Here is a 72089-nt window from a genome sequence, read left to right on the forward strand (position 1 = left end):
CATGTGACAAGGAGTGAGCGTAGTCTTCCAACAGCATTGTTTCACTCTTCCTGATTTAAGGGTAAATCTCTATGACTTTGTTTTCGATGGAGGTCACATAGACATAGCCATCAATATTGAAACAGCATTTTCTCATGCAGACAGAAGCTTTAATAGCCTCTACAAGGGTTTGCTCCTTAGGGAGACTAAATTCAAAATGGCACAAGCCATCTGTTGTGGGGGGATTTTCAGTTCCCTTCTGTTGCACCTCTCTCTCTCTCTTTCTTCCCCTCTCTCTTTCCCTCTCTGTCTCCCTTCCTATCCCTTAACTGTATAAAGTGACAGTTTTATAATCCATTCTTTCATGTTGACTAACTCATAAAAATATAACAGTTCCACAAACCTTTGTAGAGAGACACATTGCATACCCAGATAACTGAAAAAACAAATCTGCCATATTGAGCCCAATAGTGAATTCAGTGTCTACTGGGGAATCTTCCATTCGCTCTGGCCATGGTGTACTTTGGGAGACAGGGAAGCTGTGGACAGGTCCAAATGGATGTCTGTTGCAGGATCTTTTTATTGGGTACACCCCTAGATCCTGATCTCAGAAGACTTTTAGCTGATCTGGAATTAATATGAAAAGAATTTTTTAAGATTTTTCTTTGACCCAAAGTAACCGTTCTTCAAAAATTCCAGCTCTTTGCCTGTCTGACTCTTTGCAACCCTATAGATTTTATCCTGTCAAGCTTCTCTGTTGATGGAATTTTCCAGGCAAGAATATTGGAGTGGATTGCCTTTTCCTTCTCCAGGGGGTCTTCCCCACCTAGGTATCAAACCTGTGTCTCCTGTCTTCTGCATTGCAGGCAGATTCCTTACCTGCTCAGCCATCAGGGAAGCCTTCCTTTGGGTAGACCTTAGGGATTTCCCCCAAATTTAAAGATTAAATAATTGATGAATGAAAAATTTTAAATCCTCATATCCTGAAATTGTACTACTACTCCATACAAAAAATAGAAATAATTGTAAATTAGTATAGGCTTTCATGGGGTAGATTGTAAGCTTAATTCAAGCTGACACTGTCTCATTCATTATATATAGCACTAGTCTCTAGCAGGGTACCTGGTACATGTTAAGTATTTAGGTAACATTTGTGGAGAGAAGGAAGGAGGGAGGGGGAAAATAAATGAATGGAAGGGAAGAAGGAGGGGAAAGATGGGAGGACAGCAGAAAGGAAAAAAAGAAAATCCACAATGGAAAGTTAAAAGCTCTCAGCTCTTTAGAAAGCATTTCACCTACGGAATTCCAACTGTAAGCTAAAATACTAAAAGAATGGTGTAAAAAGCTCTCAGCTCTTTAGAAAGCATTTAACCTATGGAATTCCAACTGTAAGCTAAAATACTAAAAGAATGGTGTAAACAGTGAAATGTACAAGTTATGGAAAATGTTCTAAAAACTAAACAGCAGAATTTGTGTTACACTAGGTATGATACAGAATTGGCCTCCAGATTTGACATCTTTTTCTTGGAGTCATTGGCTTCCCAGGTGGTGTGGTGGTAAAGAATCTGCCTGCCAGTGCAGGAGACACAAGAGATGCAGGTTTGATCCCTGAGTCAGGAAGATCCCCTGGAGTAGGAAATGGCAACTCGCTTCAGTAATCTTGCCTGGAAAATTCCATGGACAGAGGAGCCTGGCGGGCTACAGCCCATGGGGTTTCAAAGAGTCGGACACAACTAAGCATGCACACACACATGTCTTTTGAGTCTAAAACTGGAAATAGTTTTTGAAAAATTTACAACTTTAGCTGGTCTAAGGTAATGTCCTCAATAGCAATGGGACCGGACAATGCTTTGAGTCAAAGTATGCTTACTACTGTTTTATAAATCTCCAGGTTATCACGAGGGATCCACCAATCACCATTAACTCTGAAACTTTATTTTTAAAGAAAGAAACTCTGGACTATGTCTAATTCACTTTTCTAGACTGTGTTTTTGTATTCTAATTAATTTTTAGTGACAATATTTGCAGGATATGCCAAAGTACCTTATATCAGACTATATGAAAAATGTTATGCATTTCTATACAAGTACAATATTTTCTTGGGACACGTGCCTTAATTTTCATTTTGTTTCATTAGAAAGGCATGAGAACCAGAAGTCACAAGCTGTATAAGAAATATAGTACATACAAAAGGGAACAATGGTAATCATAGAAAAACAGACTGAGGCCAATGTGCTGGTGTTTCACTGTGTCATGCGTTAGCCACTCTTCCATATTTGACCTGGTTTTCATCTGGCATAAAGTTAGATTAGCATTCAAGCCTCCACGCTCCCCAGCCTGATGTTATGCCATCTCATTGAACTAAAATAATACAACATTAATCTTGAAAGAATGAGAGAAAAAGACTTCTGAGATCATCCAGTAAATGGTAAAATGTTTTTTGGCAGCTAAGTTATTTCTTCAAAAGGTTTTTTTTTTTTTTTTTTTTTTCAGAAACTGCACACACACAAAAAAACTGATAAATTCCAAGTTATTCTGGTTGAAGCCGAGGTGGGCTGTCACCCTATTCTTATTGTAGCCCAGCTCAAATCACTTCTTCCAGGTTGACTTTTGTGATAGAATTATTTGACTTTTCACCCTTTCTCCATGAAACTCTCCATAATTTTCAACTCAACTTATACAGATGTTATTTTGTTGAATTGTTCAGTTGTAGTTGGGTACTTTATGATCGAAATATATGTGCTACATTGTTCACTAAACTGTAAATGCTTTTATGACAAGGCTGGGCCCTGGTGACTCATGCTTCCTTAATGTTCACCTTTGCTTCTGCCACAAGCAACTGAGGACTATGGAGGCTTCCATTTTTGTTCTAAAATAATGACAGCTCTTTGGAGTTCATAGTAATTAGTGATACACAAACTTAACTTCAGCACTTATCTGTATTCACTACATGGGACATGGCTTTAAAATTAAACTCTAAAAGTTCTGGAGATCTTTATTTAGGCCTGAATATGCTTGACCCTAAAGAAGCATGATTATTTAGTAGTATTTAAGGATAAAACTCTTACCATTATGTTTAATATATAATTTTTATTGTCTAAAGTTGCACAGTTTAGGGATTAAATAGGGACATTATTAGTGATTACCAGGCATACAAGATTATACCAGGCATATTACCCATCCTAGAATATTGGCTCACTATCTTTCATCTATTTATTCAGAAAATAGTTGTTGAGAGCTTATTGTTGTTAATATGATTCCAGGGTGTTGTAGTAGAAAGTAAACGCCCTGAATGGGAATTTAGAGACTCTAGCTGTGTGAACTTTGGTTAAGCCATTGAATTTATAGGCTTTGGTTTCCCAAAAGGAGCCTTTCAATTCACATAGAAAAACTTAGTAACTCACTCAACCACAGAGAAGATAGTGGCTAAGCCAAGAACTTGGACCTCCAGACTCTCCTGAGTAATCTTGGACATGAGGGCCACAGGACATCATTTTCCGTCACTGTATCATCTCTCACTTAGTTTTCTTGTCTGTGAAATAGAAGTGCATTATCCAATTGCACCTAGGGTTACTTCATGCTTCCAAGAACTAGGATAAAAGGTCAACTTGAATGATGACTTCTTTAGCAACATAAGGTTTTCCACTGGATATTGGTTGGAAAGTTATTAAATATTAATGCCTGAAGGTGCCATTACACAGGAGCTGCTGAATGATAATATACAGGAATTGCTTAAATGGAAGACTCTCATTCATTATTTGAGTTCCATTAATGGAGATGTTCATTGTTAACAATGGAAACAGTGACAGACTTTATTCTCTTGGGCTCCAAAATCACTGCAGATGGTGACTGCAGCTGTGAAATTAAAAGACACTTGCTTCTTGGAAGAAAAGCTATGACAAACCTAGATAGCATAGTAAAAAGCAGAGACTTTGCCCACAAAGGTCAATCTAGTCAAAGCTATGGTTTTTCCAGTAGTCATGTATGAATATGAGAGTTGGACTATAAAGAAAGCTGAGTGCCAAAGAACTGATGCTTTGAATTGTGGTGCTGGAGAAGAATCTTGAGAGTCCCTTGGACTGCAAGGAGATCCAACCAGTCCATCCTAAAGGAAATCAGTCCTGAATATTCATTGGAAGGACTGATGCTGAAGCTGAAACTCCAATACTTTGGCCATCTGATGTGAAGAGCTGACTCATTTGAAAACACCCTGATGCTGGGAAAGATTGAAGGTGGGAGGAGAAGGGGACGACAGAGGATGAGATGGTTGGATAGCATCACTGACTCAATGGACATGGGTTTGAGCAAGCTCTGGGAGTTGGTGATGGACAGGGAGGCCTGATGTGCTGCAGTCCATGGGGTCACAAAGAGTTGGACATGACTGAGTGACTGAACTGACTGAACAGAGGCTTTCAACTAAAGGCAGGTGAACTCAATCTGATTTTTTGCTTCAGATTATTTCCCTCTATATATGTTAGCTGTTCACCAAAATCCATTACCCACTTTTTAAAACATAACATCTGGCTGACTATATGATTGTCCTGCTATAGGGTACATTTCCTGGCCTCTGTTTCAGCTAGGTGGTTCAATGACATGAAATTCTTGTCAAAGGAATGTACATTCAGGTGATGTGTTCCATTTGTGCACAACATGTTCCACTATGTCATTTACACAAAAAGAAATTTCTTTATCCCATTTTATTTTTTCACTTCTATCCCATGCGCTGGAGATGAGACCATGACCCAGCTTAATCAAGCAGATGACAATGATGCCCTAGGAGACTGGGGAGGAACAAAATAAAGGTAAACTGAGTCCTGAATAACTTCCTGGAGCAGAGCTATGCCACCATTCAGAACTTTCCATCTATTTCTAGTCTGGTATTTAAAAGAGAAATAGAATGTTAGTCTTTCTCAATTCACTCTTTGGGGTCCATTTATTACAGAGGCTTAGGCTATAACCTGATTAATGGTGTATAACTCCCAGCTGGAGGAGAGTGCATTCACCAAAGCTAGAGACAGAGTATTGATTCTAACATGTGAAAGAGACAGTGACCCAACTGCCCTTCCACAGTTAGTGTGTGTAGAGCAACAATCCCTCATGAAAAACTCAGTTCCTAAAGACTAAGCATTGAGCAAGTGCAAAATCAAAGTATAAGATAGGCTTTCAATTGAAAAACAGCCATGATAGGGCAATACAATTGTACTGAATTAAAGCAATAAGAGCTATGTTAAGATAAAAATGTTGCATAAAATGTCCCTTAGTCATATCAGTTGAAGGTTATCATCTATTCCTTGGTCAGGAGGAACTGGAGAATCCCAAACTCTTACATATCCTTTATAGTTCATTGGATAGATGAACTAAACATATTTTCATTACTGATGGAATTTACTTTCTTAATAACGTCACTGTTATCTTCATGACTCCATGACTTTGTTCATTAAACAATCCATATGGGAACTGCAATATTTAGATACCTATTCAACAAACCCCGTATGGCATTCAGAATTGATAAAAATAATTAGTCAAAATTTGTTCTTCTTTTTCTGGGAGTTCTAGGTTTATGGAATATAGTGACCTCATCCTCACTTTGATAACAGAATGTAATTAATATTCATTCATTTCTTCATACAAAGAATCTTTTTTGTTGAATACCTATTGTCTACCCTCCAGACAGTGTCATGGATACTAGAGGTTCAAGGTAAAATCACAGCCCTTCCAGTACAGGGAAGAGGATGATAGCATTCACTCTAACTACTGCCATAAAGATTTCGGGACTTTGTTCTCCTGATTATTTTTGTTTTCTTTATCCTTTATTCTAAATCACTTCAGCAAGGTGTTTTCTAAGTGCTGTAGTAGTCCTAAATAAAAGGTGATGATCATTCTCTACTCATTATTCAAATTTTCATATTTTGTAGTACTCATATTGATATTGACAACAGTTTTAATTGGGATCTTTATTGGTGTCCTCATAAGTAGCTGATTGTAAGCAGTGGTCATTTTGGGAAGTATTTCCATTAAAAGAATATTTCAAATATTGAAGTTGAGATGTATTTATATGTCATAGTTTTATGTTTAATGATTAGCTCAAAGATAAAATAAGCTCGCATTGTCTTTTTGGATGTCCCAAGCTCATATACTTATTTCAGCTTTAGTATTATTGCTATTGCTGCTGCTCAGTTGCTTCAGTTTTGTCTGACTCTTTGAGACCCCATGGACTGTAGCCCACCAGGATCCTCTGTTCATTGGATTCTCCAGGCAAGAATACTGGAGTGGGTTGCCATGCCCTCCTGCAAAGTGTTTTCCCGACCCAGGTAGTGAACCCAGGTCTGCTGTGACTCCTGCACTGCAGGCAGATTCTTTACTGCTGAGGACTGGGGAAGCCCTCTATATTACATGGTGAAGGTAAATCAGGGGTCTTAGATATTACTGTTGATTATGTGTTATAGCTAGTTGGTAGTTTGGAGAAAGTAGATTGTTTCTCAAGGTAGGTTTTCCTCATCTGCATGCTCCAGGCATCCCAATAGTTAATACCTAACAACTTATATTGGCTGAGTTCCTTCTTCCATTTGATAGCTCAACTGAAGCTTGATGTTTATGGTGGAAATTGTCTTGATTTCTTTAGATGAGATGAGCATCCAAGGAGTTTGAAAATGTGTTTTAATTAAGATTCTGCTAAATTTTACCAGACACCTACTTGGAAAACAAAGCAACTGAATAATTAACTCTGATGAGAGCAGATGCTGGTCTAATGACAACCTGTTACTGCTCAAGTGCATCATTAGTTGTTTTACTGTGCTCCTTTAATATGTCCAGAGCTCTACCCTGTTAATGAATACACTGGTAGCTGTGTACTTAAAATAGTTCCCCATTCTGGACTGTTGTAAGGGATATTTCTAGCATCTGCAAAATTCTTCATTTAAATAATTTGGTCCCCACCCACTAACCCCTCTTCCTTCATCTCTGTGGCATGTGCTTGGAACTAAGCACTTCTTTAGTTTTCCTTGTGGGATTATTTTAGCCATACATCAAGCGAAGCTTACAAATTGATGAGAAACTAATGATGCATTTATTTACAGATGTGCATTTCAGTTCCCTGTTATGTTGTTGAGGGGTAGAAGAGTTTAAAGACTCTCTCCTCGCTCTACCCCCACCAGCGTTATGGGAATAGCTGAGCACTTGACAGAATAAGAAATAAAAATAGCCTCATGTTTGATTTTTACATAAAGTTGTCAAATACGAATTGGTATCAAATTATTTTTAAGTGCATAGTCCACCTTTCAAATTAGTCAAAGACTATTTTATTCCTTTTTTATCCTTCTTTAATGCTGCACCATCACTATGTTATGGTTTCCTACTATAGCATACAGTATTTTTATATGAAAAAGCATAGGCTCATTTATTAAGCCTTAGTCACAGCACAAAATAACCTGACCAACAACAACAGTCATCAAACTGCTGCAAAGCAAGGACGTGTAGAAACCAATTTGGATTCTGTGTTCAGAGCCACAACATATATACTCTCATCTTGAGACATTTAAATGGTTTTAGGGAAACTCATGAATAAAAGATGAGTATGAGGAAGAGATGTTTTAGAGCACATCATGCTTATCAAACCAAGGCAAGGAGCACAGAAACAGGTGCGAAGGGGAAAGATAATAATTTAGACCTACTGTGTTCCATGACATTCTGTGCTATGCTTCCTTTATTTTTATTTTATAATTTATTTCTATTTAATTTTTGGTTGTGCTGGGTCTTCGTTGCTGTGTGTGGGATTTCTCTAGTTGCAGCAAATGGTGGCCTCTCTTCAGTTGCAGTGTGTGGGCTTCTCATTGCAGTGGCTTCTCTGGGTGTGGAGCACAGAGTGTAGGGTAGATGGGCTTCAGTAGTTGTGGCTCATGGAGTTAGTTGCCTTGTGGCATGTGCAATCTTCCCAGACCAGGGATCGAACCCATGTCACCAGCATTGGCAGGTGATTCTTATCTGCTATGCCACCAAGGAAGTCCTATGCTTCCACTAGATCTGTCAGGAAATTTCTTGGGAGTTGGTCAGACACTGTTCAGGGCCAGGAAGATTGCAGAAGAGTGACTTCTCTTCCCTTGTACATCCCAAACACAAATGCCTTCATTTGATAGAAGCTTTAGCATTTTTTAAAGATTTTTTTAAACAGGAAAATAAAAAAGAGCTATACATAAAAATGGCTGAAGCATTTTACTTTATCAAGTCATACTTCAGAACGGTCCTCTATCTGTAGTAAGCAAGTTTCAAAATACTTCCAACTCTTTTTGATGTGGAGAGCAAAGGGAAGCAAAGCACATCAGTAATTTGTTTTATCAAATATGCTTTAAAATTATTTAACTCGTTCATAATGATATAAAACTTACTTTACTCATTAAAAATTCTGGTTGATAGCCAAAAACATTTTAATATAGATAATTTGGGAAAACCACCTTTCTGCTTTTGCTTTCAATCTGTCTATGGCAAAGCTGTGTTTAGAATGTGCCTGCAAAAGCTGGTTTCCCTCCTGTTAAACAATACTTGTTTCACTGCTAGAGCTGGACACAGTAAGGAAGCTGCTGTTTGCTTATTCTCCTGATAGAGAAGAAGACACCATTGACTGCTTCAATTCCATCCTTTTCTATGTAGGGTTCCATACGATGGCACTCAGAGGTTATTTTAACTTTCTACCTTTTCAAAAAATGGGTAATGTGTTCCTTGTCACAGATACATGATGTACATTGTTTTATGTGGCTTATTATATGTTCCATCCTGTTTCAAATGGTTTTCACTCTTCCCCTATTTCAGAATGTGGAATGTGGGGATATTATGGAAAGAATGGAAGCTAATGTGATGGGGGTTGTGAAGAGTCACTGTGATCCCAGGAAAAGCACCAAGCCCAGAACAGGTGCCTAGGAATGTACTTCACTCCTAGATTCACTCCCACCCTTTGGTGTAGTGTATCCTCTGATCCCAGGAGAAGCAGATGGTGAAGCAGCCTGACCTTCAAAATCTTAGGTTAGCCCAGACGTTTACACCCTGTCCAATTTTGAACTCTGGAAAAATTTTATCCTCATTTATAAGATGGAAAGAGTAACATTTAATCCAACCATCTCATAGAATTAAATGCAAATAGGTTTTATTGACTGTCACACACCTTACACATTTGGAGTATCATCCTCATGAATCACTGGAGCAGAAAGAAACGTTGGGCAGTTTTCCCACTCTACACAGAAGAAATAGTAAGAAACAGAACCAAATGCCCCCTTTACGTTTAAGAAAGACGGAAAACAGATTTGGTATACCAATCTATTATGGTTTATGGTGGTGAATACGACTTTAAAACCTACCATTCACATATGCTTTCAGTTCAGTTCAGTCTCTCAGTCTTGTCTGACTCTTTGTGACCCCATGGACTGCAGCACACCAGGCTTCCCTGTCCATCACCTACTTTTGAAGCTTGCTGAAACTCATGTCCATCAAGTTGGTGATGCCATCCAACCATCTCATCTTCTATCATCACCTTCTCCTCCTGCCTTCAATCTTTCCCAGCATCAGGGTCTTTTTAAATGAGTCAGCTCTTTGCATCTTGTGGACAAAGTATTGGAGTTTCAGCTTCATCAATCCTTCCAATGAACACCCCAAACTGATCTTTAGGATGGACTGGTTGGATCTCCTTGCAGTCCAAGGGACTCTCAAGAGTCTTCTCCATTACTACAGTTCTAAAACATCAATTCTTTGGCTCTCAGCTTTCTTTATAGTCCAACTCTCACATCCATACATGACTATTGGAAAAACCATGTGCTTTATATATTATATTTACATATGCTTTACATATTATAAAAGTTCTAATATTTATATGTACTTTTTAGGTGATTTTTCTAAATTGCAGGAAGAGGGGATTGATATATTTAATGACTAAATATATTCTTTAGTTTCAATCCTATAAAATCTTAGATTTGTTGCCTCTGACATTCACATATTTTAAAATGCGACACCTTGGGGAAAGACTCTCTTAGGATGGTATTTACTAAGGAAGCACACAAGATGGCTTTTCTGGGTAGTAACAGTCCTGTCCTATGACCTCATCTACTTTGTAAGTGATCTGGATTATGCATATCTCCTCTATGTGCCAAGAAAATAAACACCATTATTAAGTATTAAATAGTGAATTGATACATACTCATACTGTAGTCGGTAATTTTTAATATATATATCTCCTTGTAGATGTGCAGTGTATTGGAACCATCAAGAACCTCAGTGATCAGGTAATTAGATGTATTTAGCTTACAGAGAAGGAGAGAGATGAAGCGGTTTATGCCGGTTCACAGACCTCTTAACGGTGGAGGAGGACTAAAAAGCTTGTGATCTTTCGTCAATCTAATCCATGTGCAGTGTGCATTGAGGACCTGAAGGTTAAGTAAACTGTTTTACATTCTTACAGTTATTGTGGCCGCTGCGTTTACCTATTATGGCCTAATTTTTTGTCATAGTTATGATTTATGTGGTGTGACTCTTGGTTAAGAAAGCAAAACTCCAGTCATCAGACCTGTCTACAGAGCACGATCTACTTTATGACACCCTGTTTCCTGGCAGTTTCCAGAGATCCCTTACAAGCAAAGGGGACAGCCTGGGAAATCAATGTCTCCAATAAATTAGTCTCTAGTTCTACAGTTGATAGTGTTCTTGCATACATATGAGGTCACCAATATGCCTTCCTTTGGGTCTGGCGCTGTGGGTTAGGACAGACTGCATAGGCGCGTGCGTGGTGGTTAATGCAACATGATTGAATCATTTTCAGTTTCCTTTGGTCAGGTTGTACCCAAGAATCTGAAATCAGGAGCCTGATTTTCATTTTGCCTCTTCATCTGGCAGATCTCCTTTAGGTCCGGGGCTCAGTTCAGTTCAGTCGCTCAGTTGTGTCCGACTCTTCGAGACCCCATGAATTGCAGCACGCCAGGCCTCCCTGTCCATCACCAACTCCCGGAGTTCACTCAGACTCACATCCATCGAGTCAGTGATGCCATCCAGCCATCTCATTCTCTGTCGTCCCGTTCTCCTCCTGCCTCCAATCCCTCCCAGCATCAGAGTCTTTTCCAATGAGTCAACTCTTTGCATTAGGTGGCCAAAGTACTGGAGTTTCAGCTTTAGCATCATTCCTTCCAAAGAAATGCCAGGGCTGATCCCAGGGTTGCCATTACTTCAAAAGCAATGCTCTTTGTAGAGGAGGTATCCAGTAAAGGAAGAAAAATGAGACTCCACCTCATTGTTTTAAAGACGGGCATGAAATTAAAAGACGTTTACTCCTTGGAAGAAAAGTTATGACCAACCTAGATAGCATATTGAAAAGCAGAGACATTACTTTGCCAATAAAGGTCCATCTAGTCAAGGCTATGGTTTTTCCTTTGGTCATGTATGGATGTGAGAGTTGGACTGTGAAGAAGGCTGAGAGCCGAAGAATTGATGCTCTTGAACTGTGGTGTTGGAGAAGACTCCTGAGAGTCCCTTGGACTGTAAGGAGATCCAACCAGTCCATTCTGAAGGAGATCAGCCCTGGGATTTCTTTTGGAAGGAATGATGCTAAAGCTGAAACTCCAGTACTTTGGCCACCTCATGCGAAGAGTTGACTCAATGGAAAAGACCCTGATGCTAGGAGGGATTGGCGGCAGGAGGAGAAGGGGATGACAGGGAATGAGATGGCTGGATGGCATCACTGACTCAATGGATGTGAGTCTGAGTGAACTCCAGGAGTTGGTGATGGACAGGGAGGCCTGGCGTGCTGCGATTCATGGGGTCGCAAAGAGTCGGACATGACTGAGCAACTGAACTGAACTGAAAATAAACAATTTGGCAATGCATGTTTTCTTTTAAACTACTCAATTGGAATCTTTTTTTTTTGTCAAAGAAGGTTAATTTTAGAGGCTTCTGTTATCTGATCGCCATGTGAAGGGGATCAAGTATATTTTTCGTTTGATGAAGTTGGGTAGGATTTGGACTCAGCTGAATTACACTGATTGCCATTTTCCATAATTTCCAACAAACTTTTAAAATACACTTACCTATTATACCCCTTCATTTTCTATAGCTGCAGAAGAAAGAAAAAGACTCGTACAGATACGGAAACTCAAAAAAGCAAGCCAGTCACTTGTTTTTATACAGAACCCAGCATACTGACATTTTAATGATGCTGGGCTACTGCCATAGTGTGAAATTTTGTATTCAGAGCATTTAAAAAGGGAGTGGTGCAAAGACAAGTAAGCCTCCCATGGAATGGATTCGACGAGTTTGTGTAGGAGATAGGTACCAGGTAATGCTCAGCCTCCTTGGGTCATCTTTCCTCCTTAAAAAATTAGAGGAGTCTTTTAAATTTATGGGATTCACAGCTGACTGTAGTGCCTTTTACAGAGACCTCTTTGGGTCTGATTAATTAGTAATTGGGGCGAGAGCTATGCACTTCAGTGACTCTTGCTGCCTTGATTGTAAATCGCAATCTGGTGCGAAATCTCAGCAGGTCACATTGCTGTTTTTGCTGTACCCCAGTGACACAACTGATTAAATCTGTGTAAACAGTATCATTATGAAAATATTTTTGTTATAGGCATGAGGAGTTAACACATTTTTATTTTGGATGGAAATTAAAATTATTTGTGGGAGCTTTGTATGTTTTCATCAATTGTCAGTCATCCCAATAGAGCATGTAGCGAAGTAAACTGTTTTAATTTTCACAAAGGGGAAAAAAAAAAGCTCTCAGACAGAGGGCTTTGAAAACTGAGAATTATGATCATTATGTCATTCATAATACACATAGAGACATTACAGGCAAGTATTATGTCACTTAATAGTTAGTTAAACAAGTAAACAGAAGTATGGGAATTCACCAGCATATTCCCCTTGCAACGGGGGCACTTTTGAATGAATAGATATGTTTTAATGGATGCCGGCACACACACACCATCTCACACACACACTCCCAGATGCCTCCTTTGTATTCTACATGTTTCTTAAATTAGCTTTAACAGAACTTTGAGTTGCCTGTGGATAGGAGAACCAGGAGCTCATCTGTTCCTACAGAAGACACAGATTGGGGATGATGACTCAGGGATGCTTAGGGACCAAGAGGGAGTTCAGTGGAGGGATAAGGTGAGACATTAGATCACCTTGAGCAGTTCGTGTAATGTGTTTACACTTGATTCTGAATCAGGCAAGTTTGATTTTTTTTTCACTATACCCACTTGGCAATCTGACCCCTGGCACCTCTCAAAAATTTTTTTTGTGGAGGGGTAATAAGGTTGAGCAAATGTGCAGTTTGCCAGGATTGTAAACTATGTAAACTTCGTGTTTCTTTTGTTCTGAATGGTGACCTAATTATAAGGTAGCAAAAAACTATATTTGATAATCTTAATGAGGATTTCACCTCTATTTGCTGAGGCTGGTGGTAAGTCAACCCAAGCAGATGGATGCTCTCCTGTTTGCTTCTTTTCACAGAGCACTTACTGGGAAAGGCTTAAATGAACTTTAATCAAATACGTATATTAGGTTACTGAGACTTGAAATGTTGGTCATCTACTTGCTAGCAACTAGAACTTAGATAAACGAAAGGTAACTTTTTTTTTCTTACCTTGAACTTGTGAATATCATGATCGAAATATCAAGGGGAAAAAGAGGGAGCTAACAAATCAGCAAATTTGCCATGTGCCAACTTCCAGATTTAAACAAAGAATTGGCTGTATACATTTCAAATGACTGCCTTCATATTATCTAGGCCTAAAAAACAAAAAAACAAAACTGCCTTTGAAGAGAAGAGGAAGGATTTACCATACCCTTTAATGGTAATGCTGTACAGATGTTGTAACTGCTTTTGCCAAAGGTGGGAGTAACTGTGTATGAATGGACTGGCTGCAGGATATTGTTTATCAGTACAATATTCAGAATAATGAAATTGTAGGTTATTACTTAGGGCATTTGCATTTTCCTGATAAGTAGTTTGCTTGAGGTTTCCAAAGATCTTTGAGCATGGGTCCCTCTAGAGAAATCTGTTTGTTCACAACTCTCAGGGTTTTTTTATTGTTCTTGTTATTTGTTTGTTTTGTTTTACTGTATCCTATTGGCAATATTTGTCGCTAATGGGAACTCTGAGAATCAGCTGATTAGATCATATTAGGAATTATTTTTTGCATGTTACAACTATCTTTCCAGACAGCAATGGGCGAAGATGTTTAAGAGAATTAGTATAGACGGAGAGGTAGAAAAGAAAAATGTTATTAATATAATTGGCTTTTTTAAAACTACTCACCAACCTAGTTCAAAGCACAAAGCTAAATCTAGCTTTAGCTTCTAGAAAAGAGATATTAAGGCAGAACAGTGCAAATCTGAGTTGCTCAAACAGGAATGAAGACTAAGAAAATGTAAGGATAATTTATTGTCAAATATAAACAAATTTAGAGTGATTCCATTTTCTTGTAAAATATTTTTTTGACAATTCCAGCACTCCACCTTTTGTAATGTAACTTATGCAATGCCAGTAAAGTTTCATCTAACTAAAATCTTTGAGAAATAAGATTTTACAGTCTACTAAGCAAATTTCCATCAGCACTATATGCAAGATAATTGAATTTTACTTTCCTATTCATAAAATCAAGAGTGATTTTATATAATTATAAATGAAATAACTACTCTTTCCTAGTAAGTATTTGCACAATATTCTTTTCAGAATATAATACACAGAAAGGTCAGGATACAAACATACATACATCCTATGTAATAATATACATTTACATATTTCCTTCTCCAGAACAGCCTCTGTGTCATAGAACAGGGAAAATAAGTTCATCATAGTCTTGTTTAAAAGTATTGTTTTCTATTATAAGAATCATGTGATAACCCTGTATGCAAGACAGCAAAAGAGACACAGATGTATAGAACAGTCTTTTGGACTCTGTGGGAGAGGGAGAGGGTGGGATGATTTGGGAGAATGGCATTGAAACATGTATAATATCATATAAGAAATGAATCGCCAGTCTAGGTTCGATACAGGATACAGGATGCTTGGGGCTGGTGCACTGGGATGACCCAGAGGGATGGTATGGGGAGCGAGGCGGGAGGAGGGTTCAGGATTGGGAACACGTGTACACTTGTGGCGGATTCATGTCAATGTATGGCAATACCAATACAATATTGTAAAGTAAAATAATGATAATAATAAAATTTTAAAAAATCTATTCTACCCATAAAAAATAAATAAAAGAAAGACACAATTTTCAAAAAAAATGAATCATGCAAGCTTATTAATGATTCAGAAATGATAGTAAAATACCACTACAAGAATCAGTAATGGTAATTATCATAAAGCAATAAACCCAGCAGAGCTCCAACTCCCGCAAATAAGGTGTTATCTTCTAACAGAAGTTGTGTGTGCATTGTGTGTAGATTTGTTGGTTCTATTCTATATGAAGGCTTAATTCTTCTTTGCAAACTCTTTAGTAATCTAGGTTCCTTCCATTATGAATAGATGAACTTCTTTTTGACATTTTCAGATAGTGCTTTCTTCATTTAGAAAAGACAATGTAAACTGGCAGATATGTGGTATTATTACAATAAAAGTTTATTGGTATAAGGTCTTGGAAAATGAAGTATTTAAAAAAAAGTACTTCACACTTATAAATCACAAAACTATTCTTGAAACCAGACATTAAATGTAGGGGGAATATTGGTGTAGAAAAATAAGAAAGAGCCCCTCTTGTGTATATTTTACTGATGCTGCCACTTCTCTCGTTGTTCACACTTGTGCCCACTCTCATCCATTAAGGAAATTCAGTAAGCGACTGTAAGGATATAACAAACACAAGGAAAATTGAGAATCCCATAAAATTAATTAGCTGCTTTATAGTTGTGGAAACTTCAAGAAATTTGCATACAACAAATTTAGAAGAAACAACAGATTAGTGGTTTGAAGTTAAGTGGCAGGAAGTTGGAGGGTAGTGAAAGTGGCTGTAAAAGGGCAACGTGAAGGATTTATATGATGATGGAAATGTTTTGTGTCTTAAAATCTATATATATATGATATATATCATATAATATAATCTATCACGATATTCTGGCTGTGAACTGAACCATAGTTTTGCAAAATGCTGCCTTTGGGTGAAACTGAGTAGAGGGTACAAGGGATCTCTATGTTATTTCTTACAACTGTAGGTGAATCTGCAATTATCTCAAAATATTTAATGAAGAACATAAAACTGGTTATTTTGTCTTTCACTTCAGTTCAGTTCAGTCACTCAGTCGTGTCTGACTCTTTGTGACCCCATGAATCACAGCACGCCAGGCCTCCCTGTCCATCACCAATTCCCGAGTTCACTCAAACTTACATCATCAAGTCGGTGATGCCATCCAGCCATCTCATCCTCTGTAGTCCCCTTTTCTTCCTGCCCCAAATCCCTCCCAGCATCAGAGTCTTTTCCAATGACTCACCTCTTCGCATGAGGTGGCCAAAGTACTGGAGTTTCAGCTTTAGCATCATTGCTTCCAAAGAAATCTCAGGGTTGATCTCTTTTAGAATGGACTAGTTGGATCTCCTTGCAGTCCAAGGGACTCTCAAAAGTCTTCTCCAACACCCCAGTTCAAAAGCATCAATTCTTCAGCGCTCAGCTTTCTTCACAGTCCAACTCTCACATCCATACATGACCACTGGAAAAACAATAGCTTTGACTAGATGGACCTTTGTTGGCAAAGTAATGTCTCTGCTTTTCAATATGCTATCTAGGTTGGTCATAACTTTCTTTTTTTAAATATTTTTATTTTTACTTTATTTTACTTCACAATTCTGTATTGGTTTTGCCATACATTGACATGAATCCACCACGGGTGTACATGCGTTCCCAAACATGAACCCCCCTCCCACCTCCCTCCCCATAATGTCTCTCTGGGTCATCCCTGTGCACTAGCCCCAAGCATGCTCTATCCTGCATTGGACATAGACTGGAGATTCAATTCTTACATGAGAGTATACATGTTTCAATGCCATTCTCCCAAATCATCCCACCCTCTCCCTCTCCCTCTGAGTCCAAAAGTCCGCTATACACATCTATGTCTTTTTTGCTGTCTTGCATACAGGGTCATCATTGCCATCTTTCTAAATTCCATATATATGTGTTAGTATACTGTATTGGTGTTTTTCTTTCTGGCTGGCTTCGCTCTGTATAATTGGCTCCAGTTTCATCCATCTCATCAGAACTGATTCAAATGAATTCTTTTTAACGGCTGAGTAATACTCCACTGTGTATATGTACATGTACATGTACACAATGGTCATAACCCTCCTTCCAAGGAGTGAGCATCTTTTAATTTCATGGCTGCAATCACCATCTGCAGTGATTTTGGAGCCCCCCAAAATAAAGCTGATACTGTGTTTCCACTGTTTCCCCATCTATTTCCCATGAAGTGATGGAACCAGATGCCATGATCTTAGTTTTCTGAATGTTGACCTTTAAGCCAACATTTTCACTCTCCTCCTTCGCTTTCATCAAGAGGCTTTTTAGTTCCTCTTCACTTTCTGCCATAAGGGTGGTGTCATCTACATATCTGAGGTTATTGATATTTCTCCCAGCAATCCCAGGTTGGAAAGATCCCTTGGAGAAGGAAATGGCTACCCACTCAGATATTCTTGCCTGGAGAATTCCATGGACAGAGGACCCAGGCAGGTTATAGTTCATGGGGTGGCAAAGAGTCAGACACGACTGTGTGACTTACATTTACACTTTCTTGATTAGAGGCTTAATTGCTAAGTTGTGTCTGACTCCACAACCCTGTGGTCTGTATGTTACCAGACTGCTCTGCCTATGGAATTTTACAGGCAAGAATACTGGAGTGGGTTGCCATTTCCTTCTCCAGGGGATCTTCCCAACCCAGGGGTGGAACCCAGGTATCCTACACTGCAGGCAGATTCTCTTTTTTTAATATAAATTAATATATTTTATTTGCAGGCTAATTACTTTACAATATTGTATTGGTTTTGCCATAGATTGACATGAATCTGCCACAGGTGTACACGTGTTCCCCATCCTGAACTCCCCTCCCACCTCCCTCCCCATACCATCCCTCTGGGTCATCCCAGTGCACCAGCCCCGAGCATCCTGTATCATGCATCGAACCTGGACTGGCAATTTGTTTCTGTGTCTCTTTGCTGTCTCACATACAGGGTTATCGTTACCATCTTTCTAAATTCCATATATCTGCATTAATATAATGTATTGGTGTTTTTCTTTCTGGCTTACTTCACTCTGTGTAATAGGCTCCAGTTTCATCCACCTCATTAGAACTGATTCAAATGTATTCTTTTTAATGTCTGAGTAATACTCCATTGTGTATATGTACCACAGCTTTCTTATCCGCTCATCTGCTGATGGACATCTAGGTTGCTTCCATGTCCTGGCTATTATAAACAGTGCTCCAATTAACATTGGGGTACATGTGTCTCTTTCAATTCTGGTTTCTTCGATGTGTATGCCCAGCAGTGGGATTGCTGGGTCATAAGGCAGTTTTATTTGCAGTTTTTTAAGGAATCTTCACACTGTTCCCCATAGTGGCTGTACTAGTTTGCTTTCCCACCAGCAGTGTAGGAGGGTTCCTTTTCTCCACACCCTCTCCAGCTTTATTGCTTGTAGACTTTTGGATAGCAGCCATTCTGACTGACGTGAAATGGTACCTCATTGTGGTTTTGATTTGCATTTCTCTGATAATGAGTGATGTTGAGCATCTTTTCATGTGTTTGTTAGCCATCTGTATGTCTTCTTTGGAGAAATGTCTATTTAGTTTTTTGGCCCATTTTTTGATTGGGTCATTTATGTTTCTGGAGTTGGGCTGCAGGAGTTGCTTGTATATTTTTGAGATTAATTATTTGTCAGTTGCTTCATTTGATATTATTTTCACCCATTCTGAAGTCTCTCTTTTCACCTTGCTTATAGTTTCCTTTGTTGTGCAGAAGATTTTAATTTTAATTAGGTCCCATTCGTTTATTTTTGCTTTTATTTCCAGTATTCTGGGAGGTGGGTCATAGAGGATCCTGCTGTGATTTATGTCCGAGACTGCCTATGTTCTCCTCTAGGAGCTTTATAGTTTCTGGCCTTACGTTTAGAATTTAATCCATTTTGACTTTATTTTGTGTATAGTGTTAGAAAGTGTTCTAGTTTCATTCTTTTACAAGTGGTTGACCAGTTTTCCCAGCACCACTTGTTAAAGAGATTGTCTTTTCTCCATTGATATTCTTGCCTCCTTTGTCAAAGATAAGGTGTCCATAGGTGCATGGATTTATCTCTGGGCTTTCTATTTTGTTCCATTGATTTTATTCCTGTCTTTTTGCCAGTACCATATTGTCTTGATGTCTGTGGCTTTGAGGTAGAGCCTGAAGTCAGCAATCTCAAGATTGCTTTGGCTATTCGAGGTTTTTGGTATTTCCATACAAATTGTGAAATTAATTGTTCTAGCTCTGTGAAAAATACTGTTGTTAGCTTGATAGGGATAGCTTGCTTTGGGTAGTATACTCATTTTCACTATATTGATTCTTCCTATCCATGAACGCGGTATATTTTTTCCATCTATTAGTGTCCTCTTTGATTTCTTTCACCAGTGTTTTATAGTTTTCCAAATATAGGTCTTTTGTTTCTTTAGATAGATATATTCCTAAGTATTTTATTCTTTTCATTGCAATGGTGAATGGAATTGTTTCCTTTATTTCTCTTTCTATTTTCTCATTATTAGTGTATAGGAATGCAAGGGATTTTTGTGTGTTGATTTTATATCTTGCAACTTTACTATATTCATTGATTAGCTCTATAATTTTCTAGTGAGGTCTTTAGAGTTTTCTATGTAGAGGATCATGTCATCTGCAAACAGTGAGAGTTTTGCTTCTTCTTTTCTAATTTGGATTCCTTTATTTCTTTTTCTGCTCTGATTGCTGTGGCCAAAATTCCAAAACTAGTGAGTGTGGGCACCCTTGTCTTGTTCCTGGCTTTCAATTTTTCACCACTGAGGATAATGTTTTCTATGGGTCTGTCATATATAGTTTCTATTATGTTGAAGTATGTTCCTTCTATTCTTGCTTTCTGGAGAGGTGTTTTTTTTTTTTTATCATAAATGGGTGTTGAATTTTGTCAAAGGCTTTCTCTGCATCTATTGAAATAATCATATGGCTTTTATTTCTCAATTTGTTAATGTGGTGTATTACATTGATTGATTTGTGGATATTGAAGAATCCTTGCATCCCTGGGTTAAAGCCCACCTGGTCATGTATGATCTTTTTAATGTGTTGTTGGATTCTGATTGCTAGAATTTTGTTGAGGATTTTTGCATCTATGTTCATCAGTGATATTGGCCTGTAGTTTTCTTTTTTTGTGGCATCTTTGTCAGGTTCTGGTATTAGGGTGATGGTGGTCTCATAGAATGAGTTTGGAAGTTTACCTTCCTCTGCAATTTTCTGGAAGAGTTTGAGTAGGATAGGTGTGAGCTCTTCTCTAAATTTTTGGTAGAATTCAGCTGTGAAGCCATCTGGACCTGGGCTTTTGTTTGCTGGAAGATTTCTGATTACAGTTTCAATTTCCGTGCTTGTGATGGGTCTGTTAAGATTTTCTATTTCTTCCTGGTTCAGTTTTGGAAAGTTGTACTTTTCTAAGAATTTGTCCATTTCTTCCACATTGTCCTTTTTATTGGCATATAATTGCTAATAGTAGTCTCTTATGATCCTTTGTATTTCTGTGTTGTCTGTTGTAATCTCTCCATTTTCATTTCTAATTTTATTGATTTGATTTTTCTCCCTTTGTTTCTTGATGAGTCTAGCTAATGGTTTGTTAATTTTATTTATCCTTTCAAAGAACCAGCTTTTGGCTTTGTTGAATTTTGCTATCGTCTCTTTTGTTTCTTTTGCATTTATTTCTACCCTAATTTTTAAGATTTCTTTCCTTTTACTAACCCTGGGGTTCTTCATTTCTTCCTTTTCTAGTTGCCTTAGGTGTAGAGTTAGGTTATTTATTTGACTTTTTTCTTGTTTCTTGAGGTATACCTGTATTGCTATGAACCTTCCCCTTAGCACTGCTTTTACAGTGTCCCACAGGTTTTGGGTTGTTGTGTTTTCATTTTCATTTGTTTCTATACATATTTTGATTTCTTTTTGATTTCTTCTGTGATTTGTTGGTTATTTAGCAGCATGTTGTTCAGCCTCCATATGTTGGAACTTTTAATAGTTTTTCTCCTGTAATTGAGATCTAATCTTACTGTAATGCGGTCAGAAAAGATGCTTGGAATGATTTCAAGTTTTTTGAATTTACCAAGGCTAGATTTATGGCCCAGGATGTGATCTATCCTGGAGAAGGTTCCGTGTGTGCTTGAGAAAAAGGTGAAATTCATTGTTTTGGGGTGAAATGTCCTATAGATATCAATTAGGTCTAACTGGTGTATTATATCATTTAGTTTATGTTTCCTTGTTAATTTTCTGGTTAGTTGATCTATCCATAGGTGTGAGTGGGGTATTGAAGTCTCCCACTAGTATTGTGTTTTTGTTAATTTCCCCTTTAATACTTGTTAGCATTTGTTTTACATAATGCAGTGCTCCTATGTTGGGTGTATATATATTTACAATTGTTATATCTTCTTCTTGGATTGATCCTTTGATCATTATGTATGTCCTTCTTTTGTCTCTTTTCACAGCCTTTGTTTTAAAGTCTACTTTATCTAATATGAGTATTGCTACTCCTGCTTTCTTTTGGTCTCTATTTGCATGGAATATCTTTTTCCAAACCTTCACTTTCAGTCTGCATGTGTCCCTTGTTTTGAGGTGGGTCTCTTGTAGACAACATATATAGGGGTCTTGTTTTTGTAGCCATTCAGCCAGTCTTTGTCTTTTGGTTGGGGCATTCAACCCATTTACATTTAAGGTAATTATTGATAAGTATGATCCCATTGCCATTTACTTTGTTGTTTTGGGTTGGAGTTTATACAGTCTTTCTGTGTTTCCTGTCTAGAGAAGATCCTTTAGCATTTGTTGGAGAGCTGGTTCGGTGGTGCTGAATTCTCTCAGCTTTTGCTTGTCTGTAAAGCTTTTGATTTCTCCTTCATATTTGAATGAGATCCTTGCTGGGTACAGTAATCTGGGCTGTAGGTTATTTTCTTTCATCACGTTAAGTATGTCCTGCCATTCCCTCCTGGCCTGAAGAGTTTCTATTGAAAGATCAGCTGTTATCCTGATGGGAATCCCCTTGTGTGTTATTTGTTGTTTTTCCCTTGCTGCTTTTAATATTTGTTCTTTGTGTTTGATCTTTGTTAATTTAATTATGTGTCTTGGGGTGTTTCACCTTGGGTTTATCCTGTATGGGATTCTCTGGGCTTCTTGGACTTGGGTGGTTATTTCCTTCCCCATTTTAGGGAAGTTTCCACTATTATCTCCTCAAGTATTTTCTCATGGTCTTTCTTTTTGTCTTCTTCTTCTGGGACTCCTATGATTCAAATGTTGGGGCATTTCATTGTCTCAGAGGTCTCTGAGATTATCCTCATTTCTTTTAATTTGGTTTTTTTTTTCCTGTTTCATTTATTTCCAACATTCTATCTTTTATCTCACTTATCCTATCTTCTGCCTCAGTTGTTCTACTGTTGGTTCTCTCCAGAGCATTTTTGATCTCATTTATTGCATTATTCATTATATGTTGACTCTTTATTATTTCTTCTAGGTCCTTGTTAAACCTTTCTTGCACCTCTCAATCCTTGTCTCCAGGCTATTAATCTGTAACTCCATTTTGTTTTCAAGATTTTCAATCATTTTCACTATCATTATTTGGAATTCTTTATCAGGTAGATTCCCTATCTCTTCCTCTTTTGTTTGGTTTGGTGGGCATTTATCCTGTTCCTTTACCTGCTGGGTATTTCTCTGCCTCTTCATCTTGTTTATATTGCTGTGTTTGGGGTGGTCGTTCCATATTCTGGCAGTTTGTGGAGTTCCCTTTATTGTGGAGTTTCCTCACTGTGGGTGGGGTTGGACAGGTGGCTTGTCTAGGTTTCCTGGTTAGGGAAGCTTTTGTGGGTGTTCTGGTGGGTGGAGCTGGATTTCTTCTCTCTGGAGTGCAATGAAATGTCTAGTAATGAGTTATGAGATGTCAGTGGGTTTGGAGTGACTTTGGGCAGTCTGTATATTGAAGCTCAGGACTATGTTCCTGTGTTGCTGGACAATTTGCATGGTATGTCTCGCTCTGGAACTTGTTGGCCCTTGGGTGGTGCTTGGTTTCAGTGTAGGTATGGAGGCATTTAATGAGCTCCTATCAATTAATGTTCCCTGGAGTCAGGAGTTCTCTGGTGTTCTCAGGATTTGGACTTAAGCCTCCTGCCTCTGGTTTTCAGTCTTATTCTTAAAGTAGCCTTATGACTTCTCCATCTATACAGCACTGATGATAAAACATCTAGGTTAGTGATGAAAAGTTATCCACAGTGAGGGACACTGGAGAGGTATACAGAGTTACATGGAAAAGAAAAAAGGGAGGAGGGAGATAGAGGTGAAAAGGAGAAGAAGAGGGGGAATCAAAAGAGGCGAGAGCAAGCTAGCCAGTAATCAATTCCTTATGTGCGCTCCACAATCTGGATCCCTGGAACATCAGAGATGTTCATGGAGTTACACAAAGAAGAGAAGAGGGAGGAAGGGGACAGAGGTGCCCAGGAGGATAAAGGGGGGAATCAAAAGGGGAGAGACAGATCCAGCCAGTAATCAGTTCCCTAACTATTCTCCACTGTCTGGAACACACAAAGAGATTCACAGAGTTGGGTAGAGAAGGAAAGGGGGAGAGGGGAGATAGAGGTGACCTGGTGGAGAAAAAGGAGAGTCCAAAGGGGGAGAGAGCAGTCAAGCCAGTAATCTCACTCCCAAGTAAAAAAGGGTACTGAAGATTGGGTTCTTAAAAGTACAAAATTGATAACAAATACCAAAAAGGAATGATTAAAAATCTAGAGTAGAGGTTGGAGTCTCAAAAATACAATATTAAAGAAAAAAAAGTCACAAAAATTATAAAATATATATATATATGAAGTTTGCTTTAAAAATAGAGTCTTTTTTTGCAAAGTAATAGCAGGTTATAAAAATGAAAATTAAAGGAGTAATGGACCTAAAAATTAAAAAATTAAAAAAATTTAAAGAATGATAATACTAAAAATAAGTCTAGCACTTTCTCTGGCATTTTTGTGGACAGTATGGGGTCAGTTTATTTTCAGATAGTTCCTTGAACCGGCTTATACTTCTCAAGATCTATAGGCCACTTCTTATGTAGTCGGTGCTAACTACAGGGTTCTAATCTATTGTACCTGTCACTTCCAGAGCAGTTCCTTCTGTTTCAGCTTCTTCTGTTTGCTGGTCTCTTCAGTGTCTAATTTCCACCCTGACGCAAGGTGGTGAAGGTGGTTATTTTTTTAGGCTCACTTGTTCAGTCTTACTGTGGGGAGGGAGGAACACTGCAAACAAATTTCACTGGCATCTGTGGGGAATGCTCGCAGTGTCTCGGCCACACTGGGTTTGCCCCCACTCACGGCATGTGTGCTTTCCCAGTCTACACTGTTCAGGCTCTAGGTTGCTTTGCCAGGAACTGTCTGACGCGGGCCCTGGGTTGCATGCACTTCCCAGGTCTAAGCCACTCAGGTTCAGGTACTCGGGTTCTCCTCAAAGGCCCAGACTCGGTTGGGCCTGCGTTTTGTGTCCTTCCCAGGTCCAAGCCACTCAGGTGATCAGGTGTTTGGCGAGCGTGGTAGCTGTGACTTAATGCCTCCCCTGTCCCTGCAGCTCAGTTTTCTGGGTGTACTACTGGCGCACCTTCTCAGGCAGATGTCAACCGTCCAGAATGCCAAGAAATCTTGGTTAACAATGAAGCCTGGTTGAGTTTGGTAGATGATGCCTCTCTGGGGCCGTGATTGCCCCCTACAGCTCGGGCTGCCCTTGCCTGCAGGCAGATTCTTTACTGACTGAACTACCAAGGAATTCCACCTTTAGAAAGATGGATATTTGCATATCTACATGCTTCTGCACAGATGACCTGCCTAAATTCTTTTTGGACTACAAACTTTTATTTCAGAAAAATGAAATACGCAAACACTGGCCCATGCATTGATTATGTTGAATATATTAAACTTGACGATATTTTATTTAATTTTAAGAGTTATTTATGTATTATTTTGAAGACCTTAAGAAAGATTGTTTCTGAAAGCATGGAGCAGTGTCACGGTTAAAAAGCATGAACTTGGAAGTCAGATTGCCTGGTTTGAATCCCCTCTATCACATGAACAATGAATTTGAGTAGGTTATTTAATCAGTCTTCTCCAATTTGCTCCTAAAATAAAGACAATAGTAACTATCTCATAGCATTGTTATAAGGACTAGACAAATTAATACACAGAAAACACACAGAATACAGCCTGACATACAGTAGAACTATGTGTTAGCTGCTGCTATGAAGATAATGATGATGCTGTTTTACAAGCATCAACTTATAGAAAACTCATGTCAGCCCTAGTTGTAGGTATCATGATTGGTCTCATCTTAGATCACTAGATGATATATCTTGTCCAGGTAAAGCTTCTCCTGTTTCAGTTAAGTTCAGTTGCTCAGTCGGGTCCGACTCTTCATGATACCATGAACCACAGCATGCCAGACATCTCTGTTCATCACCAACTCCTGGGGTCCACCCAAACCTGTGTCTATTGAGTTGGTAATGCCATCCAACCATCTTATCCTCTGTCACCCCCTTCTCATCCTGCCCTCAATCTTTCCCATTGAAAGGGTCATTTCCATGAGTCTTTTCCAATAAATCAGCTTTTCACATGAGGTGGCCAAAGTATTTGAGTTTTAGCTTCAACATCAGTCCTTTCAATGAGTACCCAGGATCTCCTTTATGATGGACTGGTTGGATCTTCTGGCAGTCCAAGGGACTCTCAAGAGTCTTCTCCAACACCACAGTTTAAAAGCATCAATTCTTTGGTGCTCAGCTTTCTTTATATTCCAACTCTCACATCCATACATGACCCCTGGAAAAACCATAGCCTTGACTACACAGACTTTTGTTGAGAAAGTAACGTCTCTGCTTTTTAATATGCTATCTAGAATGGTCATAAATTTTCTTCTAAGGAGTAGGTGTCTTTTAATTTCATGGCAATCAGTGAATGGCTATAATCACCATCTGTAGTGATTTTGGAGCCCCCCAAAATAAACTCAGCCACTGTTTCCACTGTTTCTCCATTTATTTCCCATGAAGTGATGGGACCGGATGCCATGGTCTTCATTTTCTGAATGTTGAGCTTTAAGCCAACTTTTTCATTCTCCTCTTTCCCTTTCATCAAGAGGCTCTTTAGTTCTTTCTGCCATAAGGATGGTGTCATCTGCATATCTGAGGTTATTGATATTTCTTCCAGCAATCTGGATTCCAGCTTGTGCTTCTTCCAGCCCAGTGTTTCTCATAATGTACTCTGCATAGAAGTTAAATAAGTAGGGTGACAATATACAGCCTTGACGTACTCCTTTACCTATTGGGAACCACTCTGTTGTTCCATGTCCAGTTCTAACTGTTGCTTCCTGATCTGCATACAGGTTTCTCAAGAGGCAGGTCAGGTGGTCTGGTATTCCCATCTCTCAGAATTTTCCCAGGTTATTGTGATCCACACAGTCAAAGGCTTTGGCATAGTCAATAAAGCAGAAATAGATGTTTTTCTGGAACTCTCTTGCTTTATTGATGATCCAGCAATTGGCAAGTTGATCTCTGGTTCTTCAGCCTTTTCTAAATTCATCTTGAACATCTGGAAATTCACGGTTCATGTATTGCTGAAGCCTGGCTTGGAGAATTTTGAGCACTAATTTACTAGCATGTGAGATGAGTACAATTGTGCAGTAGTTTGAGCATTCTTTGGCATTGCCTTTCTTTGGGATTGGAATGAAAACTGACCTTTTCCAGTCCTGTGGCCACTGCTGAGTTTTCCAAACTTGCTGGCATATTGAGTGCAGCACTTTCAAAGCATCATCTTTCAGGATTTGAAATAGCTCCACTAAACTTCCATCAGCTACACTAGCTTTGTTCATAGAGATGCTTCTTAAGGCCCACTTGACTTCACATTCCAGGACGTCTGGCTCTAGATGAGTGATCACACCATCGTGATTATCTGGGTCGTGAAGCTCTTTTTTGTACAGTTCTTCTGTGTATTCTTCCACCTCTTCTCAATATCTTCTGCTTCTGTTAGGCCCATACCATTTCTGTCTTTTATTGAGCACTTCTTTGCATGAAATGTTTCCTTAGTACCTCTAATTTTCTTGAAGAGATCTCTAGTGTTTCCCATTCTGTTCTTTTCCTCTATTTCTTTGCATTGACACTGAGGAAGGCTTTCTTTTCTCTCCTTGCTTCTTTGGAACTTTGCGTTCAAATGGGTATATCTTTCCTTTTCTCCTTTGCTTTTCACTTCTCTTCTTTTCACAGCTATTTGTAAGGCCTCCTCAAGCAGCCATTTTGCTTTCTTGCTTTCTTTTTCTTGGGGATGCTCTTGATCCTTGTCTCCTGTACAATGTCACAAGCCTCTGTTCATATTCATCAGGTACTCTATCAGATCTAGTCCCTTAAATCTATTTCTCACTACCACTGTATAATCATAAAGAATTTGATTTAGGTCATACCTGAATGGTCTAGTGGTTTTCTTCACTTTCTTCAATTTCAGTCTGAATTTGCCAATAAGGTTTTCATGATCTGAGCCACAGTCAGCTCCCAGTCTTGTTTTTCCTGAATGGATAGCACTTCTCCATCTTTGGCTGCAAAGAATATAATCAATCTGATTTCAGTGTTGACTATCTGGTGATGTCCATGTGTAGAGTCTTCTCTTGTGTTATTGGAAGAGGGTGTTTGCTATGACCAGTGCATTCTCTTTGGAAAACTCTATTAGCCTTTGCCCTGCTTCATTCTGTACTCCAAGGCCAAATTTGCCTGTTACTCCAGGTGTTTCTTGACTTCCTACTTTTGCGTTCCAGTCCCCTATAATGAAAAGGACATCTTTTGGGAATGTCAGTTCTAGAAGGTGTTGTAGGTCTTCATAGAACCATTCAACTTCAGCTTCTTCAGCTTTACTGGTCAGGGCACAGACTTGGATTACCGTGATATTGAATACTTTGCCTTGGAAACAAACAGATGATTCTGTCGTTTTTGAGATTGCATCCAAGTACTACATTTTGGACTCTTGTTGACTATGATGGCTACTCCATTTCTTCTAAGGGATTCCTGCCCACAGTAGTTGATATAATGGTCATGTGAGTTAAATTCACCCATTCCAGTCCCTCTTAATTTGCTGATTCCTAGAATGTTGATGTTCACTCCTGTCATCTCCTGTTTGACTACTTCCATTTTGCCTTGATTCATGGACCTAACACTCCAGGTTCCTATGCAATATTGCTCTCTATAGCATTGAAACTTGCTTCTATCATGAGTCCCATCCGCAACTGGGTATTGTTTTTGCTTTGGCTCTATCCCTTCATTCTTTCTGGAGTTATTTCTCCACTGATCTCCAATAGCCTATTGGTCACCTACCTTTTGGAAGGACACTAATTACTCTACTATCAGTTTGCTAGTGAGATAGTCCAGAATTTCATTTTGTTGTAAGAAAATAATGTTATGTTTTATTAGGCAAAGAAACATCTGATTTTCTATTTAAATAATAATGATTTTAGAAACAACACTACAAAACAATTTCAAAAAGCCAACAGGTTTTCTTCTTAGGTTTCCATTGTTGATTCTGCTGGTTTTGGGAGGCATCTTCCCCCTGGTATTTTGGTCTTTCAGTTTTTCAGCCCGGATAAACCCAAAGTGAGAGGTGTAGAAAAACAAAGGAGAGGAAGCCAACCCAAAGTGCATTTTCAAAGCTCTGGAAAAGCTGAGGTTTGATTTCAGTCCAAAAAGGGTCAAGATTCAGGTCAAATCTTATTTTATATAAAATGACTGGCTTCGTTTTAAAGCAATCTAGTAGTTACAATTGTGGTAGTTTCTGGTTTTAGCTATCCTTTGAGAAGAAATGCTGAAATTAATCTTTTCAATGGAAAGGGGACTCAACAATGTACCACAGCTACCAAAACAGGGACTTCCTGGCAAAGAATGACCATTTGCTAAACTGATTATCATGTGTAGTAAAGAGATTTTTTTGTTGCTGTTGTATTGAGTATGTGAAAGTGGGCATATGTTTGCCAGGTATATATGTGTGTGTAAAAAACCATTTCCAAATTGGAAAATTGAAATCTTCATCAAGTGATAGTGTAGCATGATTATTAAAAGTTCAGACTTTGGGCCCAAACTTGGCTTTGCACTTAAACATATGTGACCTTATGAGAATGAAAATAAAAGAACAGTAGCTGCCATATCAACCTGTTTTAGAGAATAAATAGTGAATTTATATAAAGCACCTAGAAGACTGTATGGTAAATATTTAGAAAAGGCTTAATAAAATTTGGCTGTGCTACAAAATGCATAATTAACTGCTGACCATGTGCTGAGTTCAGACTACCTTATTTATATAAATAATTTTCCTTAATATTAGTCATTTTGTTCTAGTTATAGCAGTTAAACATATGCAAGACAATATACTAATAGGATAATTAAAGACACAGAAGAAATAAAGTAAATCAATTAGAAATGCATTTGGCTGCAAATTACAAAACACCTCCACTATAGTTGTTGTTGTTGTTGTTTTTTTTCAAACTAGGGATTGAATTTCTCACATAGAGAGTTTAGGGCTAGTTTACTGCTAGTGTTAGAATACTGACTATTGCCAATATTTTTGCAGGTTTCTCAACATCTTCCTAATAGACAGTCCATCACCTCTTCCTTTAAATCAGGAAGATATTAGGAGAGGCAGTGCAAATGCTCAGGCAAGCTAAATCTTTCCCAGAAGCTACACTCTCTGCCAGACTTTTTCCACATGTTTTCAAACATCCATTAAAAATGCAAATAATATTTTTTTCCTGAGTTACATGACATGCTTAGTTGCAAGGTAATCTGGAATGGGAGGGCCTAAGGTAACCATGATTGATCTAACCCATTTATGATCCATTACTTTGGGTCTGGACATATTTGGGGTTGGGGGGACGAAGAAGAATAAGGAAAGAAAGCAGAGCTCTGTTAGCAATTATGAGGAAATCACTGTTGAGGAGATAGCCAATGGTGTTTGCCATTCATAGCCTTAGGGAACACAGTGAAAGAGAATATGGGTTAATGAGATAAGGCTTTCAAGGGGCAAAAGGTAGAAGAAAGAATGTTTTAAATGAAATGTTGACAGTGAATCAGTAGAAATATCTCCAGGAAAAAACGGAGTCAAGAAGAAGCCTTAAGGTGTTTGAAATGAATAGATGTGAAGCCATGTGGAGGAGTTAGTTTTGGAGGAAACAATTTATTAATTTCCCTGTTTAACTCTCTCAAACTGACCAGCCAGTAAATGGTCAAGAATTTGAGATTTCCAGACCTCAATAGATGTTTCTCCAAAGAAGACATACACATGGTTAACAGGCACATGAAAAGATGTTCAACATTGCTAATTCTTATCAGAGATATGTAAATCAAAACTACAATTTGTTTCTGAGGTACCTTACACTAGTCAGAATGGCCATCATCAAAAAGCTTAAAAATAATAAATGCTGGAAAGGGTGTGGAGAAAAGCAACCCTCCCAAACAGTTGATGGAAATGTAAATTGGTACAACCACTATGGAGAATATATGGACATTCCTTAAAATAAAAATAAAGTTACTATATAATCCAGCAATCCCACTTCAGGGTATATCTGTGGAAAACACAAAAACTCTAGCTCAAAAAGATAAATGCACCCCAATGTTCACCTCAGAACTATTTACAATAATCAAGACATGGAAGCAATCTAAATGTCCATTCCTCTGTTTATGAATATATTATATATATATATATATATATATATATATAAAATTATGCATACATATATGTCAGGGAATATTTACCAGTAGGATTCCTGCGTGCTGTTTCCTGTCTGTCATGAGCCCTCTGTTACTTATTAGTTCCAGGTAACAGAAGCGAGTGGAGTGGCACACTGCTCCCAGGACTGAGGTCATGAGGTGGAACGCATGCATAGGATTCCCTTCATTAGCTTTTCCATATGGTGAAAGTGATTATTTATGACCCTCCTTTTTTTATATGGATTGTCTTCCGGTTTTATTATCTCTATTACTCCTTGTTTCCTTGGTAACTTGTAAAGTCTGGTCTTTTGGTCTTTATCTGAAGAAACTACCTTGTAAAATAGTATATATACTCATACAGAGTTCAATAAAGCACCCTTGTTCCATCAGAACCTGGGTCATGTGTTCTTTCTTTCTTTCTTTCTTTCTTTCTTTCTTTCTTTCTTTCTCTCTCTCTCTCTCCCTCCCTCCCTCTGGCTAATTCTCTGGAGCATGGAAGCCTGCTGAGCTCACTTTCCTGCCCAGGCTTTCAAGCCCTCTTCAAGAGGATGCCCTGTGCCTATGTGAGTGGTACAAGCCCTGTCCTAGAGCTTTATTGGTTCTCTGCATAACCCAGGGAATATTAGCCTCTTTCCTTCTTTCACTTTCTTATCGGTGACTCTGGACCATCAGGTTCTGGTCCATTAAAGGACTGCAACACATATATATTACACAGCCATAAAAACGTATGAAATAATGCCAATGCCATTTGGAGCAACATGGATAGAGCTACAGATTATCATACTGAGTGAAGTAAGTTAGAGGAAGGCAACTATCATATGATATCACTTATATGTGAATCTTAAAAAAATGATACAAATGAACCTATTTATAAATCAGGTACAGACTGACAGACATTGAAAACAAAATTATGCTTACCAAAGGAAAAAGGGAAAGGGGAGAGATTATGAGTTTGGGATTAATGTGCTACTTTATATATAAAATAGATAAGCAACAAAAACAGTGTACAGTACAGGGAATTATATTCAGTATCTTGTAATAACCTATAATAGAAAAAAATCACTTTCTATATGCCTAAGACTAATACAACATTGTAAATCAACTATACTTCAATTGCAGCCATGAGATTAGAAGATGCTTACTTCTTAGAAGGAAAGTTATGACCAATGTGGACAGCATATTAAAAATCAGAGACATTACTTTACCAACAAAGGTCTGTCTAATCAAGGCTATGGTTTTTCCAGTGGTCTTGTATGAATATGAGAGTTGGACTATAAAGAAAGCTGAGCGCCAAAGAATTGATGCTTTTAAACTGTGGTGTTGGAGAAGACTCTTGAGAGTCCCTTGGACTGCAAGAAGATCCAACCAGTCCATCCTAAAGGAGATTCAGTCCTGAGTATTCATGGGAAGGACTGATGTTGAAGCTGAAACTCAAATACTTTGGCCACCTGATGCAAAGAGCTGACTCATTGGAAAAGATCCTGATGCTGGTTAAGATTGAGGGCAGGGGGGGAGGACGGGATGACAGAGGGTGAGATGATTGGATAGTATCTTCGACTCAATGGACATGGGTTTTGGTGAACTCTGGGTGATGGACAGAGAGGCCTGGTGTCCTGCAGTTCATGGGGTCACAAATAGTCAGACATGACTGAGCAACTGAACTGAATTGATACTTCAATTAAAAAAAAATTAAAAAGCATTTGGGATTCTGGAGATATGCAGATAAACTGGAGATATGCTTTCTTTTCAAGCATCCACCATTTGCAAAAATGGAAAACCTCAATAAATTTCAACATTAAACTGCATTGTTTAATAAGAACAAAATAAAGCTAGAAATAAGTAACAGATGTATCAAATATACTTCAACTTGGATATTAAGTATATGTATCGATATTTATACACACATAGTACATATAAATACATATATGTATATGTATTAATTAAAAAATAAATCACAACTGCAATTATAAATTATTTTCAAATAAAAAATTATTTGAAGCTCTTAGTGTCAAGATATGTGAGATATAAACTAACACTATTCTTAGAGAAGATTCTTTAACTGAAAGGTTCTTCATTATTAAGCAGAAATAAAAGGAAACATCATTAATCCAGAAACCAAACAGGAAGAAAAGTGAACTAACTGATCCCACTTGGAGAAGTTGGAAAAAAGCAGCAAACAAAGAAAGGTTGAAAAGGAATTACTAAAAAATAAAATAAAATAAAGTAACAAATTCAGTTAAGTACAGTCACTCAGTCGTGTCTGACTCTTTGCGGCACCATGAAGCACAGCACGCAAGGCCTGCATGTCCATCACCAACTCCCAGTCTAACCAAATCCATGTCCATCAAGTCGGTGATGCCACCAGCCATCTCATCCTCTGTCGTCCCCTTCTCCTCCTGTCCCCAATCCCTCCAGAATCAGCGTCTTTACCAATGAGTCAACTCTTCACACGAGGAGGCCAAAGTATCGGTTTCAGCCTCAGCATCAGTCCTTCCAATGAACAGCACTTTCACAGCATCATCTTTCAGGATTTGAAATAGCTCCACTAAAATTCCCTCACCGCCACTAGCTTTCTTTGTTATGATGCTTTCTAAGGCCCACTTGACTTCACATTCCAGGATGTCTGGCTCTAGGTGAGTGATCACACCATCGTGATTATCTGGGTCGTGAAGATCTTTTTTGTATAGTTCTTCTGTGTATTCTTCTACCTCTTCTCAATATCTTCTGCTTCTGTTAGGTCCATTTCTGTCCTTTATCTAGCCCATCTTTGCACGAAATGTTTCCTTGGTATCTCTAATTTTCTTGAAGAGATCTCTAGTCTTTCCCATTCTGTTCTTTTCCTCTATTTTTTTTTTTTTTTTTGCATTGATCCCAGAGAAAGACTTTCTTATCTCTCCTTGCTATTCTTTGGAACTCTGCATTCAAATGGGTATATCTTTCCTTTTCTCCTTTGCTTTTCACTTCTCTTCTTTTCACAGCTATTTGTAGGGCCTCCTCAGACAGCCATTTTGCTTTTTTTGCATTTCTTTTCCATGTGGTTCATCTTGATCCCTGTCTTCTATACAATGTCACGAACCTCCATCTATAGTTCATCAGGCACTGTGTCTATCAGATCTAGTCCCTTAAATCTACTTCTCACTTCCACTGTATAGTCATAAGGGATTTTATTTAGATTATGCGTGAATGGTCTAGTGGTTTTCCCTACTTTCTTCAAATTAAGTCTGAATTTGGCAATAAGGAGTTCATGATATGAGCCACAGTCAGTTCCTGGTCTGGCTTTTGCTGACTGTATAGAGCTTCCCCATCTTTGGCTGCAAAGCATATAATCAATCTGATTTCAGTGTTGACCATCTGGTGATGTCCATATGTAGAGTCTTCTCTTGTGTTGTTGGAAGAGGGTGTTTGCTATGACCAGTGTGTTCTCTTGGCAAAACTCTGTTAGCCTTTGCCCTGCTTCATTCCGCACTCCAAGGCCAGATTTTCCTGTTACTCCAGTGTTTCTTGACTTCTTACTTTTGCATTCCAGTCCCCTATAATGAAAAAGACATCTTTTTGGGGTGTCAGTTCTAAAAGGTCTTTTAGGTCTTCATAGAACTGTTCAATTTCAGCTTCTTCAGTGTTACTGGTGGGGCATAGGCTTGGATCACCATGATATTGAATGGTTTGCCTTGGAAATGAACAGAGATCATTCCATGGTTTTTGAGATTGCATCCAAGTACTGCGTTTCAGATTCTTTTGTTGACCATGACGGCTACTCCATTTCTTCTAAGGGATTCCTGCCCACAGTAGTAGATATAATGGTCATCTGAGTTAAATTCACCCATTCCAGTTTATTTTAGTTCGCTGATTCCTAGAATGTTGATGTTTACTCTTGCCATCTCCTATTTTACCTTTTCCAATTTGCCTTGATTCATGGACCTAACATTCCAGGTTCCTATGCAATAGTACTCTCTATAGCATTCAACCTTGCTTCTATCACCAGTCACATCCACAACTGGATATTGTTTTTGCTTTGGCTTCATCCCTTCATTCTTTCTGGAGTTATTTCTCCACTGATCTCCAGTAGCATATTCGGCACTTATCAACCTGGGGAGTTCCTCTTTCAATATCCTATCATTTTGCCTTTCATATTGTTCATGGGGTTCTCAAGGCAAGAATACTGAAGTGGTTTGCCATTCCCTTCTCCAGTGGACCACATTCTGCCAGACCTCTCCACCATGACCTGTCTGTCTTGGGTGACCCTACACAGAATGGCTTAGTTTCATTGAGTTAGAGAAGTCTGTGGTCTGTGTGATTAGATTGGCTAGTTTTCTGTGATTATAGTTTCAGTGTGTCTGCCCTCTGATGCCCTCTTGCAACACCTACCATCTTACTTGGGTTTCTCTTACCTTGGACGTTGGGTATCTCTTCACGGCTGTTCCAGTAAAGCACAGCTGCTGCTCCTTACCTTGGACAAATTCACGCCTCCTGACTTTGAACGTGGAGTAGCTCCTCTCTGCCCTCCTGTGCCCACGCAGCCACGGCTCCTTGGATGTGGGATTGCTCCTCTCTGGTGCCACCCCTGACCTCGGGCAAGGGGTAGCTCCTCTGGCTGCTCCTGTGCCATCGCAGCCTGGCAGCTCTCAGCCGCCTCCCCTGACCTTGGGTGTGGGGTAGCTCTTCTCAGCCATGCTTCAGATAATAGTAAATAATAAATTGATAATATTCATGAATCCCCTTCATAGATTACTGCCTTATCATGGCAAAAGGGCTTGTGTAACTCAATGAAAGTATGAGCCATGCTGTGCAAGGCAACCCAAGATGGACGGTCAAGGTGAAGAGTTCTGACAAAACGTGGTCTACTGGAGGAGGAAGTAGCAACCCACTCCAGTATTCATGCTGTGAGAACAGCACACAAAGTATGAAAAAGCAAAAAGATATGACTCCAGAAGATGAGCTCTACAGGTTAGGATTGTGTCCAATCTATTACTGGGGAAGAGCAGAGGACAAAATATTAATAGCTTAAGAAAGAATGAAGTAGCTGGGCCAAATCAGAAATGATGCTCAGTTGTGTATGTGTCTGGTGGTGAAAGTAGTCTGATGCTTAAAGAACACTATTGCATAGGAACCTGAAGTGTTAGGTCCATGAATCAAGGTAAATTGCATGTTATCAAGCAGGAGATGGCAAGAGTGAATATCAACATTTTAGAAATCAGTGAACTAAAATGGGTGGGAATGAGTGAATTTAATTCAAGTGACCTTTATATCTACTACTGTGGGCAAGAATCCCTTAGGAAACAATGGAGAACCGCCCCCCCCCCCAGTCAAAAAAAGAGTCCAAAATGCAGTGTGTGCACGTGTGCTCAGTCACGTCAGTCATGTCTGACTCTCTGCGACTCCATGGACCATGACCTGTCAGGCTCCTCTGTCCGTGGGATTCTCCAGGCAAGAATATCTGAGTGGGTTGCCATTTCCTTTTCCAGTGATAAAGTATGAAGTGAAGTCGCTCAGTTGTGTCTGACTCTTTGCAACCCGAGGGACTGTAGCCTACCAGCCTCCTCCATCTATGGGATTTTCCAGGCAAGAGTACCTGGAAAATGGTAGAAATGGGTTGCCATTTCCTTCTTCCCAAAATGCAGTACTTGCGTGCAATCTCAAAGATGACAGAATGATCTTGGTTCATTTCCAGGGCAAAGATTTCAACATCACAGTAATCCAAGTCTATGACCCAACCACTAAGATGCCAAAGATGCTGAAGTTGAGTGATTTTATGAAGATCTACATAGAACTAACACTAAAAAAAGATGTCCTTTTTATCACAGGGGATTGGAATGCAGAAGTATGCAGTGAAGAGATATCTGGAGTAATAGGCAAGTTTGGCCTTGGAGTACAAAAATGAAGCAGGGCAAAAGCTACCAGAATTTTGTCAAGAGAACACACTGGTCATAGCAAACACTCTTTTCAACAACAGAAGAGATAACTCTACACATGGACATCATTAGATGGTCAATACCGAAATCAGATTGATTACATTCTTTGAAACCAAATATGGAGAAGTTCTATACAACAGCAAAAACAAGACCTGGAGCCGACTGTGGCTCAAATCATCAGCTCCTTATTGCAAAATTCTGGCTTAAATTGAAGAAAGTAGGGAAAACTACTTGGCCATTCAGGTATGACCTAAATCAAATCCCTTATGATTATACAGTGGAGGTGATGAATAGATTTAAGGGATTTGATCCGGTAGACAGAATGCCTTAAGAACTATGGATAGAGGTTCATAACATTGTATAGGAGGCAATGACCAAAATCATCCCAAAGGAAAAGAAATGCAGGAAAAGAAAGTAGTTGTCTGAGGGGGCTTTACAAATAGCTGAGGAAAGAAGAGAAGCAACAGGCAAGGAAGAAAGGGAAAGATATATCCAACTGAATGCAGAATTTCAGAGAATAGCGAGGAGAAATAAGGGCCTCCTTAAATGAACAGTGCAAAGAAATAGAGGAAAATAATGGAATGGGAAAGACTACAGATCTCTTGATGAAATTAAAAGATGCTCGCTCTTTGAAAGGAAAGCTATGATAAACCTAGACAACTTATTAAAAAGAAGAGATATTACTTTGTTGGCAAAGGTGCATGCATTCTAAGTTGCTTCAGTCTTGTCTTACTCTTTGCAACCCCAATCCAAGGCTGTCCATGATTTCACAGGCAAGGATACCGGAGTGGGTTGCCATGGCTTTCTCCGGGGGCTCTTCCTGACCCAGGGATTGAACCCCTGTCTCTCAAGTCTCCTGCACTGGCAAGCACTAGTGCCACCTGGGAAGCCAACAAAGATGTATATAGTCAAAGCTATGATTTTTCTAGTAGTCATGTACAGTTGTGAGAGTTGGACCATAAAGAAGCCTGAGCACTGAAGAATTGATGCTTTCAAATTTTGGTGCTGGAGAAAACTTTGAAAGTCCCTTGGACTGCAAAGAGATCAAATCAGTCAATCAAAGAGGAAATTCAACCCCAAATATTCATTGGAAGGACTGATGCTGAAGCTCCAATAGTTTGGCCACCTGATGCTTAGAGCTGACTCATTGGTAAAGACCCTGATGCTGGGAAAGATTGAAGGCAAAAGAAGAAACCAGTAGAGGGTGAGTTGGTTAGCCTCACCGACTCAATGGACATGAATTTGAAAAAACTCTGGAAGATAATGAAAAACGGAAGATCCTGGCATGCTGCAGTCCATGGGGTCTCAAAGAGCTGGGCGTGACTTTATGAATTTAACTTGTAAACATTATTAAAAGCTATAACAAAACCTGAATATATTAGTAACCATAGCAAATGCTAAGAAAATTGTCAAAGAAATTTCTCTTTGTTAATATTACTAGGCTCACAGAATTTCATGGAGAATTTCTTTCAGAAAAGCTTGACAGAAAATTCTTAAATCACTCAAAAACTTTTATAGGATAAAAGGTAAAAGAAAATAAACAGCTTTCCAAATGTAAGAAATTCTGGAAATTCTGATAGCAGAGATATCATCAGAAAATATAATCAATAAAAGATATAAGAAAAAGAGAAACAAGTATGATTTAAACTCACTTAAATTATAGTAAAAAACTCTTTAGTGAATTAACAGAGATAGAATTCAGCTATTGATTCAAAGAAAGCTCAATGTTAGGAAATTTATTAGCTGAGTTATCATCCCTCTAGGATAAAGAGGAAAAAAAAATCACAATCACTGCCTTAGTCGCTATTAATATATTTGATAATATTGAAGAACATCTATATTATAGTTAGTAAAAACCACTTTTAGTATACTAAAATTTTTAGGATTGTTTTCTAACGAGACAAATAAACTTTATAGGTAGTCAACGTTCAGCATCACACTTGTTGGTGTAACATTAGAAGAAAGTAAAAGAAAGTGTTAGTTGCACAGTCATGTCTGACTTTTGCAACCCTAAGGGCTGTAGTTGGCCTCCTCTGTCCTTGAAATTTTCCAGGCAGGACTACTGGAGTGGATTGCCATTTCCTACTCCAGGGGATCTTTCCGACCCAGGGATTGAATCCGGGTCTCCTGCATTGCAGGTTGACCCACGAGGGAAGGAATACAGTCTTTGCAGTTTGACCCACAAGGGAAGCACTAGAAGAAATGCATTTAAAATCAGGTAAAACCTGAAACCAACACAATTTTGTAAATCAATTATACTTCAAGTTTAAAAAATTAAAATAATAGGACAATATATTATAGAAATGCAGTAGATCATCTAATAAACCTCTCAAACTACATAGCTATCTTGTATACCCATCATTACCTCTAGAAAAATGATATAGCCAAGAATCCCATTAATTGTGATAGTTAAAAGAGCTAAATGTCAGGTTTCAAATTTGTTAAGAAGTTCCCAAGTTTTATCCAGAACTTATAATTTACTAAAGGGCTTTTCAATAAAGACATAGTTATATCAAAACATACCTTATTCTTAGCTATAAAATTTAAATAGTATAAACACATACAATCTTCTGACAATCAACTATAAATCTGATTTAAGCCTGATCAAAACCTAGGTGAAATTTATTTTAAAAACTTGAAAATATATCTGACATTTGTAGAATACGTCATTAAGAAAATTGTGAAAGAAAATATGAATTGGAAGCAATGAAGCCTCTTTATACCATATGTCCAAGGCCAGGAGTAGCAGCTGTGCATTGCTGGAGCAGCCGTGAAGAGATACTTCACGTCCAAGGTAAGAGAAACCCCACTAAGACAGTAGGTGCTGAGAGAGGGCATCAGAGGGCAGACACACTGAAACCACAATCACAGAAAACTAACCAACCTAATCACATGGACCACAGCCTTGTCTAACTCAATGAAACTAAACCATGCTGTGTAGGGCCACCCAAGACAGACAGGTCTTGGTGGAGAGTTCTGATAAAATGTGGTCCGCTGGGAAAAGGAATGGCAAACCACTTCAGTATTCTTGTCTTGAGAACCCATGAACAGTATGAAAAGGCAAAAAGATAGGACACTGAAAGATGACCTTCCCAGGTTGGTAGGTGCCCGGTATGCTACTGGAGATCAGTGGAGAAATAACTCCAGAAAGAATAATGGGACAGAGCCAAAGCAAAAACAATATCCAGTTGTGGATGTGACTGGTGACAGAAGCAAGGTCTGATGTGATAGAGAGCAATATTGCATAGGAACCTGGAATGTTGGGTCCATGAATCAAGGCAAATTGGACTAGATCTGACAGACAGAGTGCCTGATGAACTATGGATGGAGGTTCATAATATTGTACAGGAGACAGGGATCAAGACCATCCCCAAGGGAAAAAAATGCAAAAAAGCAAAATCGCTGTCTGAGGAGGCCCTACAAATAGCTGTGAAAAGAAGCAAAGCGAAAAGCAAAGTAGAAAAGGAAAGATATACCCATTTGAATGCAGAGTTCCAAAGAATAGCAGGGAGAGATAAGAAAGCCTTCCTCAGTGATCAGTGCAAAGAAATAGAAGAAAATAATAGAATGGGAAAGACTAGAGATCCCTTCAAGAAAATCAGAGATACTAAAGAAACATTTTATGCAAAGATGTGCTCAATAAAGACAGAAATGGCAGGGATCAGACAGAAATGGGAGGGACTGAACAGAAGCAGAAGATATTAAGAAGAGGTGGCAAGAATACACAGAATAACTGGACAGAACAGATCTTCATGACCCAGATAATCACAATGGTATGATCACTCACCTAGAGCCAGACATCCTGGAATATGTAGTCAAGTGGGCCTTAGGAAGCATCACTATCATATAAGAAATGAATCGCCAGTCTAGGTTTGATGCAGGATACAGGATGCTTGGGGCTGGTGCGCTGGGATGACCCAGAGAGATGGTATGGGGAGGGAGGTGGGAGGGGGGTTCAGGATTGGGAACATGTGTACACCCGGGGTGGATACATGTTGATGTATGGCAAAACCAATACAGTACTGTAAAGTAAAATAAAGTAAAAAAAACAAATTAATTAATTTTAAAAAGGAAGCATCACTATGAAGAAAGCTAGTGGAGGTGATGGAATTCCAGTGGAGCTCTTTCAAATCCTAAAAGATGATGCTGTGAAAGCGCTGCACTCAGTATGTCAGCAAATTTGGAAAACTCAGCAGTGGTCACAGGATTGGAAAAGGTCAGTTTTCATTCCAATCCCAAAGAAAGGCAATGCCAAAGAATGTTCAAACTACTGCATAATTGTACTCATCTCAGAAGCTAGTAAAGTAATGCTCAAAATTCTCCAAGCCAGGCTTCAGCAATATGTAAATGGTGAACTTCCAGATGTTCAAGCTGGATTTAGAAAAGGCAGAAGAACCAGAGATCAAATTGCCAACATCTGCTGGATCATGGAAAAAGCAAGAGAATTCAAAAAGAAAATATCTATTTCTGCTTTATTGACTATGCCAAAGCCTTTGATTGTGTGGATCACAAAAAACTGTGGAAAATCTGAAAGAGATGGGAATACCAGACCATCTGAACTGCCTCTTGAGAGATTTGTATGCAGGTCAGGAAGCAACAGTTAGAACTGGACACAGAACAACAGCCTGGTTCCAAATAGGAAAAGGAGTACGTCAAGGCTGTATATTGTCACTCTGCTTATTTAACTTATATGCAGAGTACATCATGAGAAACGCTGAGCTAGATGAAGCACAAGCTGGAATCAAGATTGCTGGGGGAAATATAAATTACCTCAGATATGCAGATGACACCACCCTTATGGCAGAAAGTGAAGAAGAACTAAAGAGCCTCTTGATGAAAGTGAAAAGGAGAGTGAAAAATTTGGCTTAAAGCTCAACATGCAGAAAACTAAGATCATGGCATCTGGTCCCATAACTTCATGGGAAATAGATGGAGAAACAGTGGACACAGTGGCTGACTATTTTTCTGGGCTCCAAAATCACTGCAGATGGTGACTGCAACCATGAAATTAAAAGATGCTTACTCCTTGGAAGGAAAGTTATGACCAACCTAGAGAGCATATTCAAAAGCAGAGATATTACTTTGCCAACAAAAGTCTGTCTAGTGAACGTTATGGTTTTTCCAGTAGTCACGTATGGATGTGAGAGAGGACTATAAAGAAAGCTGAGCACTGAGGAATTGATGCTTTTGAACTGTGATGTTAGAGATGACCCTCAAGAGTCCCTTGGACTGCATGGAGATCCATCCAGTCCATCCTAAAGGAAATCAGTCCTAGGTGTTCATTGGAAGGACTGATGAAGCTGAAACTCCAATACTTTGCCACCTGATGTGAAGAGCTGACTCATTTGAAAAGACCCTGATGCTGGGAAAGATTGAGGACAGGAGAAGAGGGAGATGACAGAAGATGAGGTGGTGGGATGGCATCACTGACTCAATGGACATGAGTTTGGGTAATATCCGGGAGTTGGTTATGGACAGGGAAGTCTAGAGTGCTGCAGTCCATGAGGTTGCGAAGAGTCAGACACAAGTGAGTGACAACTGAACTGAACTTATACCACAGAGTTAATGTACACATGGCACCCTGAATCTCCCCTTCTCAGCACATGCCTTACTTTGTGAGTATAAGTTTACTTGTGAAATTATTATTCTCCACCTTCTCCATTAAACTGCAAGCCTCACAGTGGCAATAGTCATGATTCTCTTGCTCATTGTCCACACTTGCTAAGTCGCTTCAGTCGTGGCCAACTCTATGCGACACCACGGACTGTGGCTCACCAGGCTCCTCTGTCCCTGGGCCTCTCCAGGCAGGAATACTGCAGTGGGTTTCCTTGCCCTCCTCTAGAGCATCTTCCCAACCCAGGGACTGAACCCAAGTCTCCTGCATTGGTGGCTGGATTTTTTACCACTAGTGCCACCTGGATGGAGAAGGCGATGGCACCCCACTCCAGTACTCTTGCTTGGAAAATCCCATGGATGGAGGAGCCTGGTAGGCTGCAGTCCATGGGGTTTCAGAGTCGGACACGACTGGGCAACTTCCCTTTCACTTTTCACTTTCATGCATTGGAGAAGGAAATGGCAACCCGCTCTAGTGTTCTTGCCTGGAGAATCCCAGGGTCTGGGGAGCCTGGTGGGGGGCCGTCTATAGGGTCACACAGAGTCGAACACGACTGAAGTTTATTTAGCAGCAGCATCAGCGGCAGCAGTGCCACCTGGAAAGCCCTTTGCTGTTTGGTAGTGAAGTGAGTCACTCAGTTTGCGACCCCATAGACTATACAGTCCATGGAATTCTCCAGGCCAGAATACTGGAGTGGGTAGCCTTTCCCTTCTCCAGGGGATCTTCCCGACCCAGGGATCGAACCCAGGTCTCCCACATTGTAGACAGATTCTTTACCAGCTGAGCCACAAGGGAAGCCCTTTGCTCTTTGATAATCCGCAATAAATATTTGTTGATAGGTAAATAATTATTTTCAAAATTACTGAACATCATAATAAAATCTGTTTGATGTTTTCCTGAGGATATAAGGCAAGCCAATGGATCAGAATGAAAAGCACTGAAATTTAACTAACTGTCTGTTGACCCTCTGTTATCTACCAATTCATTATTCGGTCTTTTAGCTACATCTTTCTATAATGATGGGCAAATAATGGTGGAAATAGATGGGTCATAATCCCACCAATATTATTAACTTTTATTATAAATTGTATTATATTGAACACAAAATTTAATCATGAGATACTTGGAAGCCACAACCAAACATTGTAGTATTGATTAAAAACAAAAAAATAAATTCACAAGAATTATTTCTTTAAGAGTGGTGTTTCATAAGATGAAAGTCTAAGAGAAATGTTTATATGGAGTTCTACATAGTGATAATTAAATAGCTTACAGATAATGTCTCTAGTTTTCCTAGCAAAACAAAGTGCTTTTCATACAGGTAAGTCTTTAATTGACTGAATTAAAAGATGAGAAAAGTGAAAGTGTTGGTCACTCAGTCATGTCCAACTCTTGAAGACCCCTGGGCTGTAGCCCCATCAGAATCCTCTGTCCATGGAATTCTCCAGACGAGAATACTTGTGCCACCTGGGAAACCCACTTAAATGTGTAGTCTTTCCTTTCTCCAGGGGATCTTGCTGATCCAGATATCGAAGCCAAGTTTCCTGCATAACAGGCAAATTCTGCTGTCTGAACCACAAGAGATAAATGTAACCAGATATTTCAGCAGAAAGATAACTAGTCTGGGCCACTGCTTTTATAATGAATTGGAAACTAACTTTTAGGATATTTGGGGGAATGGGTGGCTATACTCTATTTTAGATTGTTTCTCAAATGTGTTTTTTTCAACTGGATATCAGGAATTGAATAGAATTCAGCTCAAATCTGAGTTCATTGACCAGTGCCTGGGACACCAGAATTTGCTGTTGTCAGGAAACAGGAATTTGGTGTTGAAACAAGACTCAGAATCTGATTGCCAGATTTTCAAGTCCCAAATTGACTTTCTATTATGACTACTGTATTAAAGATTTTGATTTGTATTATTTTTCCACAGAATAAACAATCTCTCTACATGGCGGAGAGGGGGGGGGATATTTGTTTCAGTGAAAAGTTTTTTTTCTTTTTTATTAAAGTGTAATCCACATACCATATCATATTATTTTCAGGTGTACATAATAGTGATTTGATATTTATATGTTTTGAAATGATCACCATGATAAGTTTATTTACCACTTGTCACCATACAAAATTATTACAGTATTATGAATATATTTCTTTACTGTACATTACACTCTGTGATTTATCTATTATATAGCTGGAAATTTATACCTTTTAATCCCCTTTACCTATTTAGTTTCCTGATCCAATTCCTTTCCCCTCTGGAAACCATCAATTTGTTTTCTGTATCTATGAGTTTGTTTCTCTTTTGTTTGTTTTGTTTTTCGGATTCCACATACAGTATATGTGAAATCGTATGCTAATTGTCTTTCTTTGACTTATTTCATTTAGCATAATATCCTCTAGTTCATCCATGTCATTGTATATGGCAAGAGTTCATTGTTTAAAGTAAATGCATAGTATTCCATTGTACATATGACACATCTTTATCTGTTCAGCTGTCAATGGACACTTTGGTTGTTCCGTATTTTGACTGTTGTGAATAGTGCTGTAATAAACATGGAATGCAGATATCTCTTTGATATCTGGCTTTCATTCCCTTTGGTAAATACCCAGAAGAGGGTATTACTGGGTCAGATGGTAATTGTATTTTTTTTTTTTGAGGACCTTCCCTACTTTTTTGTATGTTGCTGAGACAGTTTATATTCCCACCAACACAAGGGTTATTTTCTCCACCCACATTCTCACAACACTTGTTATTTTTTGTCTTTGATTTCTTGCCATTCAGACAGGGGTGAGGTGATATCTCATTGTAGTCTTAGTTTGCATTTCCCTGAATATGTGAAAAGATGTTCAACATCAGTCAAGGTCTTAATATGACCAGGGACCATGTGCACACAGGAATAAACAACATCTATTAATAATGGCCAACATTTATTTTAAAAACATGTCAGGAAACGTGCCTTACATGTATTGTCTCATGTAATCCTCACATCTATCTGTGAAGTTAAGATTATTTCCTCTTTATTTCATAGATTGGAAAGTTAGACAAATCCTTGAATTGCACAGTTAGTATGAGTTGGTGCCGAGACGGAATCAGGTTGTCTGTCGACAGCACTCAAGTCCTGACAATTCTGCTATCTGCCTCTTATATCCATTTGTCTCCAATCTCCTGCCACCACCTTAGTTCAAGTCCTCATCACCTCTTGCCAGAATTCTGAGCCAGAGACACCCTTCATAGGTGTATTGCCAAAATTTGAAATGCAAATCAGTTTTGCAAACATTATTTTTAGTTAGAAGATATCTTTTTTTAAAAAAAATTCTCGGGTCCACAGAATGTTCTTTCAAATTTATCAGTTTCACATTTTAAAATGTCATGGCTTTTGTTTTTGTATAAGTTCAACCTGGAAAGAAAGAAATTAACATTTATTAAGTCCTAAAATAATAAATGGGGATATTTGTTATATTAGGGGCTTATTTGCAATATTTGTTTAGGATTCCTTGAAATAACCCTGTAAAGGGGATGGAGACTGATACCTATGGATTGCCTCTTCTGGGATTCATGCTGAGCACAGTACTTTGCACATGTTAATTAATTTAGCAGTTTTAGAGTTTAAACTATGAGGTAGATGGTCAGCGATATCTGCCTTCTGACATGGAGCAGCCAAAACATGGGAGATCCTTGGGTTTCAAACAGTTCATTTTTAAGTTTACTGATTGTTTCTCTCTGATTATTAATTATGGTGAACCCAAGTGAGGACTAAAGTAGTCAGAAAGTAATTTTCCTTTGAAGATCAAAAATTGACATACACTTTTTCCAAACAAAACAAAACAAAACAAAAAACGCTGTGGTTAGATTTGTGGACATTTAATTGAATTTGAGTTTGCCTGCTTTTTGAGTTCTGCCAAACGTCCTTCTTTTCTTTTACATCCCCTATAGCACTTAATGGTATGATGTCTCATGAAGAGTGAGGCTAGCTTTGATAAGTTCTTAAATAATCTTGGGACTTCAGAATTCACAGGGCAATCCAGAGTTAATAATTCTATCTTTCTGCCAGAAATCCTGCTTAAACAGTGCCTTTGTTGACCATAAACCACTGCTTACCTGTTCTTGCCATAGCTTCTTCTGAAATTGCCAGATTGAGCACCTAATGTTAGGTGTGGGTGGGAAGGTATATAATAAACACAGATGGCTGATTCACAGAATACCAGTCATTTAATTTAAATAATATGGATTTAGGGTTCATTTGGGTGCTAGTTCTGCAAAGCGGCTGTTAATTTATCCCAGATATACTAGTTCAGGCTGCTATAACAAATACCATAGACTGGGTGGGTTAAAACAACATACATTTACGTTTCACAATACCAGCAGTTGGGAAGTCCAGGATCAAGCTTCTAGCAGATTTGCTGTCTGGTGAAAGCCCTCTTAACTGATTTGCAGATAGCCTCCTTGTAGCATCCTCCTTGTAGCATGCTCTCCATTTCCTTGTAGAGAGGAAAGGGAGAGCAAACGTTCTTTTAAAACTCTTCTAAGAGTGCTAGTTGCATCATGAGAACCTACCCTCATGATCTAATCCTAATTACCTTTGAAAGGTTTTACCTCATCACTTTGGGGATTAGGGATTCAACATACAAGTTTTGCAGTGACAACACATATTCAGTCCATAGCACTAGGGTTAAATTTCAAAGATTTTGATTTATTTCCATTAGTCTCCTTAGGGGAAGATACATGCAATTGGGGAAGAAAGGAACAACCTACCACTCATTCAAACCTTTATTGTTTTGGTGGCACTCATGTTCACTATCATGTTCAGAAACAGTAAGAGAAAGTTCTCAGCATAAAGTCCCTGCCTATGGAAACGTCTGCCTTTTGCTGAATTAGAGGACAATATTAGCTATCATCTGATATCCCTACATTTTCAAACAGTGTTCTTAAAAGTGCTCCCCTCTCTTTCTCAATCTGTGCACACACACACACACACACACACACACACACACACATACACACACACACACACAGGGAGCATGGGGAGGGTACTTTTCCTTTGATGCTGTGACATTTGTCAACTACATAGGATGCTCACAGCCCCACATAAGGTTACTGCCAGGCAATACAGAATTGGGGCCAGGAGTCGTATGGGAGTGAGGGGGCAGGGGGATAAGGGATGTCAAACCAATTATTGATCAATTTACTACATCTATTTAGTAAGTCAGTCAGTCTCCAGATACTTTTGTAGTCTTTAAGGAAGACAAATGTTCACAGTTTAAATATCCCTAAATATATAACAGATGAACAAGCATGCTTTGGTGTGTAAATGCTGCATAGATTCAGAACCATCAAAAAGCCCCTCAAAAATGCTTTTCCATCTGCTGCTTCTAACTACATATCGCACGTCCTGGCAGCGCACTTCACAGTGGTGTGAAAGATAGGTTCAGAGCCAACCTGGCAAAATCTATTTATCTTTTTTTTCTTCTCCAAAATGTGTTTCTTTGTGCAGCTAAACTAGCAAACATATATAGGAACAAGGTGCCAGGGCTAAGAGGAGGCACTTGTCAGGCCTTAACTGTTCAAGAGAAAACCTGCTTCATGTTATGTCCTAAAACACTGACACCAAATTGCATCTTCTTAGAAAGTATGAGTTGGAGAAGCCTTGGATTTGCCTTCTTGATAAAACCTGTTTCTGAGGGTTGCCTCAGTGTCCAGGGAAAATTAAGGGCTCCCTGAAAAAGCCCATAGATGGAGCAGCCAGGAACATACCTTTGGGAGGTGTGTAACAGCTTCCTTTAGAAGAGCATCCATTGGTTTTGTTTAAAGTATTGATATACAAATTGGAAAGTAGATTCATGAGAGGCATGCTCTGCTTTTTGTTATTTTTTGAAAGAATTTTTTTGGCTTTGCCAAGGGGTATGTGAGGTCTTAGTTTCCCCACCAGTGATGGAAAATGTGCCCCCCACTCCCCTACATTGAATACATGAAGTCTTAACCACTGGATAGCCAGAAAAGTCCCTGCATGCTGTGTTTTTATGCGAAGCAGCTCTCAAATATAATCCTTCTCATAACCTGCTTAGAAGCGTGGCCTTTGTAACCATTGTGACAATCCAGGTGGACAGTGATTGGAGTTAGTGACCTATTCATAAAGGCTTCTTTGAAATGGTGAAACAGTTAGTTCCTCTACATAGTGAATATTCTTATTTCACAAGGTAAAAAAGTCTCTGCAAAGACACCATTTATAACTCCCTTTTGGATTATGTTATATTCCCAGACTATGTTAATATCATAGAGATGACCGATTTCTCCTTTATATGATTACTGATACTCCAAGCTCATAAAGGGTAGGAGTATTGGTATTAATATTTGAGCACATTAGAGCATAAGAGATGGTATTATACTTTTTCTCAGTCAATAAAAATAAAATTAAATAATCATATCTTTACCTTACAGTGAAATTATATATCCCTTCAAATTCACTAATCATGTTTGATAAATAGCAAGAACAATCCTAGAATTACAGTATGATTTATGTCTTTAAGATTTTGCTTCCAATTTAGTTACTGTTATTGTGATCATTTAATAATTGTTACCACCTGAACTGACCAACATGATGTTCAAGACAATGATTCTCTTACGGTGACATCATGAGGTATTTTGTGGGAGCACAGAGGTTTGCTTTGTGTTATTAATGCCAAATAGTGATGTACATTTTCTGGTGACACATTTCTTCTCTGTAGTGCAGGGCTTGACTTGTGGGCAGTGAGAAAGTTCTTTGGCAATAACGTTTAATCATCCTTAATTTTTTATGCTTCATGTACATTTTATTCTTTTTGAAAATTTTCATGATTTTTGTCTGGGAAACTTTTAACTCATGCATTGATTCCACAAATGTTCAATGCAGTCTTCTATAGTCAGTGGGGATGATTTGGTGAAAATATAACAAACATGGTCCCTTCAGTTGTGGGGCTTATAATCTAGTAAACAAAGTAAACGATAGCTGAGGAAGCAAACACACTGTGTGTGCATATACATACACATATATTCATTTATTCATTCTTACTCATTCATCCATTTATGTAACTGCTGGGTATAAAAACAACAATTACAAATTACAAATCATAAAGGAGACAGTCAAGTACGGCAACAGGAAAGTATGGGCAGAGAAATCCCCCATTAGGTAATTATAAAATCAAGTCTTTGAAGGCTTGACATAATCCCAATACATAGAATGTGAGAAGAGCGTATCATGTAAGGGAGTATGGGCAGCCTAAGCAGAGGAGACTGTATGTATGAAAGTCACAGGCAAGAAAGACTTTCCTGTGTTCATGGAACCAAAAAGAGGCTAAGTTGTCTGGAGCCAAGTATGAGAGTGATAAGAAATGAAGCTAGATTTGGGAACCAGCTCAATTTGTTAAGAAATGTAGACTTTATTCCAAGTGCAATGAGCAGCCATTGAAGGGGTTAAGCAGGATATGACAGGATCCAAATATTTGTTTTTGTTTTACCATGCTCACTCTGGTGCTGCCTGGAAAACAGATTGGATAGAAACAAGAGTAAAATCTGGAAGACCATTAAGAAGGCAGGAGACCAAATGAGATATAATAGTGTCTTGGACTAGGAGAGATGAGAGTATGAAAGGAGAGGAAAAGTTGTGTTCAAGAAAGATTTTGGAATGAAAGAAAACATTAATACTGATTATCAGTTTACGGAGGATGGGAGAAAGTGGACGTATTCAAATTCATGGCCAACACAATTTTAGATTATAATTTACTGAGAGGAGACAGACCTGGGAGGATCAAGTTTGCAACAAAACCAAGGATCAATTGTGAACAAGTTAAGTTTATGAACTTTGGGAGAAATAATCCCATTGCCTCCATTCCATTCTAAAGGAAACATTAATAACTAATGTTTATTGAGGAGTTACTGTGCCATCAACTATTTTATTTCTATGTAATAACTTGTTAGTCCTCAAACAGCCTTGTGAGGTAGGAGATACTATTCTTTTCCTTATCCTATGAAGATATTGAGGCTCACAGATGTTTAAAAACCTTGTACAGAAGCAGGCAGTTAGTAAACAGAGGAGCTAGGGGTCAAACAGGTGTAATCTGGCCCAAGAACTCATCATCCCAACTGGCTTGCTACCACTTCTAATTACAGGAGAATTAATGATTAGGAAACCATGATCCCAAGTTGAGAAGCATTAGCAAGTAAACATTTTGTGAAGTGGAATAGATATAATCCCTTACAGAAAAAATGATAGAAGAGTTCTCTAGGTGTCTCTTTCATCTCTGTTACAAATTACATTTTTGTTGTTTAATTCTGACTTTCCTTCTATGGAGCTTCAAGGGTTTAAGTTGTCTGAGATTTGAGGGGCTAATATGGCTCACCTAGTTGTACATTTTAGTGTGAAGGTACATATAGAAATTCTAACATTCATTATAGTAAGCAAGGGTAACTTCTGAAATTATTTTTAACAACAGCAACCTGTATTTCAGCAAAAATTGTTTGCAGATATATAAACAAAACATTTGTAGTTGCACAGTCAGTTGCTTGGTCATGTCTGACTCTTCGCAACCCATGGACTACAGCATGCCAGGCTTCTCTGTCCTTCACTATCTCCCAGAGCTTGCTCAAATTCATGTCCATTGAGTCAGTAATGCTATCCAACCATCTCATCCTAAGCTGCCCTCTTCTCCTTTTACCTTCAATCTTTCCCAGTATCAGGGTGTTTGCCAATGAGTCATCTGTAAGCATCTGGTGGTCAAATTATTGGAGCTGCAGCTTCAGCATCAGTCCTTCCAAAGAATATTCAGGACTGATTTCTTTTTAGGATTGACTGATTTGATCTCCTTGCAGTCCAGGGGACACTCAAGAGTCTTCTCCAGAACCATAATTTGAAAGCATCAATTCTTTGGCAATCAGCCTTCTTTTGGAGAAAGCAATGGCAACCCACTCTGGTACTCTTATCTGGAAAATCCCATGGATGGAGGAGCCTGGTAGGCTATAGTCCATGGGGTCATTAGGAGTCGGACACGACTGAGAGACTTCACTTTCACTTTTCACTTTTATGAACTGGAGAAGAAAACAACAACCAGATCCAGTGTTCTTGCCTGGAGAATATCAATGATGGAGGAGCCTGGCGGGCTGCAGTCTATGGGGTCACACAGAGTCAGACACGACTGAAGTGACTTAGGAGCAGCAGCAGCATTCTTTATGGTCCAAATCTAACACCTCTACCTGACCACAGGGAAGCAAGGTCTGATGCTGTAAAGAGCAATATTGCATAGGAACCTGGAATTTTAGGTCCATGAATCAAGGCAAATTGGGAGTGGTCCAACAGGAGATGGCAAGAGTGAACACTGACACTCTAGGAATCAGCGAACTAAAATGGATTGGAATGGGTGAATTTAACTCAGATGACCATTATATCTACTACTGTGGGCAGGAATCCCTAGGAAGAAATGGAGTAGCCATCATGATCAAAAAAAGATCCGAAATGTAGTACTTGGATGCAATTTCAAAAACAACAGAATGATCTCTGTTCATTTCCAAGGCAAACCATTCAATATCATGGTAAGCCAAGCCTCTACCCCAACCAGTAATGCTGAAGAAACTGAAGTGGAACAGTTCTATGAAGACCTACAAGACTTTTTGGAACTAACACCCCAAAAAGATGTCCTTTTCATTACAGGGGACTGGAATGCAAAAGTAGGAAGTCAAGAAACACCAGGGTAACAGGCAAATTTGGCCTTGGAATGCGGAATGAAGCTGAGCAAAGACTAATACAGATTGGCCAAGAAAATGCACTGGTTATAGCAAATACCCTCTTCCAATAACACAGGAGAAGACTCTACACATTAACATCACCAGATGGTCAACACCGAAATCAGACTGATTATATTCTTTGCAGCCAAAGATGGAGAAGCTCTATACAGTCAGCAAAAGCCAGACCAGGAACTGACTGTGGCTCATATCATGAACTCCTTATTGCCAAATTCAGACATAAATTGAAGAAAGAAGGGAAAACCACTGGACCAATCAGGTATGACCAAAATGAAATCCCTTATGATTATACAGTGAAAGTGAGAACTAGATTTAAGGGACTAGGACTGATAGACAGAGTGCCTGATGAACTATGGATGGAGATTCGTGACATTGTATGCGAGACAGGGATCAAGACCATCCCCATGGAAAAGAAATGCAAAAAAACAAAATGGCTGTCTGAGGAGGCCCTACAAATAGCTGTGAAAAGAAGAGATGCAAAAAGCAAAGGAGAAAAGGAAAGATGCATCTGAATGCAAAGTTCCAAAAAATAACAAGCAGAGACAAGAAAGCCTTCCTCAGCGGTCAATGCAAAGAAATAGAGGAAAACAACAGAATGGGAAAGACTAGAGATCTCTTCAAGAAAATTAGAGATACCAAGGGACTATTTCATGCAAAGATGGGCTCAATAAAGGACAGAAATGGTATGGACCTAACAGAAGCAGAAGATATGAAGAAGAGGTGGCAAGAATACACAGAAGAACTGTACAAAAAGGATCTTCATGGCCCAGATATCACGATGGTGTGATCAGTCACCTAGAGCAAGACATCCTGGAATATGAAGTCAGGTGGGCCTTAGAAAGCAACACTATGAACAAAGCTAGTGGAGGTGATAGAATTCCAGTTGAGCTATTTCAAATCCTGAAAGATGATGCTGTGAAAATGCTGCACTCAATATGCCAGCAAATTTGGAAAACTCAGCAATGGCCACAGGACTGGAAAAGGTCAATTTTCATTCCAATCCCAAAGAAAGGCAATGCCAAAAAATGCTCTAACTACCACACAATTGTACTCATCTCACATGCTAGTAAAGTAATGCTCAAAATTCTCCAAGCCAGGCTTCAGCAATATGTAAATGGTGAACTCCCTGATGTTCAAGCTGGTTTAAGAAAAGGCTGAGGAACCAGAGATCAAATTGCCAACATCTGCTGGATCATGGAAAAAGTAAGAGAGTTCTAGAAAAACATCTATTTCTGCTTTATTGACTATGCCAAAGCCTTTGACTGTGTGGATCACAATAAACTGTGGAAAATTCTGAAAGAGATGGGAGTACCAGACTACTGACCTGCCTCTTGAGAAACCTATATGCAGGTCAGGAAGCAAAAGTTAGAACTGGACATGGAACAACAGACTGGTTCCAAAAAGTAAAAGGAGCACATTAAGGCTGTATATTGTCACCCTGCTTATTTAACTTCTATGCAGAGTACATCATGAGAAACGCTGGGCTGGAAGAAGCACAAGCTGGAATCAAGATTGCCAGGAGAAAGATCAGTAACTTCAGATATGCAGATGACACCACCCTTATAGCAGAAAGTGAAGAGGCGCTAAAAAGCCTCTTGATGAAAGTGAAAGAGGAGAGTGAAAAAGTTGGCTTAAAGCTCAGCATTAAGGAAATGAAGATCATGGCATCCGGTCCCATCACTTCATGGGAATAGATGGGGACACAGTGGAAATGGTGTCAGACTTTATTATTGCGGGCTCCAAAATCACTGCAGATGGTGATTGCAGCCCTGAAATTAAAAGACTCTTACTTCTTGAAAGGAAAGTTGTGACCACCTTGATAGTATATTAAAAAGCAGAGACATTACTTGCCAACAAATGTCCGTCTAGTCCAGGCTATGGTTTTTCCAGTGGTCATGTATAGATGTGAGAGTTGGACTATGAAGAAAGCTGAACGCCGAAAAATTGATGATTTTGAGCTGCGGTGTTGGAGAAGGCTCTTGAGGGTCCCTTTTAGATCCAACCAGTCCATTCTAAAGGAAATCAGTCCTGGGTGTTCATTGGAAGGACTGATGCTAAAGCTGAAACTCCAATACTTTGGCCACCTGATGCAAAGAGCTGACTCATTGGAAAAGACCCTGATGCTGGGAAGGATGGGTGCAGGATGAGAAGGGGACAACAGGATGAGATGGCTGGATGACATCACCAACTCGATGCACATGAGTTTGAGCCAACTCCGGAAGTTGGTGATGGACAGGGAGTCCTGGCATGCTGTGATTCATGGGGTCGTAAAGATTCAGACATGACTGAGTGACTCAGCTGAACTGAACTGTCTGGAAAAACCATACCATTGACTATAAAGAACTTTGTCAGCAGACTGATGTCTTTGCTTCTTAATATGCTGTCTAGGTTGGTCATAGCTTTCCTTTCAAGGAGCAAGTGTCTTTTAATTTCAAAGCTGCACTCACTGTCCACATTGATTTTGGAGGACAAGGAAATAAAATCTGTCACTGTTCCCTCTTCCTCAGTTCTATTTGCCATGAAGCATATTCAAAAGCAGAGACATTACTCTGCTGACTAAGGTCCATCTAGTCAAGGCTATGGTTTTTCCTGTAGTCATGTATGGACGTGAGAGTTGGACTGTGAAGAAGGCTGAGTGCTGAAGAATTGATGCTTTTGAACTGTGGTGTTGGAGAAGACTCTTGAGAGTCCCTTGGACTGCAAGGAGATCCAACCAACCCATTCTGAAGGAGATCAACCCTGAGATTTCTTTGGAAGGAATGATGCTAAAGGTGAAACTCCAGTACTTTGGCCACCTTATGCAAAGAGTTGACTTATTGGAAAAGACTCTGATGCTGTGAGGGATTGGAGGCAGGAGGAGAAAGGACAACAGAGGATGAGATGGCTGTATGGCATCATGGACTCAATGGACATGAGTCTGAGTGAACTCTGGGAGCTGGTGATGGACAGGGAGGCCTGGCGTGCTGTGATTCATGGGGTCGCATAGTCAGACACAACTGAGTGACTAAACTGAACTGAACTGAACTGAATGGGACTTGATGCCATAATCTTATTTTTTTGAATGTTGACTTTTAAGCCAGCTTTTTCACTGTCCTCTTTCACCCTCATCAAGAGGCTCTTCAGTTCCTCTTCACTTTTTTGCCATTATAGTGGTATCATCCATAGGAAAGATGAGGCTGACTAGAATGGAGGGCTGGCAGTGTCCTTGCTTCTGTTTCCTCCCAGACAGCTACACTCCTAGCTGGAGGAACCCTTCTCAGGATTTCAGAAAGAATACTTGAAAGAGTATAGCACTTGTACAAGCATTGAGACTAAAACATTTACAGCAGACAGCCAAGTATATAAGTCAGGGAAGGAAAAAAGAGATTACTATATTGTTATAATGGTAGTGAATAAATTGTTTTAATTCTGTTATCTGAGTTAAAAGAAAAAAGTATTAAAAACAACTATAACTAAATGATGTTAAGGGATACAAAATGTAAATAGATGCAATTTGTGTCATCAGTAGTGTATAATGTAAGGGGAAGAAAGATAAAAACAAAGAGTTTGCAAGTAAAGTTTGTTTTTTATTAACTTAAATAAACATAATTTTATGATATTTTATATAAACCCCTTGATAACTACAAAAAATGCCTATGGAACTCACACACACACACAAAGACACAAGAATCAAAACCTATCAATACCAAGAAAAAAAAAAGAAGAAGAAGAAGAAGAAACACAAAGGAAAACAGCAAGAGAAGAAAGAGGGACAAAATAACTACAAACAGAAAATAGTTAACAAAATGGTGATAGTAAGTCCTTCTCTGTCAATAACCAGGTTAAATGGAAATGGAGTAAACTCCCCAGTGAAAAGGCATTGAGTGACTGAATAATCTAACTGTATGCTGAATACTAGAGCTCAGTTTAGATTCAGGGATACACATAGACTGAAAATAAAGGATAAACAAGATATTACATCCCAATAGTAACCCCCAAAATGCTGGAGTGGCTACGCTAATATCTGATAAGGTAGATTTTAAGTAAAAAGCTGTCTCTAGAGACAAAGAAGGTCATTACATAATGATAGAAATGTTCACTCAGCAGGAAGATAAAACAATTGCAAATATATGTGCACTCAACATCAGAATTCCTAAGTATAGTAGTCCCGGCTTATCCTTGCTTTTGCTTTTTTGTAGCTTCGGTCGCCCACAGTTTATCATAGTTTGAAAATGTCTAGAGGATCATCTGTTGCTCTGTGCAGCTTTTCGCTAGTGGTGAATGGGGGCTACTCTCTAGTTGCAGTCCACAAGACTCTCACTGTGGTAGCTTCTCCTGTTGTGGAACACAGGCTCTAGGTGTGTGGGCTCAGTAGTTGTGGTGCATAGGCTTAGTTGCTCTGTCGCATGTGGGGTCTTCCCTGATAAGGGATTGAATTCATTTTCCCTCCATTGACAGGCAAATTCTTAACCATTGGACCACCAGGGAAGTCCAAAAACTCATAAATCTTAAGTCGCACACTATTCTGAGTAGCTAGGTGAAATCTTATGCCATCCTTCTCTGGCCTGCCTAGAATGTGAAGTATCCTTTTGTTCAGCAAATCCATGCTGTATACAGTACCAGCCCATTAGTATAGAAAAAGCACAGTGTAGATGTATATAGGGTTTGGTACTACCATAGTTTCAGACATCCACTGGGAGTATTGAAAATATCTACACCAAGAAAGAAGAAAGATCTCAAATAAACAACTTAACTTTACACATATCTGAGGTTGTTGACATTTCTCCCAACAATCTTGATTCCAGCTTGTGAGTCATCCAGCCTGACATTTCATATAATGTATTCTGCATATAAGTTAAATAAGCAGAGTGACAGTGACAATACACAGCCTTGACATACTTTTTTCCCAATTTTGAACCAGTCTGTTGTTCCATGTCTCTTTCTAACTGTTGCTTCTTGTCATGCATACAGGCTTCTCAGGAGACCGGCAAGGTTGTCTGTTATTCCCTTCTCTTTAAGAATTTCCCACAGTTTGCTGTGATCAAACCTGTCAATCCTAAAGGAAATCAACCCTGAATATTCATTGGAGGGACTGATGCTAAAGCTGAAGCTCTAATACTTTGGCCACCTGATGCGAAGAACCAACTCTCTGGAAAAGACTCTGAGGCTGGAAAAGATTGAAGGAAAGGAGAGAAGGGGGAAGCAGAGGATGAGATGCTTAGATAGCATCACCAACTCAATGGACATGAGTTTGACCAAACTCTGGGAGATATGAAGGACAGGAAAGCCTGGCGTGCTGTAGTTCATGGGATTGTGAAGAGTAGGTCACGACTTAGCAACTGAACAACAATTTCACACATTAAGGACTGAAATAGGAAGAAAATAAGCCCAAAGTTAACAGAATGAGAAAATAATAAGGATCAGAAAAGACACAGAGAAAAGAAAAGCAATACAAAAAGTTTTAAAATTGAGTTAAACTTTTAAAAGATTAACAAAATTGACAATCCTTTAGCTAGATTAGTAAAAAAAGAACACTACTACTACTACTAAGTCACTTCAGTCGTGTCCAACTCTGTGCGACCCCATAGATGGCAGTCCACCAGGCTCCCCCATCCCTGGGATTCTCCAGGCAAGAACACTGGAGTGGGTTGCCATTTCCTTCTCCAATGCATGAAAGTGAAAAGTAAAAGTGAAGTCATTCAGTCGTGTTCGACTCTTAGCGACCCCATGGACTGCAGCCTACCAGGCTCCTCCGCCCATGGGATTTTCCAGGCAAGAGTACTGGAGTGGGGTGCCATTGCCTTCTCTGGCAAAAAGAACACAGACTCAAACAAATAAGTTAGAGAAGGGTACTAGGTGTTTTATATTAAATGTGTGGGCATGTTTTTCATTTTCACAAAGAAATATGCTTTCCAGGCTCATAGAAAACAATCCTCAAAATCCATTTCTTATTTATAACTTTTGGTGGTGACATGGTATTAGAGACAATAGGATAAACATGATTTTTCAAAGGCAACCTACAACCTCAGGATGGCAGTGGTATCAGGAAGCATTGTAAGCCATGGCAAAGAGAACACAGGCAATCTAAGAGGGATTAATGCTACCTTGCTTCTGCCATGTACTGATCTGTGAATATATGGGTACAGTATTGCTAGAGCCTTCTGAATGCTTAAAAAGGATTTCAAATCCAGGTTTTTATGTGAAATATCTTGATTTTTAAAATATTGACTCAATATTTTTAAACATTTTGCTAGCTGAGTAAAACAACTACAAATCAAATTTGGCCCAGTCTGTGGGCTGCTATAAATATTTTGTAACTGCTCTAACTTTTTGTTTGAGTCTGTGCTTTTTTTTTTTTAATCTAACTAAGAGATTGTCAATATTGTTAATTTTTTTAAAGCTTCAACTCAATTTTAAAACTTTTTCTATTGTTTTTCTTTTCTGTATGTCTTTTCTGATCCTTATTATTTCCTGCATTTTGTTAACTTTGGGCTTCTTTTCTTCCTATTTCAGTTTCTTGCTATGTAAAATTATTGTTGTTCAGTCACTAAGTTGTGTCTGACTCTTCATGACCCCAAGAACTGCAGCATGCCAGGCTTCACTGTCCCCAAAGTTTGGTCAGATTCATGTCCACTGAGTCAGTGATGCTGTCTAAGCATCTCGTCCTCTTTCCTGTCTCCTGAGAAACCTGCATACAGGTTAAGAAGCAAAAGTTAGAACACTGTATGTAGCAACCGATTGGTTCAAGATTGAGAAAGGAGTACAACAGGGCTGTGTGCCGTCAGCCTGTTTGTTTAACCTATATGCTGAGCACATCATGAGAAATGCCAGGCTGGATGAGTCACAAGTTAGAATCAAGACAGGTGGGAGAAAAATCAACAATCTCAGATATGTAGTCAATACCACTCTAATGGCAGAAAGCAAAGAGAAACTAAAGAGCCTCTTGATGAGGGTGAAGGAGGAGAGTGAAGAGCCAGCTTAAAAGTAAATATTAAAATACATGAAAATCATGGCATCTGGCCCCATTCAGTTCAGTTCAGTTCAGTTCAGTCGCTCAGTCGTGTAAGACTCTCTGAGACCCCATGAACTGCAGCACGCCAGGCCTCCCTGTCCATCACCAACTCCCCAAGTTCACTCAGACTCACGTCCATCGAGTCCGTGATGCCATCCACCCATCTCATCCTCGGTCGTCCCCTTCTCATCCTGCCCCCAATCCCTCCCAGCACCAGAGTCTTTTCCAATGAGTCAACTCTTCGCATGAGGTGGCCAAGTACTGGAGCTTCAGCTTTAGCATCATTCCTTCCAAAGAAATCCCAGGGTTGATCTCCTTCAGAATGGATTGGTTGTATCTCCTTGCAGTCCAAGGGACTCTCAAGAGTCTTCTCCAACACCACAGTTCAAAAGCATCAATTCTTTGGCACTCAGCCTTCATCACAGTCCAACTCTCACATCCATACATGACTACAGGAAAAACCATAGCCTTGACTAGATGGACCTTAGTCGTCAAAGTAATGTTTCTGCTTTTGAATATGCTATCTAGGTTGATCATAGCTTTCCTTCCAAGAAGTAAGCGTCTTTTAATTTCATGGCTGCAATCATCATCTGCAGTGATTTTGGAGCCCAAAAAAATAAAGTCTGACACCATTTCCACTGTTTCCCCATACATTTCCCATGAAGTGATGGGACTGGATGCCATGATATTCGTTTTCTGAATGTTGAGCTTTAAGCCAACTTTTTCACTCTCCTCTTTCACTTTCATCAAGAGGCTTTTAGTTCCTCTTCACTTTCTGCCATAAGGGTGGTGTCATCTGCATATCTGACGTTATTGATCTTTCTCCTGGCAATCTTGATTCCAGCTTGTGCTTCTTCCAGTCCAGCGTTTCTCATGACGTACTCTGCATATAAGTTAAATAAGCAGGGTGACAATGTACAGCCTTGACATACTCCTTTTCCTATTTGGCCCCATTACTTCCTGGCAAATAGGGGGGGGGGAAGGTGAAAGCAGTGACAGATTTCCTCTTCTTGGGCTCTAAAATCATTGCAGGTGGTGACTGTAAGCCATGAAATTAGAAGACATTTGCTTCTTGGCAGGAAAGGTGTGACAAACCCAGACAGTGTGTTGAAAAGCAGAGACATTACTCTGCTGACAAAGGTCCGTATAGTCAAGGCTATGGTCTTTCCAGTGGTCACATACAGTTGTAAGAGCTGGACTGTAAAGAAGATGGAATGCTGGAAAATTGATGCCTTTGAACTATGGTGCTGGAGAAGACTCCTGAGAATTTCTTGGACATCAAAGTGATCAAACCAGTCAATATTAAGGGAAATTAACCATGAATATTCATTGGAAGGACTGATGCTGAAGCTGAAAGTCCAGTAGTTTGGTCATCTGATGCAAACAGCTGACTTATTGGAAAAGTCCCTTGATGCTGGGGAAGGAAAGCAGAAGAGCAGAAAGAGAAGAGGGTGTCAGAGGATGAGATGGCTGGATGGCATCACCGATGCAATGGACATGACCTTAGGCAAATTTTAGGAGATAGTGAGGGACAGGGAGGTCTGGCATGCTGCAGTCCATGGGGTCACAAAGAATCAGACATCACTGGGTGACTGGACAACAGCAACAACTTGCTTTAAAAGAATCTATATTTGCCAGTTGGGACAAATTAGAACATCCAATATTTAGTTTATTTGAACTGAATTCTTATCATAATCTGTAGACAATTTTGAGTAATAGTTAGAGGTTTGAATTATAAACTATGTAATAAAAGCCATATAATGAGTTTTCAAATTCAAGAAGATGAATTTAATGCCTGGGTCTATCACCAAGATTTAAAGCACTTCAGACACATTGAGCCCCTAAAAAAATTCCTTGTGAAAACAGAAAACTTAATGTCTTTTGTATTTTGGAAAGAACACAGTTTTGGTAGTGGAACATGAGTTCTTGATACTAGATCTTCTGTGTGACTTTGGGAAAATTAATTAAAGTCTCTTAGCCTTTTCTCCTCAAACATAGCCATGGTGAAAATGGTACTCTTCTAATGAGTATATAAAGATTACACTAGGTAATAAATGTTAACGCCTGGCATTTAGTAGATGCTGAGTACATATAGATATATAATTGTCACAGATTATATCTTGATATACATTACTTTCTCATGACCTAACATGTTCCCAAAGTTTGTAAGGCTGATTAAATTACATAACCTATATGACATATTGAATACAATGCCTGCTAAATCTTCAGTCAATGTTGGTTATCATTATTATTTGTAACAACAGTCCCATGTTACCCAGAAATGTACAATGAATAGCTCATGAAAAGCACAAAATTGTATCTCTGGTCAGTGGATTCACATTTCTCCCATCCAAGTATTAACTAAGCCCAACCTTCCTGGCTTCAGAGATAAGATAAAATTGGGCACGTTCAGGATGGTATGGCTATAGAGGGATTCACAGTTCTGATTAATCCTCATAGTGCCCAGTAGTCATATTCTTAAGTTTTGAATAGCTAGTAAGCATCTAATTTCTCTAAAACCAAAATTGATTTTTTTTTGGTTGTTTTGTTTTTGTCCAGTATAGTTCTCAGAGTATCCTACATAGCAAGAATGAATTCGCCAAAAGATTTTGGGAGACTCAGATTTTATAGGAATGTTCTCTGTGTCATGATCTATTTTAGAAAATTTTAAAATACCCTTCTACATAAAACAGTCCTTCTAGAAGTTTCCACCATGGAGTGACCAGATCTCTTATTTTGTCACTCATTTTACAATCATTAAGAGGCATGCTGAAAAGGCTCTTTCCATTCTGTCTAGACACCTTTTCCTAGACAACATCCTGAAATATAAGAATAAGCACAAAAATGAATATATTACATCAAACGTACCATTGAGAGGAAAGATAAGTTTAACCATTTCCCACGTGGGAGGCATATTGATGGTAATTATCTTTCCTCCTACTACAGCTCAGCTTTACAGGTTCCTCTGTTGCGGTTGGGAGGCTCTGGTCATGCTTAACCACATACTTGAGGCATGTTTTAATTGGCTGGGAGACTTCTGTGGCTTGACTATGGGGAAGGATGCTGGGAGTTTAAAGGGAATTGGGTGTTCCATGGTGGGTAGACTTTGTGTTGCCCATTGCTAGTACTCATGGGAAATTTATTCTTATAGGGACCTAGTGAGTGAACAGTGTGTATAAAACACTATTGTCAATTAGCAAGATTTTTTTCAATACTAAGAAGATTTTTTTCAAGGACATTTAACTACCTATGGGAAACAATTTATTCTTCATGGTAGGTATTCAAGATAGGAATTTTATTCAAGATAGGAATTATGATTTCAAGCTAGCAAAACACCAGCTGACATGGAAACCCTCTCTTCTGTTAATTCTTTTTTTAGCTGATAGACTTGAAATGTTAGCTTCCTAGGAAGACCTTCACACCAACATTCGACCAGATATAGTAAGAGAACAGTCTTTCAGTAGAACCTGAAGTCTTTCTAAACAGTGTTCAGGAAAACAGGTAGTTCATAAGACCACTTAATACCTCTTCTTGAAGGCAAATGCTTGCAGAACTGTCCTTAAGGTTTTTAAGAAGATGGAATGCTTATTGCACACCACATCTAATAATACAAAATAGCCTTAATACATTTTAATTCCTGCCAAATTTTAATGATTGATGCATAATCACATTCCCATTAATTTATAAGGATATATACATAGCATCAGAAAAAGAATGACACCATGACTTCAATTTCAGACATTTTTTTGAAGTTTTTATACCCCTGAGAGAAAATTAAGATAATTTTAAAATTTAACTCTGATCCTCTATTTGTTTGAGGGAAAAATCCATCTATCCCCAAATAGAAACTTTTATATGATGTAATGTTTCTGAACACTTCCTATTTAACTTATTTTTAAAAACATTTATTATGTATCTGAGTATAGTCAGTTAACAATGTTGTGATAGTTTCAGGTGGACAGCAAAGGGACTCAGCCAAACATATACATATTTCTCCCCCAAACTCCCCTCCCATCCAGGTTGCCACATAATATTGAGCAGAGTTCCCTGTGCTATACAATAGGTCCTTGTTGGTTAAACACTTCCTATTTTAAAGTTAAAACTATTCTAAATGCCTTTTCCCCATTATCTTTCACATACATATATGCACACACACATATATTTATATTTGGCAAGTATAATCTACTACATGTAAATGAGTGAGTGAAGTTGCTCAGTCATGTCCTACTCTTTGCGACCCCATGGACTGTAGCCTACCAGGCTCCTCCCTCCATGGGATTCTTCAGGCAAGAGTACTGGAGTGGGTTGCCATTTCCTTCTCCAGGGGATGTTCCTGATCCAGGGATTGAACCCAGGTCTCCCACATTCCAAGCAGACGCTTTAGCCTCTGAGCCACCAAGGAAGCCAAATTTATATAATACAAAGTAAATTAGTCCTAGAATGATACCTGCCACATGTCATTCAATAAAATGGTGACTATTCACATGTAGTGCATTAATAAAACAGAGAAAATGTGTCTATTTGTACTTTTCCTTGCTTAACAAAATGATTAAAAATTTTAGTCAGCCTAGGAGGCAGAGGTGTAACTTATGACATTCATTGACATTATATGACAAAGTTTTCCATTCATACAATTTTCTGCCTCCTCCTCATTGCCTTTAGCAGTTGAAGTACAGTATGAAATTGCTTACTGCAGATACCACACCTCATGATTATGGCTCTGTGGAAATAATTCTAAGTAAACCTGGAAACATATTTTTAGGATTGTACTTTAATTGAAGAATAGTTGATTTACAAAGTTGTGTTAGTTTTTGGTGTACAGCAAAGTGATTCAGTTATATATGCATATGTGTGTGTGTGTATTCTTTTTCTGATTCTTTTCCATTATAGTTTATTACAATATGATGAATATAGTTTCCTGTGCTATACAGTAGGACCTTGTTGTTTATCTATTTTGAATATAGTTGTTTGTATCTACTAATCCAAAACTCCTAATTTATCTCTTTTCTCATCCGACTTTTCCCTTTTGTAACCATAATTTTGTTTTCTATGTCTATGAGTCTGTTTCTGTTCTATAAATAAGTGCCTTTGTATCATATTTTTAAGATTTCACATATAATAGATATTGTGTGATATTTGTCTTTCTCTGTCTGACTTAACTTCACTTAGTATGATGATCTCTAGGTACATCAGTGCTAAATCACTTCAGTTGGGTCTGACTCTTTGCAACCCTATGGATGGTATCTGGTCAGGCTCCTCTGTCCATGGGATTCTCTAGTCAAAAATGCTGGAGTGGGTTGCCATGGCCTCCTGCAAGGGATCTTCCCAACCCAGGAATCGAATGAGTGTCTCTTACATCTCCTGCATCAGCAGTTGGGTTTTTAACCACTGCTGCTGCTCCTACTGCTAAGTCGCTTCAGTTGTGTCCTACTCTGTGCGACCCCAGAGACGGAAGCCCACCAGGCTTCCCCGTCCTTGGGATTCTCCAGGCAAGAACAATGGAATGGGTTGCCATTTCCTTCTCCAATGCATGAAAGTGAAAAGTGAAAGGGAAGTTGCTCAGATGTGGCTGACTCTTAATCCCATAGACTGCAGCCTACCAGGCTCCTCCGCCCGCGGGATTTTCTAGGCAATAGTACTGGAGTCGGGTAGCACCACCAGAAAAGCCCTCTAGGTCCATCCATTTTGCTCCAAATGACAGTATTTTATTCTTTTACCTTATGATCCAACAATCCTACTTCTGGGCATGGATCCAGAGAAAACTCTAAACTGAAGAAAATACATGTACCAGAATGCTTATGGAAGTACTATTTTACAATAGCCAAGACATGGAAGCAATCTAAGTGTTCACTGGAAGATTGTGTGTGTGTGTGTGTGTGTGTGTGTGTGTGTGTGTGTGTGTGTATACACACATACATTCAGTTCAGTTCAGTTCAGTCGCTCAGTCGTGTCTGACTCTTTGCGACCCCATGAATCGCAGCAAGCCAGGCCTCCCTGTCCATCACCATCACCCGGAGTTCACTCAGACTCCCGTCCATCGAGTCAGTGATGCCATCCACCCATTTCATCCTCGGTCGTCCCCTTCTCCTCCTGCCCCCAATCCCGCTCAGCATCAGAGTCTTTTCCAATGAGTCAGCTCTTCGCATGAGGTGGCCAAAGTACTGGAGCTTCAGCTTTAGCATCATTCCTTCCAAAGAAATCCCAGGGTTGATCTCCTCCAGAATGGACTGGCTGGATCTCGTTGCAGTCCAAGGGAATCTCAAGAGTCTTCTCCAACACCACAGTTCAAAAGCATCAATTCTTTGGCACTCAGCCTTCATCACAGTCCAACTCTCACATCCATACATGACCACAGGAAAAACCGTAGCCTTGACTAGATGGACCTTAGTCGGCAAAGTAATGTCTCTGCTTTTGAATATGCTATCTAGGTTGGTCATAACTTTTCTTCCAAGAAGTAAGCGTCTTTTAATTTCATGGCTGCAATCACCATCTGCAGTGATTTTGGAGCCCCAAAAAATAAAGTCTGACACTGTTTCTACTGTTTCCCCATCTATTTCCCATGAAGTGATGGGACCGGATGCCATGATATTCGTTTTCTAAATGTTGACCTTTAAGCCAACTTTTTCACTCTCCTCTTTCACTTTCATCAAGAGGCTTTTGAGTTCCTCTTCACTTTCTGCCATAAGGGTGGTGTCATCTGCAAATCTGACATCATTGATATTTCTCCCAGCAATCTTGATTCTAACTTGTGTTTCTTCCAGTCCAGTGTTTCTCATGATGTACTCTGCATAGAAGTAAAATAAGCAGGGTGACAATATACAGCCTTGACATACTCCTTTTCCTATTTGGAACCAGTCTGTTGTTTCATGTCCAGTTCTAACTGTTGCTTCCTGACCTTCATACAGATTTCTCAAGAGGCAGGTCAGGTGGTCTGGTATTCCCATCTCTTTCAGAATTTTCCACAGTTTATTGTGATCCACACAGTCAAAGGCTTTGGCATAGTCAATAAAGCAGAAATAGATGTTTTTCTGGAACTCTCTTGCTTTTTCCATGATCCAGCAGATGTTGGCAATTTGATCTCTGGTTCCTTTGCCTTTTCTAAAACCAGCTTGAACATCAGGGAGTTCACGGTTCACATATTGCTGAAGCCTGGCTTGGAGAATTTTGAGCATTACTTTACTAGCATGTGAGATGAGTGCAATTGTGCGGTAGTTTGAGCATTGTTTGGCATTGCCTTTCTTTGGAACTGGAATGAAAATTGACCTTTTCCAGTTCTGTGGCCACTGCTGAGTTTTCCAAACTTGCTGGCATATTGAGTGCAGCACTTTCACAGCATCATCTTTCATGACTTGAAATAGCTCAACTGGAATTCCATCACGTCCACTAGCTTTGTTTGTAGTGATGCTTTCTAAGGCCCACTTGACTTCACATTCCAGGATGTCTGGCTCTAGATTAGTGAACACATCATCATGATTATCTGGGTCATGAAGATATTTTTTGTACAGTTCTTCTGTGTATTCTTGCCACCTCTTCTTAATATCTTCTACTTCTGTTAGGTCCATACCATTTCTGTCCTTTATCCAGCCCATCTTTGCATGAAATGTTCCCTTGGTATCTCCAATTTTCTTGAAGAGCTCTCTAGTCTTTCCCATTCTGTTCTTTTCCTCTATTTCTTTGCATTGATTGCTGAAGAAGGCTTTCTTATCTCTTCTTGCTATTCTTTGGAACTCTGCATTCAGATGCTTATATCTTTGCTTTTCTCCTTTGCTTTTCGCCTCTCTTCTTTTCACAGCTATTTGTAAGGCCTCCCCAGACAGCCCTTTTGGTTTTTTCCTTTTCTTTTCCATGGGGATGGTCTTGATCCCTGTCTCCTGTACAATGTCACGAACTTCATTCCATAATTCATCAGGCACGCTATCTATCAGATCTAGGCCCTTAAATCTATTTCTCACTTCCACTGTATAATCATAAAGGATTTGATTTAGTTCATACCTGAATGGTCTAGTGGTTTTCCCTACTTTTTTATATTTGAGTCTGAATTTGGTAATAAGGAGTTCATGATCTGAGCCACAGTCAGCTCCTGGTCTTGTTTTAGTTGACTGTATAGAGCTTCTTCATCTTTGGCTGCAAAGAATATAATCAATCTGATTTTGGTGTTGACCATCTGGTGGTGTCCATGTGTAGAGTCTTCTCTTGTTTTGTTGGAAGAGGGTTTTTGCTATGACCAGTGCATTTTCTTGGCAACACTCTATTAGTTTTTGCCCTGATTCATTCCGCATACCAAGGCCAAATTTGCCTGTTACTCCAGGTGTTTCTTGACTTCTTACTTTTGCATTCCAGTCCCCTATAATGAAAAGGACATCTTTTTTGGGTGTCAGTTCTGAAAGGTCTTGTAGGTCTTCATAAAACCATTCAACTTCAGTTTCTTTAGTGTTACTGGTTGGAGCATAGACTTGGATAACTGTGATATTGAATGGTTTGCCTTGGAGACAAGCAGAGAGCATTCTGTCGTTTTTGAGATTCCATCCAAGTACTGCATTACGGACTCATTTGTTGACCGTGATGGCTACTCCATTTCTTCTGAGGGATTCCTGCCCACAGTAGTAGATATAATGGTCATCTGAGTTAAATTCACCCATTCCAGTCCATTTTAGTTCGCTGATTCCTAGAATGTCGACGTTCACCCTTGCCATCTCTTGTTTGACCACTTCCAATTTGCCTTGATTCACGGACTTGACATTCCAGGTTCCTATGCAATATTGCTCTTTACAGCATCGGACCTTGTTTCTATCACCAGTCACATCCCCAGCTGGGTATTGTTTTTGCTTTGGCTCCATCCCTTCATTCTTTCTGGAGTTATTTCTCCACTGATCTCCAGTAGCATATTGGGCACCTACTGACCTGGGGAGTTCCTCTTCTGGTATCCTATTATTTTGCCTTTTCATACTGTTCATGGGGTTCTCAAGGCAAGAATAGTGAAGTGGCTTGCCATTCCCTTCTCCAGTGGACCACATTCTGCCAGACCTCTCCACCATGACCTGCTGGTCTTGGGTTGCCCCACCGGCATGGCTTGGTTTCATTGAGTTAGACAAGGCTGTCATCCTAGTGTTATTAGATTGACTAGTTTTCTGTGAGTATGTTTCTGTGTGTCTGCCCTCTGATGCCCTCTTGCAACACCTACCATCTTACTTAGGTTTCTCTTACCTTGGGTGTGGGGTATCTCTTCACGGCTATTCCAGCAAAGCACCGCCACTGTTCCTTACCTTGGACGAGGGGTATCTCCTCACCTCTGCTGTTCCTGACCTTCAGCGTGAGATAACTCCTCTAGGCCCTCCTGTGACTGCGCAGCCACTGCTCCTCGTGTTGCTCCTCCCGGCTGCCGGCCCTGGCCTTGGGTGTGGGTGGCTCCTCCCAGCTGCCGCCCCTGGCCTCCGGCTCGGGGTGGCTGCTCAGGGTTACCGCCCCTGGCCTCGGGTGCGAGGTGGCTTTTCCAGGCCGCCCCTGACCTTGGACGCCGGGTGTCTCCTCCCAGCCGCTGCCCTGACCTCGGATAAGGGTTGTCTCCTCCTGGCCGCCACTGACCTCGGACGCAGGGTAGCTCCTCTCGGCTGCCGCCCCTGACCTTGGACGTGGGGTGGCTCCTTTCGGCCGCGCTTAGCGCACTGGCTCGCCGCGGCCACCTGCGCTTAGTGCTGAGCTTAGTGCGCCGGCTCGCCGCCGCTGCATACACACATACATACATATACACGTATGTATATATATGTATATTTGTGTGTAGTATATATATATGTATATGTATATATGTATGTATGTATGTACAGAAGGGCTGTATGTTTTTAGACTGATAAATGTGTTCCAACTTGACTCACTGCTCTATTTAACCCCTAAAATTCCTTCCACCAGTTGTTTCATTTCACTATTCATTTCACTGCCTGAATAGTGTTCCTATGAATCATTTACGTTTCTCTGAAAATATAGATACTATAAACTAAATTGGAAATTAATAATGGACAGCCTCATCAGCTCTCTTGAATCAGATTCCAGCATAGGGAGAAAACCGTATCTGGTTATTGTATGCCTGGAATGCAATTCCAGGGAAGATTTCTCAACTTTTACAAAGAAATATAACATCATATTTCAAAAGATGACATTTTTGGAGAATATGTTTGGTTCAGTCAGTAAAGAATCCACCTGCAATGCAGGAGACCTGGGTTTGATCCCTGGGATGGGAAGATCCCCTGGAGGAGGGCATGGCAACTCACTCTAGTATTCTTGTCTGGAGAATCCCCATGGACAGAAGAGCCTGGTGGGCTACAGTCCATGGGGTCACAAAGAGTCAGACACTATTGAGCAGCTAAGTACATTTGGTTCTCTTAAAATCAAATGAAAAACATTTTATATTCTTCTTATTTTCTTCTTTTTTCTAAGCAGATAAAGTCTCTAGATCTTTTTGTGATCCACCAATACCATGTACAAAAAGGAATCGCAGATTTGTTTGCCAAACAAAGTTTGAAAGAATTAACAGAGGTGGTATCGTTCAATAGTAATTTAGCCTCAGATCTAATGTTTCAATTAAAACTTAATAAGCATGCATGAGATGTATTTGCAGTGTATGTTGAGTAGTGGTAAAAAAAACTTGTTTTGCCCACTTTTGCAAACTGGTAGATAGAACATATTTGTTTACTTGTAACATGATAATTCCTGGAGGTGTGAACACTAGGGTATGGAAGAGGTGAAGAGACAAACATTGTAACAGGTATTCTGCAGAAGTGTCAAGAGATGCAGAATGTTGCAACACAAACAAAAGATGGTGAATTGAAAATGATCTGTCCAGGGGTTGAACTAAAATTCTAAAAATGGCAAATAATCACATTATGTTGCTTGATTCATGAATCTTTAGAAGTATTCAATGTGGATTCAAGAAGGAATGTTGAATTGTAATTTTTGAATAGATATTATTTCTTTATTAATGATTAGTGCTTATTAAGGGAAAATAAGCACTAATACATGTGTCCTATCACATAAAGCAAAAATAATAGCCATGTTCCATTGCCTTAATTTAAAACATAATTTTTTTATACAGTAAGTAAAATTATCACGTACTTAACTGAAGCCACCAATACAGACATCTATATTGTATTTTAATAATAATTAAAATGGTAATAATTGAGTATAAAATGCATTTCAAAAATATCAAACATAGTATCAAGCTTTTAATTTTCTAATTTCTGATAAGTTTAAATCTTTTAAATAGGCCATTTTGGTTATTTGCAATGAGCCCAAAAGCAGAGACATTACTTTACCAACAATGGTCCATCTAGTCAAGGCTATGGTTTTTCCCGTAGTCATGTATGGATATGAGAGCTGGACTGTGGAGAAAGCTGAGCACCGAAAAATTGATGCTTTTGAACTGTGGTGTTGGAGAAGACTCTTGAGAGTCCCTTGGACTGCAAGGAGATCCAACCAGTCCATCCTAAAGGAGATCAGCCCTGAGATTTCGTTGGAAGGAATGATGCTAAAGCTGAAACTCCAGTAGTTTGGCCACTTGATGCAAAGAGTTGACTCATTGGAAAAGACTCTCAAGCTGGGAGGGATTGGGGGCAGGAGGAGAAGGGGACAACAGAGTATGAGATGGCTGGATGGCATCACTGACTCGATGGACATGAGTTTGAATAAACTCCGGGAGTTGGTGATGGACAGGGAGGCCTGGCGTGCTGCAATTCATGGGGTCAAAGAGTCGGACACGACTGAGTGACTGAACTGAACTGAACTGATCATAAACTTTATTATTTTTTTTTAATTCGAAATGTTATTATCAAAATCAGGCTTGACTTACATATTTAGTAAAATGGTAGAATCATAACATAAAGCCAAGTATAACTCAAAACTTCCTCTCCTTTTGCAGATTCTAAAGTCAATATTGAAAAAGCCTACTAGTTTGTGGAAAGTAATTTTTTTTTCTACATTGATCAAATTTTGTTTTATTTTATTTTTTCTTTTGATGTACAGAGATATTTCACTTTGGAAAGAGAACACATGCTTTAGAAAAAAGGACAAATCTTACTATTAAATAAGCATGTTTCAAAGAGAAAAGTAATATCTCAGTATATCAGGGAAGTATATGATATCAAGGAAAATGGCATTGTTTGCTCTACTAATTCCATCTTTAACCACATTTTTTGAAAAGTCTAATTCTTCAAATTATATTTTTAAAAAATCTACCTGATTTAAGAAAGCAAGCTCTTCAGCTCTTCAGCTCTTCAACCTACAGTATATATTTTTCACTCCAATTCTAGGCACTTCATTGAAAAAGTGAAACTTGCTACACATAGCCAAAGCAACCAGGCAAGTTAATGATATTTTTCCCTCTCTACCAGGTTGATTTGGCACTTTGTAGACACTGCTAAGCCAGCTCGAGCTAGTGCTTGAAGTAAAGTGTTTTGGAGTTTTGCTTAGTTATTTTTTCTCATTTTGATAGAACTTTTGTTTTCTGGAAATCTTCAAGAAATTTGTTATCCAACACTACTAAAACAACCTGTTGCTTTTTAAAATTTTAAATATCATAACAAAAAAGAATAAATCAAATGTGAGAACAGCTAAGTTTTTTAGAACATTTCAGTCTTTTGCTGCAACATAACACTCATTGCTATGATAATGACCGTGAAAACAGGAAAATATTTGTAAATGCTGACAAGAGAAGAAATGTATTTGCTGGCTCCACAGATCAACTCTAAGACATAATTTCATGTAAGAGTATTTGCCATAGTAACAAAGGTAAAAAAACTAATACTAACATAAAATTGTTACCAAGTAATTAATGGTTAAGTTACTTTGTTAATTTATAACTAGTATCAGACCAAAAATTACTTTAAACCACTTCTAA

Source organism: Ovis aries, chromosome 2 (assembly GCF_016772045.2).
Source record: "Ovis aries strain OAR_USU_Benz2616 breed Rambouillet chromosome 2, ARS-UI_Ramb_v3.0, whole genome shotgun sequence".
Taxonomy (NCBI): Eukaryota; Metazoa; Chordata; class Mammalia; order Artiodactyla; family Bovidae; genus Ovis; species Ovis aries.